Here is a 57,064-nt window from a genome sequence, read left to right on the forward strand (position 1 = left end):
CACGTGGGACAAGGGGCAGCACGGAAGGACATGCCAGCACAGCCCTTGCTCCACGTTTTTGCTCCTCTCCTGCCCAGGGAGAGCCAGGCAGAGGGATGCCACCAATCTGGGCTGAGCCTGCCCCCCCCTCCCCCCAGCCCCTTACTGCCACTGGGTGACAGTGGGGACCTGCTCCCTGCACTGGGGAGACCTCGCACTGTTCTGGCCTTCCCCGACACAGCAGGGATGGGATGGAGGATGTGACCCAGAAATGTGGCTCCAAACCTGCCACGGGAGATGTTCCTGGTTTGCTCACAGGGGCAGCAGGGCAGATCCAACCCTGGGGTGGCTGGGGTGTCCCCAAAACCTCATCCCCACCCACCAGCCAAGTTCCAGCAGCAGGCGAAGCAGCTCCTGAGGGGAGTGGGTCCCTGCCACCCCACAGCCGTTCCCCACCCTGTGATCAACCCGCATGCCAGATGAATCAGATTGAGTTTTTTGGGGGGGAAAGAGCCAAAAAAAGGGAAAGCAGCCAGAGATCCTGGTGTGGCAGGAGCCTCCTGCCTTGCAGACCCCTGCTCCCTGCTTGTTATTTTGCATCACTGTATAAAAGCACCTCCTGGGGCAAGTTTCTGCTCCCTGTGGTGGGGGTTACAGATTTTCTCTGCATCCACACAGGAATTTTTCCATTGTCCCAGCACAGTCCTCATACGAGGTGCCAGCCAGGGGTTTGTCAATTTGCTGAAAGAAACGGATTGGTGGGAGAACAGGGGCTTCTCCAGAGCTGCCAGAACTTCCTTGCGCAGGATTGTCTCTTTGCAGGAACGGGCTGTTTGGTGCGCAGGGCAATACCCGTCCTGGTTCCACCCCACACGGCTCCCGCCATGCTCCACAGCCTCCCTGGGAGACCTCCCCAGCCCCACTGCAGCCTCCTACTCACCCCCAGCCCTGCCATGGCCATGGGTGCTCTGTGACACCCCAAAACCCCATCCACATCCAGTGATGGCCCAGCTGCTGCATCCCTTGCTGCCCAGCCCCAACCCACCGGGTATCAGCCAGCCCAGGGGGGGATGCTCCAGGTCCCCAAGAGTGCTCCCAACTCCCCACCCCAGGTGGTCCCAGCTCCCCAGAGTGCTCCAGCACCCCAGGGGGATGCTCTGTCCCATCAGGGGAATGCTCCAGCTCCCCAGGGGTGCTCCCAGCCCCCCCAGGACTCGGCCCCTGGCCCTGGGTGCGTGGTCCCACATGTGCAGTCCAGGCGTCGTCGCCGCAGGGCTGTGGCAGCCCGTGGGCCTCCCTTCACCGTCCCAGCCTCCAGGCATCGCTCAGGCATAGGATGACAAAGGGAAGCTCACAGGGGGCAGGGGGCCGCGGCCCCACACTCCTCCAGCCGAGCACTCCTGCAGACGGAGGAGAGAAGTAAGCCAGGAGGGGAGGGAAGGGGGCAGGAGCCTGGGGGGGCTGGGGGATCCCCAGCCTGCGCTGCAACTGTAGGAGGTGAAAACCAGCCCATGGATCTCCCCAGCGTGACCCACCAGCCCTGGCGCTGCTTGTTCCCAACTTGGGGATGCGGTGGGCGTGCAGGGTGGGAGCAGGGCCATGCGCCCAGGCAGTGCTGGCGTGTGCAGGTGGGTGTGGATGAACGTGTGGGTTTGCCTGTGCAAACCCAAGGGGGTGAAGAGCGCAGCACCGAAAGGGCAGCACAGGGGTACACAAGCAGGGTCGCACATACACGTGTGTGCACACATGCCTGTACCAGGGTATGCACGCGTGCATGCACAACTGTGTGTGTGCGTGTGTGTGGCCGTGAATGCATGCACAAGCCTATGCAGGTGTGCGTGTGCGCAGGTCACCATGTGCTCAGGTGTCAGTGTACAAATGTGAATACCTGTGTGCATGTCTGCAGGCACATGCATCTGTGTGCGCACACGTGTGTCTGCACATACATGTGTGTGGCTGTCTGCACGCGTACGCGCGTGGTGCACAGCTGGGTGGGTCCAGCCCATGGTTGCCCACCCGCAAAGGCCAGGCTCAGGTACCCTTCCCAGGACTTAACCTTGCCCAGGGGGACCTTGGGGACCACTGGGCACCCGCCACCCCCCAGCCAGCAGCGCAGGGTGGTGGGTGCCCCCCACGCTCCCTCCTCCCTGGGATGTGATGCCACACTCGATGCCTCTCACCAAGGAAGCACTGGCCAGTGTCTGGGTGCAGCTGCAGGCACGCTGGGATGCTCGCAGCCCCTGTGCTGCTCAAGGAGCATGGACAGACGGGCTCTGCTCCCCCAGACCCGCTGCCATCCCTGCCCCCAGCTGTCCCCCACCAGCCCCAGGTCGCTGCCTCACTCACCTGGCAGGGCAGAGCCAAGGGCTGCTGCCAGTGCATCCTCTCCTCTTCTTGTCCTTTCCTGTCCCCTTCCCTCCATCTTAGCCAGCGCTGTGCAGAGCCCCTCACCCTGCCATCCCTCCTCCAGCGCCCTCCCCTCTCCCCAGCCCGACCACAGATGGGATCCTTCCCCTCTGCCCTTTTATACCATCTTTGCTCATATGACAAGCACGTGAAAAACCAGAGCAAAGCTTGGAAAAAAGCTCCTTAAGACGCTTTAATTCAGTTTCCTGGATCCCATGACTGAGCTCGGCCTCTGAACAGGGTCTCATGACCGTGGGACGCAGGCCCCGGCCATCAAAAGCCTCATTTATGCCCCAAAAGAGACTTAAACCCCTCCTGGCGCGTCACCCAGTGAGCCCGACGTCCCCCATGCCCGACCTCGGCCACAGCCCCATCTGCACCGGTGTGGTACCTCTGCCGAGGGCTCATGACAGCAGGAATCCCCCCTGTGGGACCCCTGGGACATCCCACACTTTTTCCCCTCTCACAGCCATTGCACGCGGGCACACGTGGGCACACACCGAAGCCCCCAGCCCAGCCACGTGCCTGCGACTGCAGCGACAGCAGCAGGAGCTGCCTGTGCTCCCGCTCTTCTGGCTGGGGACTTCAAAAGGACCTGGGGGGACGCCAGCACTGTCCCCTCTGCTGCGGCTGCTGGAGGGACTCTGGGACACTGCCTTTGCCATGCTGAGACCGAGGTTTTGGCAGAGCCCCCCTCCAGGCACCAAGCGCCATCCAGGTCTGGCCCCCACTCAGCCCCCTTCCCGCCCTGTCCCTTCCTGGCACTCCCAGCCGTGCCACCAGCAGTGGGGACAGAAGTACCATCCCAGTGGTTTGCAGCCAGTCTGGCCCCACTGGTGGGGGATGCTGCGCGCAGGACCCCCGGGGCAGGTCTGGCTCATGCCTTCTGGGGACCCTGCAGCTCACGTATGGATTAGTGCTTCTCCCTCCCTCCTCGCTCCAGCTGCCGGTGCCCAGGTGAGGATGGAGCCTCAGTTCTCCCTGGCCAGGAGCAGGGAAGGATCCAGACCTAAAAAGCCCGGATCCCTAACAACGACGGATCACAGCCGTGCATCATGGAGGCAGCAGCCAGCAATGGTCGGCTCACCGGGATCCAATACATGCAAACTGCATCTAAATTTTGAATATCAGGCTGAGATTTTCTATCTTTTTGCCTTTTTTTTTTTTCCCCCCCTATAAACTGAGACATGATAAATACAAACTCAAGCCACCACGACATCGCCCTGAACCCAAGCACAAGCTCTGAGACGTCCTGCCGGCAGTGCAGAGCTGCTCTAAAGCATCCGCAGCTCGACAGGAAACAGGCAGCAGTAAGAGGATAAAAATACCCTCGGTGCAAACAAAACATCTCTATGTCGGGATTAGGACACCGTGGGCTGCTCCAGCTCCACTAATCGGGGCCGGGGCCGGAGGGGAACTGGGCTGGGTGACCCTGGTGGCTTTGGCTTCCAGCACACGTGTGAGCTGAAAGCTCTAAAATCACCCCGTGCCGGGGATGGGAGGGGAGCACGGGGGGATGCTCAGGGAGCAGCCAGACATCCCAGCTCCTGGACCCTGAACCCCCTCTGCAAAAACCCCAGCACCCAAATCCGCTTCTGGCTTCTGCAGAGCCCCAGTGCCGAGGGTCCCCCCTCCTCACCGCAGCACCCTGCCTCGGTCCTGGGGGGAAGGTGAGGGGTGTGGGGAGCTGGGGGTCCCATGCCCCCCCGGCCCCGTGGCTGCCACCCACAAACAATAGGTGCATTTGAGCGCTCCGTGTGTCAAATGCAAGGCCCCACCACAGGCCCCTGAGCCCCCCACCCCCACGAGCCGCCTAAGGAGATTATCGCTCCTCACATGAGCCTGTGGGCCCCACGGGGGAGGAGGGGACACGGGGCGACAGGGACAGGGAGGGGGGAACCGGTTTCCTGAGAGCCCCACGAGGGTCCCTGTGGGCACGGGAAGGGACAGAGGGATGCTCTACTCTTTGGCAAAGGCAAGGGATGCAGGAAAACACACGGACACTCTGAACAGCTCTTTCGGGGTGATTTCGGAGCAGCCATCAACCCCCAAAAGCACAAAGCCGAGCGCCCTGCCGCTCTGTGGGGCAAACACCCTGTCTGCTGGCAGAGGCCAAGGCGGGATGCCCCCGTGCCTGCCTCTGTGGCCAGCACACACCAGGAATCACAGAGTCCCCTGGGAGCCCGGGGCACAGCTGGGCACAGAGTAGGTCAAAACAAAGCTGTGCTCACCCCAGGGTCACCCTGCCTGCTCAGGACCATGCTGTGTGCCTCGCCATGCTGGCCCTGGCACACCGGCAGACCATGGGGATGTCCCCCTTCCCCTCCCTGCAGCACACCCGAGGCCCCACGCTCCTGCTCCTAGGAGGCTGAGACCTCCTAGGTCCTCCACCTCCCATGGGAACCCCTAATGAAACAGGGCAGGGGCTGGCGGGGGAACAGGCTCCCGTTGTCCCCACAGCCCGATTCGAAGAAGCAGACCTTTGCAGCCCAATCCCAGGAGCCCAAGGGCTCCTTCCCCATCTGCTGGCACCCTGGGGCTGCCCAGTCCCCAGAGGAGGGTGACAAGCGTCAGGGATCTGGCCAAGTGCAATTCAGCAGAGACATCGGCCAGCAGGGAAAGCCAAGGGGCTGGAGCCACATGGGCTGGGGCTGGTCCCCCCAGCAGGGTGATGGAAAGGCAGCCCCAGGTGTACCCAGGGAAAGGGTGCACACGGGTAAAACGTTAAACCTCTGCTCTTTATTTGGTGCCTGGTTTCCTTGCCCCGTTTCCCCGAGCGCACTGCCTGCGAGTGAGATGGAGAAGGTTTTCTAGGGATGACCTGAACGCGGGGAGCGCTCTGAGAAGGCAGAGCAGGGGGCACCTCCTCCATGTATCCCCAAACTCCCCTTGGGACACAGACACTAGGCACCCCACCGCCACCAGCGCTGATCCCGGGAAAGCGCCATTGAGAGCAGGAACTGCCACCTCCTCCGTCCCGCCCCGCAGCAATGGCGGGGAGGGGGCTGGGCCCCCAGCCCCTCTCCAACTCGCCTTATTGCTATAGTCAGAGCAGCAGAGCGGCCAGGAGGAATTCAGGAGTTCGCTGGTTTAGGAGGGGGGATGAGGACACATCCGAAGCCAAGGGTACACCATCAGGTGGGTGGGCTCTCATCTTTCTGAGGAAGGGGGAAGGAGCTGCCGTCTCTTGCCAGCCCGGCCGGTGGTGCCAGCAGCGCCGGGGCTGACACCGGGAGGGAGGAGAGTTGTGCTTGCGTCCAAGAGGAAAATGCACCATCTGCTCCAGGGCATCCTGCCCTCTCCCGAGCCCGGAGCTGAGGTTGTACAAACTCATTGCACCTCCAGCAGCAGGGATTGGGGAGGGACACTGGGAAGAGAACTGGAGAAACAGGCAGAAACCCCCTGCCCGTCCCCCTGCCCTGCTAGTTACGTTGGCTGGGCAGCTCCTGGGAGATGAATTTTCGAAGGCGCTCGAGGTACTGGCTGTAGAGTTCAATGTCATTGTGCCCAGCCCCGTCCACCCACAGCGGCTCCACAGCCTTGGGGCAGCGTTCAAAGAGCGCCAGGCCATGGGAGAAGTCGATGACTTCATCCTCCGTGCCGTGGATGATGAGGACAGGAGAGGTGATTTTGGAGATCTTCTCGATGCTGCAAAGAAAGTGGGTGAAGAAGAGATGAGAGGCGGGGTAAGTACAGGGATCATGGCACTCCCTCCTGCCCCCCAAAACTTATTCCCTCGGGGAGAGGGACCAGGAAATGCTCTTTGATCACAGCAGAGCATGGGGACATGGAGCTTCTGCCAAGGATGACCTCCAGGACAAGGTCTTCCCTGACATGACAGACAAGGACCAGACACAACAGCCCCATGGGACCCAGGCAGGGCTGACAGTAACCGCTGCAGGACAGCGTGGACGCAGGCCCTCCCCGCTCAGGATCAGCCATGCCAGGCTTTGAGGAGTGGAAGCACGGCTGTTCTCAGCCCGGCCCCGGAGGCCACGGGGACGTAGAGCGTGGGCTGGTGGCTCCCCGCCACGGCTTCTGGCTCGGGGACCGTCTCTCGGGCCCTGCTGGCCCGGCTACGAGGAAAAGGCAAAGCAGGAACTCATCCCACCTCAGTGCTGCTTTTCCATGCCACTGCCTCTGCCGTCTGCAGAGGGGGGGAAAAAAGGCCAAGAAATTACTCCTGGGGTGGAGAAGGGTCCCAGGGGCACCTGGGATCACCCTTGTGATACACTACAAGGGGCCAGTGGCACAGCCCCAGAGCTGGCAGGCAAAGACACTGGACAGGATGGCCAGGAGGTGATGCCACCAGGGGACTTGGGGTGCACACACCATCAGGAGAAGGCACGGTGACCCCAGTGAGAGTTACAGCCCCCCAAGATGGGGTGAAATGCAAGGCAAGAGGATGCCGATGGGCACGTTTAAGCCCATCATTGGAAAGAGACCCAGTTTTCACCACAACCCCTCTTCATGGCCAGGGCTGGTGTCCAGGACAGAGCTGGTCTGGGCACTGACCCTCCAGAGCTGACCCTGTCCCTTCTCCTCGGGCCACTCACTTGGGGAAGGCATCGAACCAGTAGGTCTTCTTGGTCTCAGGGAAGGCGACTCTCATGCCAGAGGTGAGCGGGGAGTGGAGCACGATGGCAGCACACTCGTAGCGGGAGGCCAGATCAACTGTGGGCACTGTGCCGATGCTCTGTCCATATAAAATAATGTTCTCCGGGCTGATCCCATATCTGGAAGAGGGCAGGTCAGGTCAGCACCCAAGCACCAGAGTCACAGTGCCAGGAGATACAGCCCAGGGGATCACCCTGCTCTGGCCACAGCACCCTGCAAGGCTTGCTGGGGCCAGGGGGAACAGGGCTCTGTCCCCCCTGCCTTTCCCTCACAGCTGGGCCCAAAGCAGCTGCCCTGCACCCCCGGCAGGACCAGGGAGCAGCCGGGGCTGAGCTGCCAGAGGAGCTGTGGGGGGTGTCAGGGCTCACCCTCGGCAGGAGCAGGGTTCCAGGCAGGCTCGCAGCCGCACAAGGCAGCCCCCAAGTTCCTGGGTCACGCTGCGAGCCTGGCCACAGGGCAGGGGAGGCAGAGCCCATCATGGGGCTGCACCTTGAACCTGGCTGGGGAACCAGGGCTGAGCACAGCCTGGGGAGAGCCTGGGAACGGCAAGATGGGGAGCACAGCTTGTGCCAGCACCTCCAAGCAAGGTCATACCCCTGCAGCATCCCAGCCCCTCCAGGTCCCCCAGCCTGCTCCCCTGCAGCTGCTTTCCAGCCACCCCTTGCCATTATGAGTGGCCCGGGTTCCCTCTCTGGGAGATTTCCTGTTTTCCAGACTGCTGGACCACAGGGTTTTCCTGGCGGCAGCATGGACATCCTCCCTTCCCCCTGCCAGGCACCCAGCTCACCGCGTCCGCAGCGCCTGCCACGCAGCATCGATGTCGGAGTAGAGGTTCCTCTCGGAGGGCTTGCCCGTGCTCACGCCGTAGCCTGAGTAGTCATAGGAGAAGATGTTGCAGTTGATGCGGGTGCCCAGCCCGATATAGAAGCTGCTCATCTGCCCCAGGTCCACGGCGTTGCCATGTGAGAAGAGCACCGTGTATCTGCAGCACCGAGGAGAGACAGGCACAGCAGGTTAATCGTGGATTCTGCGGTGCTGCTGCACTGCCCAGCCCCACCAACAGCTCAGGGATGGATGTGCCTGGGCAGCACCAGCCGGGACATCAGCTTGGGAGGCCAAAACCCAAACCCCAGGACATGAAGGGCCAACGCTCCTCTGGCCATCAAGGAGGGTCCTCGCAACGCCCCCAATCCGATCCTGGAGATACCCAGACACACTCCTTGCCACCCAGGGCCAGGGGCTTGCTCCCAGCAGAAACAGGCAGCCCAAAGGCAGGATGATTCTGTTCAAGTTTCTGAGTCTATTTTTGGTAAAAAGCTCAGGATTTGGGGCCGTTTGCCCAATGGGGATTTCAAGTAAGAGTTCTGACAGCAGATTTTTTTCTCTCCTGAGTCTGGCAAGACACCAGGCACTGGGAGAGAAGTGAATTGTGGGAGTGACAAGGCACAAGAAATTTCCACCATAAGGGGAAAAACAATGTTAATCATAAAAATTAACACTAATAGCAGATTGATGGAAGCTTGGCTCTCTTCTGCTGGAGGGAGGGAGCAGGACCCACTCCATGTTGAGCCCTCACAGTTGGTCCGAGAGAGGTCTGCGGCCAGGTTGAGCCTCTGTGTCCCAGCCTGGACACCGCAGGAAGGGAGGGGGTGGCAGGATGGGCTGGGGGTGGGGAAGACAGACAACAAGCGAGACCTGATGCCCCAGGGGGTTTGGCCAGATTCCCCCCAGCCTGGAGCTGTCCCTCCAGCCCTGCAGCCTGTGCTTAAACAGCCGCTCCTGCAGGCTGGCTGGGAGCGGGGCCAGCACCGAGCATCGCTGCAGCATGGCGCAGGCAGGTGGATGTGCAGGCAGAGCAATCCTGCCACTGCTCTCCTCTCTCTGGGAACCCATGCAGGGACAGCAGACATCCCCATGGGCAGCCTGCAGAGCCCTCTAACATCTCTCCATCCCCTGCAAGAGCCACCCTCCTCACCCCCAGCCCACTCAGTGGCTTCAGAGCCCTTGGTGAGCTGGGGGCTGCTCCAGGCTGCACTCCCCTGTGCAGGGGTCTCTGCGGATGCCGTTCCTTGGAAGGCGCATTGCTCCCAGGTGGATACCAGTGGGGGAGCTGGTCAGCTGGGGTGGTGCAGGCTTTGCGACCTGGCCTCCCTCTGCACCTGAGCCCCCAAGCTGTGCCACCGGCTCGGGGAGCAGCTCCCAAGCCCCCTCCCGTCCCCTAGTGCTTGGTCACCAGCAGCCGGGAGGTGGTCTCCACCTCACACCCCAGGCTGCCCCTCTCCAGCTTCCCAGTTTTCAGACCCACGGGAGTGACCAGCAGCAGGTTGTGCCTAAACACCTCCTGGCTTTCACTCCTATCGCCCTTCCCCTTGAGGAATCAAACATGCTCGTGAATGAGACTAAAAATGCAGCCCCAGTTGCCCGCAGGGGTCTCCTGGCTGGCACAGGCTCTTGCCCATCCACATGGTCGCTGCAGGGCTGGGGATGGAGGCTGGGGTGCAGACCCCTCTGGTGCTCACCAAGAGCTCACTGCACAGCTGGAGCATGTTGTATCACTGGCGTGTCATCAGGAGGGATCTGCGGGACTGCCTAAGGAATCCCTACATCCCTGTAGCCTCCGGCTTTGCCTCCACTCCCTGCTTAATCCCATTCCCGGCTGCAGCCACAAGCCAGACTGGTCCCAGGAGCTGAGCTCACCCGCCCCGCAGGATGCCTCTAAACCCCCATGGCAGGGCCGGCTCCTTCAGCGAGGCGCCAGGTCGGGCTGGGTCGAGGAGGTGGTGCTCAGCTGAAGGAGAGAAGCGGGCAGGATGGCACGCTGCCTCACCAGCGCCTCACCAGCCTGGTACCAAGCGGCTGGGGTCAAACAGCCAGGCTGGTACATCCAGGGGCAACTCACCTGGCACCTGGCACGCAGCGGACGTACATGCAGCCAACGCGGTTCCCCCGACTGCTTTTGGTGACGAACACCTCAATGTTGTCCAGCTCCCGCTGGGAGTACTGGAAATCCGCCCGGTCCTTCAAGTGCAGCTTCCACCGCCCCGCAGCGCCGCCTCGCAGGGAGCCCGTGCTGGTGCTGCCCACAGGCTCTGGCTCGGGGACCACGGCATAGGTGGGCTCTGGGGGCAAGAAGGCCAGTTTGGCAGCGATGCGGCTGGGGCAGGGGGGACAGCAGAAGAGGCAGCAGAGTTGGCTGATCGACAGCCCGTTCATGACGGCAGCGAGGCAAAAGGCAGCCGCGTCTGGAGCGAGGGAGGATCCAAATCGGACAGAGGCCGGGAACGACGACAGCCTGGAGAGGCCCCGTCCTCAGCTGGCCCTCGGCACAGCTGCCGCCAGCAGCCCACTGTGGGCCGGGGTGCTGGTCGGGGCTGGGGTGGCCGCCATCCGTCCGTCTGCGGGCAGCAGCGGTGGCCTGTGGGCAGGACACGCAGCAGTGAGGGCTCTGCGCTGGGCACCCCCCAGGCACGCGTGACCCACAGCCGGGGACAAACACGCACCTCCCCAGCACACCCATGCGCTGGCGAGCACAGGCACCGCACCGCCTCTAGCCGAGGGGCGCACCGTCCCATCCCTCCCCTCCCCCAGCCCCCACACTCACACTGAACCCACGCAGCCCCCCAAAACCAAGCCTCCTTCAACACTTCCCAGCCCCCGCACCAGGCCCACGCTGAGGAGGCGAGGATGTTGGGCGCAGGATGATCGCACACATACACACGCTCCACAACAGCCGCGTGGTCGGTGGGACGAAGGATACAGCCCCCCCTGGACCCCCCAACCGCCGGCACAGGCCCAGCCACACTGGCGTGCAGCAGGAGCGCTGAGCTCCCAAAGAAAAAGGGGAGGGGGAAGAAAGGGGAGAGGAGAGGGGAAAAAAAAAAAAAAAGCAACTATTTTCTGCAAGTTTGGGCACAGGCTCGCACTGAGGAATGTCAAACCAGCCCACACCCCGAGGAATTTGCTCCATCTGCTTCCGAAGGGCTGGGAAAGGGGAGGAAAGGGTGGAGGGGGGCTGCCCGCCCAGCGGGAGGAGAAGGCAGGCAGCACCAAAATATGCCAAAATATTCAGAGAGAAGGGATGCCCCGTACCGCGGCCCCGCTGCAGGCCCTGTGCTGGGGGGGCCAGGGCTGGGCTGGGGTCCCCCTCCTGCCGGTGACCACAGTGGTGCTGGGGCCGGCACACAGCAGCCCCGTGTCCCCCCAGTTTGGTGGAAGTGGACGGGGTGTCCGGCGGCCGCACACCTGCACGGGCACGTCCCGGCGTGGGTCCACGCAGGCAGAGCAGGCAGCCGCTGGCAGCGCAGGCGCCGTGGGTCACACTCATGCCGTGTGTCACGCTTGTGCCGGGCCAAACCCCAGCACCCGTGGGGCTGGCACCCCCGTGGGCAGGTACCCCTGGGGGGCTGGCACCCCCGTGGGTCTGGCATCCCTGAGGGCAGGTTACCCCAGTGGGCAGGTACCCCTGTGGGGCTGGCACCCCTGGGGGCAGGTTACCCCCCATGGGCAGGTACCCCTGTGGGACTTGGCACCCTGTGGGCACATAACCCTGGGGGGCTGGCACCCCTGTGGGCACGTTACCCCCATGGGCAGGTACCCCTGGGGGGCTGGCACCCCCATGGGGCAGGCACCCCTGCCCTCGCCCCACAGCCAGCATGAGGGACCAGATCCAGACCCCCAAGCTAACCCCCCGCATGGCGTGGGGCTGGCTCCATGCTACACACACCCCGCTGAGCCCCCCCCCCGCCAACAATCACTCCATGGCCACAGCAGGAGGATCCACACTGCACCCACCCACTCACTTGACCTGAGCAGGCCACCCAACACGCTGACCCACACGGGATTCCCCCCCCCCCAGTGACTGGTGGGTGCCCCCCACCCCACCAGTGACCAGTGTGGGCCTCTCCTCTCCACTGACAGGCATGGGAACCCCCCACCCCACACACAGTGACTGGCGTGGGCCTCCCACCCCCCACTGGCTGGGGAGAGGGGGGTCCCACACACACTGACCTGTGTGGGCCCCCCCTACTGAGTGAGTGCCCCCCCCCCAAACACACACACTGACCCATATGTGCCTCCCCCCACCACCTTCCAGGCACAGGACCCCCCACCCCACACACACCAACTGGCATGGGTGTCCCCCACCATGGGCTGCTGTGGGAGGCCCCCCTAAATTGACCTGTGTACCCCCCCTCCACTGACTGCTGTGGGACCCCCACCACTTACCAGTGGAGATCCCCGCCCCTGCTGACCAGCGTGGGCCTCCCACCCCACTGCCAGGCATGGGATCCCCCACCCCACACTTGCTGTCCCCCCCCCCCCAGACTGCTGCAGGCCTCCTACACACCAGTGGTAACTGGTGTGGGACCCTCCTCAAACACATGCTGCCTCGTGGGACCACCATGCCCCTCCATTGACCGGTTTGCCCCCCCTCCTCAAACACTGCCCTGCGTGGGCCCCCCCCCCGACTGCTGTGGCCTCCCCCCTCACTGCCCCGTGTGGGACCCTCCCTCAAACCCACACGCCGCCGGGTGGGACCACCGCGGGCCACCCCCCGGACTGGTTTTCCCTCCCCACACACACACACAAACACTGACCTGCGTGCCCCCCCCCACCGCTGTAGGCCTCCCCACACCCCCCACCGCCCTGTGTGGGCCCCACTCCCTCCACCGACCCATACGCCCCCACTCCCCACACACGCTGACCCCCGCGGGCCCCCCCCCGACAGCTGTGGGTCCCCAAACACAGACCCTGAGCGGCGTGGGGCCCCACCGTCCACCGCGGGGCCCGACAACCCACCGCCCCCAGCACACGCTCATGCCCCCCGCGTCCCCAGAGCCCGGCCGAGGCAGGGCCGTGCCCACCCCCCCCCGTACCTGGGCATGCTCCGGCCCGGGCCCCCCCGCGCTCGGGGCTGCCGAAGGGACGGGCGGCCGCTGCGGTCCTCCGAGGCGGGGGCGGCGCTGCACAGCGGCCCGCCTGGCCCCGCCCGCTCCCGCCCGGAAGTGACGCCATCTCCCCGCCCCCGTTGCCAGGGGAACGGCGCGGCCTTGCCCGGGGCTGCCCGCCCCTGGTGGCCGCCGGCGCCAAGGCGGGGGTAGGTGGGCGAACCCACGCACGGAGCCCCACACACGTCCCCCTCCCAACGCCCCCCGGGCTGGATAGGGGGAGCAGGGGGGCGGCTCGGGCCCGCGCCGGAGCTGGGGTCCCACCTGGGTCCCAGGCGCCAGCCCAAACCCCCTTTCCTTCCCCTCCCCGGGTCACAGGCCGCTCCAGGCCCCACTCCAGCCCTGCACACGCCGGTAGGGAAAGCAGCTCCCCCGCCACGGCCCCCTAGGGCTAAGGGAGAGTTTGGTCCTCTAAGGGGACAGGGGACAGCCTGTGCACCAGGGTGGTGGGGACAGAACCTGGGAGTCTGGGTGCCAGCACCGGGGGACTCCAACCCCCACCAGCACCAGGCAAGGTTATTTATTATCCATGGGGAAACTGAGGCACGGAGCCCCACAGCCACCCAGGAGTGCCCCGAGCTGAGCTTTTGCCGGCGTGCAACACATCCAGGCCCATAACAAACCATCCACAGCATCCAAGCAAACTAGACTGTATTAATATTTACACTTAGGAAGAGGAAGGAAATAAAGAGGAAAAGGTAGGTGGTGGAGAAGCAGGTGGCTGCCCTTTAGCCGCGTGGGCTTTCCCGTTGCATCCATGGAAGCTGCTTCCCGTCCCCAGGGGCTCGCGACCTTCATGTGAACGCCAGGCAAAAGGGGGGGGGGTTGCAGTTTCTCCCGGCTTCCTCCCAGGGAGCGATGGCTCATTCTCAGCAAAAACCTCGACGGTGAAACAGCCTCGCCACGCAGCGCCGCGCTCCCAGCCCGGGCGTATCCTAGCACTAAAACGTGCTGCCACTCGCGTGCTCCAGACGTGACACCAATATGCCCCAGAAGCAAAAACCTGAGGAAAAGGCTGGCAAGAGCCAGCTTCGCCTCCGCTCCACGCCAGCAGGGGATTTGCATTGGTTTTGGAGGTCTGAATCTTCCCAGTAACGCCGTATGATGGCAAGTGCCGCAGGGCACACACCACTTTGGCTGAAATCAGATGGGAAAAAGGAAACCTTTGGAATGACCCCACTGCAATCACTGTGGCAGAACTGCCACAAGCAGGGGAGGGAACTGGCCCTTGGAAGGAGCTGCCGTGATTTCCCCAGGCTGCCGGTTCAGCCCCTGCAGCTCCGCTCTCTTGTACGAGCCACCACTGAGGGAAACACTTCCAAAGCATGGGACGGCCAGAAGTGGGCCAGAGGCTGTTGCTTTTCCCCTGGGACTCATTGGGGTTTCTCTGCTTGTGAGACTGCGAGCCCTGCGGCCACAGCCCCGCTCCTGGTGTTTCCAGGGAGGAAAGCCCCTCCAGGGCAGTCACAGACCCTGTGTGGTGCAAGTGGCCTTCGGTACCCCTCAGGAGCTGCCGCCTGCCTTGCGCTGTGTGCTCAAGCTCCAAGTTTTCCTTTCCAACAGCCCCAGAGCCCTCCACATGTCTTTCCTGGAGTGCTATCAAGCCTGGCATTTGGCTTTCCCCCCACCCCAGAGCCTTCCAGATGCCTTTTGGGGTGCTCGAGTCCTCTGAGCATGTTCACTGCACCCCAAAGCTCTCCATTTCCTTTCCCTTGCACCCTGGAGCCTTCCCCGAGTCTTCCAGCACCAAGAACTCTTCATAAGTCTCAGCAGACCCAGAGCTCTCCAAGTCTTTTCCCGGCTCCCCAGGGTTCTCCATGGGCTTCTCTGAAAGCCCCCACCTCGTGCTTCTGGGCACCCCGGGTCCCTCCTCTTGACATTTCACATGCCCTGCAGCCCTCCGTGTGCCTTTCCCCAGATCCCTCTGTCTGGCTTTTGGAGCATCTCCTGGGGATCTGGCCCTACCTCTCATCCCACAAGGACAAGCAGTGAGGTGGGACAGCCAGGCATTTGGGTGGGCTTCCCAAGCCAACATGCTCACAGGGGAGAAAGGCTTTCACTGAACACCAGCACGGCCCACAGGGGAGGAAGGGTCCCCGCCATCCGCCTGCATGCAGGGACAGGAAAGGAAGTGGCGGTTGGGCGGTTTGAACTGTGTGCACAACCCTGATGAGAAAGAACTGTGTAAGGCAGAAGGCAGGGAGCAGAGGGGAGAGGAGAGGCGCAGGCACTGCTGTGTTGCAACAAACCTCGCTTGGGAAGCAGCCAGCGGTTATTCAGGGCACGTTGAAGCACGGGAGGCTGGTGCAAGGGTGTCCCGCAGCCCAGCCACAGCCCTGGACTCAGAGTGAGCAGGCTGTCTCACTCCCTGCCTGCGGCAAGAGGCATGAAGCAGCGAGCAGTACTTTCCTAAAGGTCTTGATCTGCGGCTGGAGTGTGTCTATGTTGCTTCAAGCCACAAAATAACTTTACTGTGCCAGTACTCTGCTGCTTAACCACCTCAGTGCTTCAACAACAGTGTCTGAAAGGAAGGGGAAGGGTATTTGGGGTGTTAAAACTAAAGAAACACCTCTCAAGGAGCAGAAGGCAGCCTTGCTGCCAGGATTCCCCAGCTCCCTGGGTTATATCCGCCACAAAGAGATGGTGGGGCAGAGGGAACAAAGTCCAGTGGCTGCTTGTGGGGTCCAGCTGTGAGTCCCGTGTGTTCACAGGACTCAGCTACTGGCTGAAGGGAAAGGCTGCCCAGCAGAGCCCCGCTGCCGCACAAACTGCCCCAGCAGAAAACAAGTCCGAAGGTTTTAGCACTGGAGCTGCGGGGCAGGATGGTCCCTTTTTCTTTGGGAAGCTTGGTCAAGGATGGATCAGCTCAGCTGTGGCTGTCAGACAGGAGGAAGGGAAAGAAGGAATGTCAACTGTCTGCCAAAGAGTTGCAAGGAGTCCCCATGTCCAGGTGCTGGTTCATGTGTGCTGCTGGCGTTCCCATCGCACCACCGATGGGGCTGGGAGGAAGAGGAGAAAGGCTGGGAGGAAGGAGAGGAGCATCAGGCCACCTGGCTGCAGTTCGAGCTGCTCAGCCCCCTTCACAACTTCTGGATCTTCTCAGCAATAACGATGGGGTTCTCCTTACGGATCTTCTCAGCGGCTTCTGCCTTGTAGTCGTAGGGGCAGGAATGCATGTCAGAGTACCGGTGAATGGCACAGAACAGGTTCCCACAGCGGCAGTCAAAGCCTGAATGGAGGAAGAGCAGAGAGACAAAGCTGCATTAGTCCCATCCAGCTGGACAGGAAGGCAGCAGGGGCCCTGCTCTTTCCTGCCAGGCCAGGAAACTCCACTAATGCAGAAAGAGGGTCAGACAAGGGAGGGGGGCCACTGTCCCCGACAGGCAAAAGGGACTCTCAGCGTGGCAGAAGATCACGGGTGGCTCTTTGCTTTCCTCTGGCTTAGCAGCTCCCATGAGCGCACGCGTGGTCTGGGCAGCCCCAGCTGTCACAGAGGTGGGAAGCGCTCCCAGAGCAGCTGCTCTCTGTGGTCCCTGGGGACAAGGGACATGCCAGGGACTGCAGAGTGCCAGATTGCTAATCCAGACGAGGCTCCCCAGGCAGCGAGCAGGCTGCCTGAGCTGGAGCTGAGCCCTCCAAGCCAGCCTGGCTCCCCAGGCATTATGCAACAGCACTTGCGGACTGACCATCAATAAGCCGGCAAGTAGCAAAACCTTTACCTCGTTAGGATTACTTTTGAGCTATTTAGGCTTCAAAATTCATAGTTTAGTCACTTCACTCAGAGACAATGCCGTTCAGATGTGCTACTGTTATCACAGCACACTGGGAAACTGAGGCAGGGAGGGGGTTTGCTGCAGGAGAGCAGATCAGCTCCCCATCGCGCTGGCTGTGAATCACACCGTTTCCTTTCACATCTTTCCAACACAGGCTGTGAAGACCACAAACCCATTGCTACGAGGTGCCAGTTTACTCCTATTTGAGAAAACTCATCCTAAATGCCCAGAATTCACAGGAGTTCTCTGCACATTGGTTCCTAAAGGAGAGGAAACTTCTCACTGTTTGAAGCTCTTAGGGAAACACTCATCCAGGAAAACAATCCTCCTTGCAGATCTGAAGGTTGGGCACAGAGGACCCTGCCCGGTTCCAGGCTTATAAACCCGCATGTACTCTAGGACAGCACCCTCAAATCTGCAAGCAAGCTTGGGCTCCACAGTGCCAGGTGCTGGGCAAAGCTCCCAGGCCAGACCCTGCCAAAGCAGCTTACACCACCGAAACCAGAAATGCGTGTGCGGTCCCCCACTGCTGAACGCACCGAGGAGGCTGCAGAGCCGAGTGCTCCACTAAAACAGCATGACCCACATGGCTCTAGAGTTCACTTTTTCCAGGGAAACACTAAATACCAGAGTCAATTTAGGAGAACGATGTTTTTATTAACAAACCGCAGCCAAGGTAATTGCTTCGCTTTCCAGGGGCAGTTTTCCCATTGCTACCAGTCACCTGACACCATCTCAGCACCTCTCTCTTCAGCTTTACAGGCTGAACACTGAAAGCCAGCCTCCTCTCAGGAAGCTAACCGGGGAAGTCAAGGAGCATTAACAAATGGGATGAGTCTTGGAGTGGGATTTTCAGGTCTAACTGGGATTTTGGATCTAACTCCGTTCGTGTCACTATTATGAAAGCTTTACTGCTGACTTGAATAGGAGCAGAAATAGATCCACAGTGAGCGCTGCCTTTGCTTCTACAAGCAGGTTTTACCAAGCAGCAGAAATAACCCAAGAGGCACTGGCTCCATCCAGTTCCGCAATCCTGCATCCAAGGGCTGGCAGGGACCCTGACAGTGAGCGGCAGGTTCCCCGGGCTACTGCCTCAAACAGCACTGTTCGCAGCTCAGAGCTCCGCTCCCACCGCCCCTGCAGCACCACATCTTGGGGATGTAACGTGCTTTATGGAGGGGTACCTCCAGCCACCGACCCACATCAACCCTCTGAACCCAGGAGGTACCATAGCACAAGCAGGTCTGTTCGCAGGGCTACGAAACCAGGCTACTAAGGCCCAAGGCAAGTTCTCCCACAGCCAGGGTCTTACCGGTTAGCCCTATCTTCTTCCGGCAAGTGAAGCAGCGATTCTTCTTCTGTTTCGGTTTTTCTGAAGCCGTCTTATCCTCAGCTGTGGTGTTCTGGGATACTTCAAGCAGGGTACCTGAAACAGAGGCAAGAGGTTTGCTACCCTTCCTGATAAACCAAGCAACACATTTGTTTTATTACAGGAGCTGCTTGAGGCCCTACTGATTCTGGGTCTGTGCCAGACACCTCTGTGTGCATGTTTCCCTGGCCGACATACCCCAAACTGTGAGATCTGCCTTGTTCCACAGAGACATACAGGTCACACAACCTCACATTTTCTCTCTCTTTCAAATTCCTTAAGTCCAAGGCTCAGAAACATCAAGGAGATATTACAGTTTAACCAAGGCATATGTAAGGTAACATGATGCCATTTAGCTCCTGCTGAGAAAAAGTAATACTAAGTAGAATTACCTGGTGCTTGCCATAGGTTAAGCATGTATCTGGATAGTTATTACAGCTCAGCTGATGCAGAGTAACTCAACTGCGGCAGCTGAGCCTAGAGTTAATCTTTGCGGGGAAAAAAAACAGTTAACCCCTTGTAAGTGCTAGTAATTATTTTTGCTGACTCTTACATAAGTGTTCCTCATATGTAGGTCTCAGAATGCTTTACACAGATACTCATCACTGCCTCTAATCTACCAAAAGGAAAACTGAGCTCTGAAAGCCAGATTGTTAAAGGTCACTCATGCTTAGCAGGATTTCCTACAGTACCTAAGCAGGTTAGAGAAGTCAACAGGAGGGAGGAGCACTAACTACTAGCAGATACACACCTGCAGTGCACGCTGCTCTGAAAATCAGGCTAAGGAGATAAACAATCAAGAGGCAGAGCTAGCTTTGTGGATCTGACCCAAAACAACTTTCTAAAAATCACACAATTGGAAGAAAGGGGCAGCCTCTTCCGAGTCTCTCTTTCACCTAACAGTCTCTCATCGTTGTAAATTGTCTCCTGGGCTTGCAGGCAAGGGATTACCAAATCTAAAATGCACCGTCATGTGTGGTGACTACAGCCTGTTTTTTAGCAACCAACAATTCTTGGGGTGGGGGTTAGTTTTCAGTGCAAGCAAACTGTCAGCTAATGGAGGGTGTCTCCAGTGCAGTGTTCCTGGGTTATGGCTCTGCTGCAACCCAACAGCTCACCCTGTAACTCATCAACTGGAGGATGTACCCCACTGGGCAATGAGACCCATGCTCCTCCATCACTTCAGGGTACCCACTTCGTGAACAAAGCAACAGCGCTAACACTCCCCTCTGAGGGGCAGATACACCTCCCATCACACAGGACAACAACAATCGGCCAACAGCTGCCCCTGGGCACCGCCACAAACACGACTCCCCTCTCCCAAGACTATATTGGATCCGTCTCCTTTCCTCCCTTGAGAGATGGCAGGGAACTGTAGCTAACAACAGCTGTGCAGCAGGCTGCGGGACGCTCCGGGCTTTCTGCCATTCACTAGGATAGGCGTCATGGAAGATTATCCTCCTGACAGCAAGTGAGGGCTGGCAGCTACTCAGCCCTCAGCCCACAAAGCAATCACTATTGGCCTGCCCTCAGGCAGAGCATTTCCTCCTCTCCCTGTTTCACTAACAAACAAACGGTTCTCTCCTTAGCTCTCTTGCTTGGTGTACCTTTACTGCTGGGAGGTAACAACTGTCCCCTGCAGTTAGTGGTCAGTATTGAACTTGCTGCTCAAACCGACTTGTGAGATTGGTGTCATTCAGACTTGTGCAAAGGCCAAACCAATCAGTCTACCTGACGAGGAAGATGCTGATGAGGCTTCTTCTGTCTTAATGAACTCTTCTGTCTCACTGCTGTTTTCTTCTCTGGATATGCTCATGGCCGTCATCTGATGGGTCACAGGAGTCTGAGCACTGGGATCATTTGCAACAAACAAACAAATCAGCCATAGAGCAAACATAAGTATTTTCTTTTGCTGAACAGTGATGTGGGGGAGACCTTCATCCCATAAATTTAATTTGATTATACTCAGAGGTAGCTCAGGAATACAGCAGGCCAATTTCCCTCAAGATTTGGGATCAAAGTTCTTCAGAGTCACAAACGAATCTGTGATGACCTCAGTTTCCTTTTCTACCCAGTTATATCTCAAAGCCAAGGCAACAGCCCATCCAAACAAGCCCAGGGACAGGGAAACAGAGTTATAAGTCAGGACTGTAATGCAATGGTAGAGCTCAATGCAGTACTATGCTCCTTCCTATCAAACGCGACTCCGGTCCCTAATCCTTCTGTCGCAGCTTCCAACTGAGTTGAAACCAAACAGTTTGACACAGCTAGTGACAGACAAGGTGCACCGGTTCCAAGAGAACCAGGATGCCACTTATATTACTACAGATTTTACTTTACTACCAACCCTCTGGTACCTGGCTCTATGCATCATAGAGCATCAGGTCTATCATCAGTCATCATCATCAGGGACATCGACTGATTGAGAATCTTCCAAATAAACCAGGGTTACGATGAACAGTGTTTGATCCAGCCCACTTTACATCTCCCCTTAGCCTTACAAAGGATGAGAGCCTACCCCTCATCTCAAAGCGGCTTTTTGGCATGGCTGTAGATCCACCCCCTCCAGACTATGCCCCTACCTGGCTTTTGCATCCTCAGGTGTGGAGTCTCCCTCTGCACGCTGCCCTGCAATTGAATCTGAAGCCATGGGGCTGCTGTTGGGACCACTGGGTGCTAGGAAACAAGATAACAGTCTTGGTAAACTCTTAAAAATATCAGCAAGTTCCTTGAGTGCTTGATGGCCAAAGAGAAAGCAGGATGAGCACTTTCAGCAGGCTCCCTACCAGGAGCCGGGAGAGCGCACCCCTGTTGGGATCACTCCCAGATCCCCTATTCCTATACTCTCCCCTCTGAATTTGTGCATAGGTCTCTGGGGGGATAACACATCAGGGCTGGATAGACTGCATCATGACCCAGCACAACTACTCTTACATTAGATCAGGAATGAGTCCTTGTATCAGGATCATCCATCTGAAATCAGCTGCTCGTCTTCCTGAGAACTGCAGGCCTCATTTATGGAGACGTGTTCAGCTTCTCAGGATCTGCGAGCTCCCTTTTGAGGGATGAGGGTTTATTTGCAGGAGTTAGGTGCTGAATACCTTCCATTATGTGGGTTTTTTTAATATCTGGTAAAATCTGACTTCAGTCACCCACGACACCTCCGTCATTCTTTGATTCCCCTTCTCCTCCTCAGCACTGCAAAGCAAACTCCACATCAGCATAAATATTCTCCTATCAGGATAAATGAAAGTACTGCAGTTACCCATAAACCTTGACTCAACATTACTTTGCAACTTCTCCAAGGTCCAAGAACGAGATCCTCATCTGCTGAAAGGAACTGGCTTCAACAGAAACATGTTGGGTTTAAGTCCGCTGAGGATCTAAGTCAGGGTCTTTAGAAAACCCCTTTGTGAGGAAGAGCTCTATTCCCAATATATATTTTGGGGGCGTCATTCAAGGAAAGCCATTCTTCCATTCAGGAACAAAACTGCAGAAGATCACTAGAAGGTGTTTCTCACCGATATTGCAAAGTCGGTACATGGGGCATCTGCACAAACTCTCAGCAAAAGAAAATCCTGCTAATGATGGAAAGAGCATCCTTTCCGTGCACCAAGCTGCCTCGCAGCTCAGTGATATGTCAGCTATGTTTAGCTGCAAGAAATAAACATTTTATGTCATTGGTTTTGATTGTCAATGCTGTTTAGATAAGGAACTTATACAAACTCAAAAGGCCAAATTCTTCCCAGCTAAAATTTGATTTCAGGGATCTGTTGTGGTTCCCAGCAGCCAGCACACAGCTCAGGGAGCAGGTAATAGCTAAAAATCTGGGCCATTGCTAGCGCCAGTGAAGTTTTACAGTTTACCAGAAGGTGCTGACTGGGATGTGGCTTCACAAACAGCTGGGACTGGGAAGAAAACAACTGAATCCCTTACAGGCAACAGAAGTGCTCAAAGGCTCAAGTCTTTGATTTAGAGCCTTGGCTCTACACGAAAAGGAAGAGACGAGTTTTCTGGGAGGGAGTATGTCTGCTGGCAGCCAGTGCCAGTACCAGTACCATGCTCCATCCCAGCTGCTTAACACAGTTTGCATCCAGACACCCATTTAAGACACGTTTCTCAGACAAAAATCCTCTACCTGGGGGGCTTATCCGGTCACTGCTCTGCTGTCTCTGTAGAAACTCCTTATAGCAAACGGAGCACATCCCGTTGGTCCGGGGGCTGCCATAAAACCCACAGCCTGTGGTACACAACAGAGGCACCTGGGTTTGGTTTGTCTCCTGAGCCATCCTCTCTCCTCCAAGGCGACAAGCTACGAACAGGAATAAAAATGAGACAGCTGTTAGGGCTGGAGCACTCGTTCATTGTGCACTGCAGCTGATCAGGAAGGAGCCCAAAGGATCCCGAGAGAGTCCAGTTCCTGCACGTGCAAAACAATGCAATCCAAGTCCCTTCAGCACAGGATAGCCAGGGCTCGTAAGTGGCTACAGGATCCAGGGCCTGGGGCCTGGAGCCATCCGGAGCTCAGCTACCCACAGCCAGTCTGAAAAGCCAACAGGAACCAGCTCCTGGTACTCCCTCCTCATACCACGAGGCTCCCTGAACTCCCGGGAAAGACAAGCACACAAGGCCTGAACATCCACTCTCCCATGGTAACAAGAAGTGCCATTGTAGCGGGACTAATGACTGCTGCAAACACTGAAACAAAGAATGCCACTCAAATGGCCAGCAAGTTAACATTTTGCACTTAATGGCATTTGTTTTCATTTCAAGCCTCTTTTAGTTTCTTAGTTCTCAGGAAGCTGATGCAAGCAATGCAAAAAGAATGCATTGCCTCTTGGTTTTGACATACTCATGTATTTCCCGACATATGCTGGCAGATAAGGGGAACATTAGCACTGTTAGGCTAGAAATAAGGTTTCTTTCCAGCAGTAAGATGTGATTCTAGAACACCTTCCCGGGGGGAAACAGCAGACATAGTGAAACCCACTTTTAAAATTAATCTTAATAATTTCTCTTTGGACCACACGCAGTTACCTCCAAACCCAGGAACTGTCCCCTTCCAGCCACGCACGGTTCAGCATTTACACGGCCAAACTGCACCGCACTCCTTCAAATGAGAACCATAAGCAATCCCAGCAACAACAGACACCCGTTCAGACATGTGCAAACAATGTGGCTGCCACCAGTCCAGCTTGGACAGAAGACAAGGGGAGAGGGCATCTGTGGGACCATGGCAGGTCCAGGTGGCTCCAGCTTGGGTGCAAAGACGTGGTGTTGCTGCTGGGAGTCCCCAGCACCCATCCATCCCCTTTGTGGGGTGCACAAAGCACCCACCACTTCACAGCTAACTGCCACTTCTTCCACTCTCCTACAAAACTTGCTCCACCAAGGAACTAAACCAATAGGAACATGAAATAATTACCCTCCTAGGGGCACTCCTACGGGATGGAAGTAGATCAGCTCTGGTTTATTCCTCCTTGTCCTCAACCAGGTGACAGGAGGTTCCGCTCTGCACTCGTGGCTCCCCTGGCAGAGCTCAGGCCAGTGCTCCCAGCACCAGGGCAGGCGTTTGTTTGTCCGAGCACCAGGGCAGGTGTGCGTCCCAGCACCAGGGCAGGCGTTCGTTCTTCACAGCACCCGGGCAGCCGTCCGTCCCTGCCCAAACTGGCCTCTCCGTCCCCGCCGCCCCGAGCGTGCCTGGCAGGCGGGATCCCGGCCGAGGCCACCGGCCTGCCGCACACCAAGTGTTCAGCAGTTCCTTCGGACGTTGGGTGTCCCTGGAGAGAGAAGGCGACGGCCGCTGCGACTTCGGGCGAGTTCTGCCCTCCCCGAGGGTTCGGCCCCCGCCGGCTGAGCGCACGGCCTGGCCGCAGAACCCGCTGAAATGAACGGCGGGGGCCCCGCACCGCTCCCCCCGCAGCCCTGCCCCTGCCCCCCGAGCCGGGCAACCCACTCACGCCCACGCCGCCATCCCCCGGCCGAGCCGCCCGGCCTTGCCCCGGGGGGCACATCTCCCCGTGCACACCTCCCCCCCCAGCCCCGCTCACAGCGTGGCCGGGCCCCGCGCCCCGCTCCCCGCCCGCCGTGGAAATCGAGGCCGAGGCTTTGCGGCCTGCGCGGCGGCGGGCAGGGCCGGGCCGGGCCGGGCCGGGCCGCGCCGCTGGGCCGCGCCGGGCCCCACTCACCGGCGGCGGAGGCGGGCAGCCGCCGGGCCGGGCCGGCCGCCGGGAGGCTCAGGCGGGCGGCGGGCAGGGCGGGCTGCCGGGAAACATGGCGGGCGCTGCCGGCGGGACCGCGGCCCCCGAGCGCCCTCCCCCGGGGAGGGCCCGGCCCGGGCGGGACGGGGCCGCCACTGCAGCGGGGGCCGGGGGGGCGGCAGCGGGCCGGGGGGCGCGGGCCCGGATGGAGGAGGTGGGGTACCTGTGTGCTCGGCTGGAGGGGCTCGGGTATAGTGTGCCCGGATATAGGAGCCGGGGTACCTGTGTGCCCGGCTATAGGGGCCGGGGTCCCGGTGTGCCCGGCTATAGGGGCTGGGTTATAGTGTGCCCGGATATAGGGGCTGGGGTGCCTGTGTGCCTGGCTATAGGGGCCGGGGTCCCGGTGTGCCCAGCTATAGGGGTTGGGTTATAGTGTGCCCGGCTATAGCAGCTGGGGTACCTGTGTGCCCGGCTATAGGGGCTGGATTATAGTGTGCCTGGCTATAGGGGCCGGGGTCCCGGTGTGCCCAGCTATAGGGGTTGGGTTATAGTGTGCCCGGCTATAGCAGCTGGGGTACCTGTGTGCCCGGCTATAGGGGCTGGATTATAGTGTGCCTGGCTATAGGGGCCGGGGTCCCGGTGTGCCCAGCTATAGGGGCCAGGGTACCGGTGTGCCCGGCTATAGGGGCCGGGGTACCGGTGTGCCCGGCTATAGGGACTGGGGTACCTGTGTGCCCGGCTATAGGGGCTGGATTATAGTGTGCCCGGCTATAGGGGCCGAGGTCCCTGTGTGCCCGGCTATAGGGGCCAGGGTACCGATGTGCCCAGCTATAGGGGCCGGGGTACCGGTGTGCCCGGCTATAGGGGCTGGGTTATAGTGTGCCCGGCTATAGGGGCCGGGGTACCTGTGTGCCTGGCTATAGGGGCTGGGTTATAGTGTGCCTCGCTATAGGTGCCGTGGTACCTGTGTGCCTGGCTATAGGGGCCGGGGTACTGGTGTGGCCGGATATAGGGGCTGGGCTGTGGCGTGCATGGCTATAGGGGCTGGTGTATAGTGTGCCCAGCTATAGGGGCTGGGGTATAGCTGTGCCCCAGCTATAGGGGAGGGGGCTGTGAACCCTCAGCTATAGAGGCTGGGGTATAGCTGTACCTGGCTATAGGGGCTGGGTTATAGTGTGCCCGGCTATAGGGGCTGGGGTATAGCTGTGCCAAATCTATAGGGGAAAGATCTGTGAACCCTCAGCTATAGTGGCTGGGGTATAGCTGTGCCCTGGCTATAGGGGAGGGAGCGTGAACCCTCAGCTACAGGCACTGGGGTATAGGTGTGCCTCTGCTAGAGGGGCTGGGCTATAGCTGTGTCCCTGCTATTGGGGAGGGGGCTGTGACCCCCCTGTGGGCATAGGGGCTGGGGTATAGCTGTACCCCGGCTAGCTGAAGGGGCTGGGACCCCCCTGTGGGTATAAGGGGTGGGACACAGCCAGACTCCACTACAGAGGGGAGGATCCACTGTAGGGCCTGGGATACAGTCAGACCCAGGCTATAGGAAGCGGGAGTGACCCCCCTATTCCCCAAGCTATAGAGGCTGGGACACATATTCCTTGACTATAAGGAGGGAGCCAGGACCTTCCTCCCCAGCTATAGGGGCTGAGACATCGGCTGGACCCCAGCTATAGGGCAGAGCACTGGGGATGTCCCCATCTATAGCCACTGTGGGAGAAGCGGGGGCAACACTTCTCCCCCACCCAAACTATAGGGGCCAGGAGGCAGCTGGCTCTACCCCAGCTATAGGAGAGGGGCTGGGAATACCCCCCACCCCCAGCTCTCAGGGCTGGGGCCTTACCTCATGAATAGGTGAGCTGGCAGCTGGGGGTGCCCCTCGTGTATTTCTGCAGTATGGAATTCATCGATGTGAGCACATACTCACCCTCTGCCTCACCCCAGGCAGCTTCCCTGCAGCCCCAAGACCCACGGGCATCACTGCTGACCCCACAGGGATGGGGCACTGCTGCCATCCCACATGGAAAAGGAGGGTGGGATGCTCTGAGTCTCCAGCTAGAAGGGATTCCCGGCTACAAACTGTTCTTGCTGCTCTTCCCTAAGCCCTGGGTGATATTTGTTGGTTTTTTTTTATCAGAGCTTTGGTTGGTGACCCAGCTTGTCATGGGGCTGATTCGCCTCCAAGCCCCCGTGCCCGGGGTCCTGGCCTTCCCACTGCTCCCGCAAACCGTGCTTGTTGGGTGCCCGGGATCGCTGCAGGAGATGGTGCCTGTTGCCCAGCTGTGCTGGGGCTTGGGGAAAAAACCCTGAGAAGCCACCACCAAGCTCTGCTCGGGTGTTTCCCACTGTCTTGCTGGCTGTGGGGGCTACGAAAAACTTTGTGCATTGGCCCAGATCCCCGGGCAGGGGCTTCTGCTTGCCTTTGGTTTGTGGCCAACGTGCAGCCAGGGCTCTGCTCTCAGAGGGCCCTGGGGGCCAGTTCTGGCCGTGCAAAAGGAGCTTTTGGTGCAGTTTATTTGCACTGGCTGGTGTGGGAAATGAACTCAGCTGAGTGGCTGGGTGGGTGGCCCCTGAGCATCCCTGGCTCCTGAGCATCCTCAACCCCCCGAGCATCCCCAGCCCCTGAGCATCCCCAGCCCCACGAGCATCCCTGGGTCCTGAGCATCCCCAGCCTCTGAGCATCCCCGGCCCCCCGAGCACCCCCCGCCCCCCGAGCATCCCCGGCCCCTGAGCACCCCCGGCCGCCGAGCATCCCGGCCCCCCCGAGCACCCCCAGCCCCCCGAGCCCCCCAGGCCCCGGCAGCCGCACGGTTGCCGTGGGCCAGCAGCGGTGAGAACCACACGCCCCGGGCCCTGGCCACGGCCGCTTGGCCACCAGGTGGCACCAGGGTCCCGCGGAAAGGTGGCACCGCACCCAGGGAGAGGTGGCACCCACGCACCCTTCACCCTCCCGGGCACTCCCCGCCCACCGCCAGCCCTGCTAGAGGGGGTCCCTCTCTGGCACTGGAGCCCCACCTGGCTAGCGATGGTCCCTCGGGTAATGCCAGCCAGGGGCTCTGAAGCCACCAGCACCAGCCCGGCGTGCCCCTGGCCCCCGGGGGAGGGGGTCTCCATGCACCCTCCAGCGCTGCCATCCTGCTCCCCAGGTCCTTTGGCTTTACAGAGCTCGGGGGGGGTGAGGGGGTGGCTTTTCAGGGGGCAGAGCCCCCCGCAGACCCCTCTGGGCAGGTGAAGCACAGGGATGCTCTGCCAGGGAGGCTGCAAGGAGACCAGGAGCTGCCTGACTTCAGGCTCTGACATCCCACCTGCGAACGGCGTGGTGGGGCAGGAGTGGGGGACAGGGTGCTGGGAGACAGGGGCATGGGGCAGGGGGCGCAGCATGGGGAGCAGGGCAGGCTGGGCAGCAGGGCTATTAATACCCATTTTCCTGGGATGCTCTGGCACAATTTTCAGAGCCAAAGCCGGAGGGAGCTCCTGGCTGAGGCAGCCTGCGTTTGTCCCTTCCTTGCTCCACTCTCCCCTTGTCCCCAGAGCCACTGTGGTCACCCACCGCTGTCACTCCACGCAGCTAGAGCATCGTCTCCATCTGACCTTGAGCTGTGGCAGCAGAGAGAGCAGCTGCCTCCACCTCTGCCCGCTGCCTGGCTGCAGCGGCCCTCTCCTGAGCATCTTCTCTGCCTGTGTTATCTAATGGCCATGGCAGAGCATTTAAATGTCACCCCACTAAAGGCAGCGAGGCCTCCGGGGTGGGGAGGGCTGGGTGAGGCAGGATGGGAGAAACAGGAGCAAAAAACCATATCGATTTCTAGCCAATTATTACTGTTATCAAAGCAGTGCAATTAAAGGATGAGGACACATTTCCAATACTCTGCCTGCCCCTCCGAGGCGAGACACTGGTTCATCAGCTTGGTTGAACACACACATCTGCATGCACGCAGGTACTTAACATCTGCACACGCGTGCCTGTGTACGCCCGTAGCACATGCGTGTGCATGCAAACACACACGCGCAGCCGCACAAACGTCCTCGGCTCAGCAGCATCTGCTTGAGCTTGTTTTCCCCGCAGAGTTAATCTCCCCAGCCTGCTTCACTGCCCCGTTTCTCTGTGCAGCCAAGATGTGCCTCCATCTGGCTCTCACTGAGCCCAGCGAAGGTGGAGGGCTCTGGGGACGCTGGCAAAGCACTGCCCAGGGCTCTCGCCCGAAGAGAAGCTGAAGACGAGGGAACTTGGCCTGTTTCTCATCCTCATGGTCCTCTGTAAAATGTTTTCTCTCCTCACTGCCCCAACACGCAGGGGCTGGCTCCAACCCCACCACACCCCAGGGCTCTCCCAAGCTGCCAGCTGGATGCTTGCCCTACGGGTACTTGGTTTCTTATGCTCTTGCAAGCTCTGAATTACACCATTTACACCCCATCACTGGCGGGCACTGTTTGGGAGCATCAAAGATGCCAGCACAGACCAGACCCCCAGCTCAAAACATGTGCCATGGCCCTGTGGGGTGACGTGGATTATTCATGGCAATACCTGCAGCGTGGGCCTGGAGATGTGGCCAGAGCTTTGCTTGTGGTTTCCAGCATCAGGAGGATCAGACGCCTCCATTCCCAGAGACAAACGCAAAGCCAGGATGGATCCCTGGTTGAGCGAGACCCCAAACTGGCCCCCTCCCAGCCCAGCAGCCCTGTCCCTGGAGGCTGCCTGCCCACTGTCCAGCAGTGTTCCCCAGGAGATGCTCCCAGAGCCATGGGGCAGGGAGGTGAGTGGCTGGGCTCCGGTCATATCCCCTGGGATGGAGATCCAACAGAAAACCACAGAGGCAGACAATGGCAGGACCCCTGTGTTCCTTATCCAGCCCGCCGTCCTCCCGTGGCTCAGGAGCCCCGGGCTGGCTCTCACCGCTGAGCATCGCCCCTTCCCTAGGGAAGCAGCGGGACCGGAGCCCCGACAACCTGCCTGGCTGCCGGCCATTGCCACCTCCCTCTCCCCCAGTCCCCGACCCCTGCTTGGGTCCAATCCTGCACAGGTAACACATTAACCTAGTGCTGCGCCAGCCCCTGGCCACAGCGCCCTGCACTCCCTGCCTACATGACACACATCTGGGGAAGAAGAAAGGTGTGTGTGTGTGTGTGTGTAAATATAAAATCCTTTTAATAGGCTCAGTGTGTTAGAAACCCCCTTGCAATTACCACCTTCTCCTTGTCCGGCACACACAAAGGACTCTCAGGGGTGCTGGGCATGTTCCTGACAAACCCAACACGGCTGCGGGAGCCGGGAGGAAAGAACGGATGCGGGAGCCCTTTCAGACGCTGCTATTTGGTTGCAAACTGCTTAATTTCGTGAACAAAATGATATTTTTGTTGTTGTTGTTTTGATGGAAGGACAGCACTTTTTTGGCATGGTACAATCCCAGGGCTATTCATCCGTCGCCACAGCAACGAGCTCCATCAATGGCCATCCGAGATTGCAGATGATTAGAGACAACATGTAAAAGGTGGAAGACGCTGGGCACCTCGCAAACCTCATCTTCCCAAATGACTTGAATTATCCTCATTATTTCTCCCCGGCCAATTCACTCCCTGGTCTGCGGGAGACATCGCTGTTATATAAACATGGGAAGAGCCAAGTTATGAGAGTGGGTGGAGGAGAAGGGAATGGTCCCTTTTGTTGGGGACTGACCTGGAAAGCTCATGAGATGGAGGATGAAACTCTCTGAGATGCTCAGGGAGTTGCAAATGCCTTCCTGCGCCTGGGGTGGGCATCACTCGGGGCTGCGGAGGAGGGAGACCACCCCAGGATGGAGCGTGGCTGAGCTTTGGGGTGGGGTGGCCACCACCTCTGCTCATCCCCAGTCCTGCAGGACCTTGCACCCTCCTGTGGCTCTGCCTTGAGCTGTGTCACTTCGTCCCAGTGACACGGTGGGGACCTTTGAGTCTGTCCCTTTGAGTCTGTCACTCTCGAAGCACTTCAGGGATACAGCCCATCACCACTACCTGGTTTGGGGGTAAACCAGAGGGAAACGGGTCACTGGAGCCTGGTGAAGGTGTGACATGTCCCAGCAGAGGGGCTACCCATGGTAACAGTGTCTGTGGGGCTGCGCTGAAGCACGGCAGCTGTGAAACTTTAATGCCCACCTGCAATATTCATGGTGCTTTCGACAGCAAGGCAGGAATCACACCAAACAGCCTGAATATTTCATGGGTGGCTCCGTGCCGGGGTTTTGGGGAGGGTCTCCTCCACTGCTGCCACATCTCCACCCTGCCATGAAGTCTGAGCTGTCCAGTGTGGAAAAAAGGTGATGACACCCTGATTTGCAGCCAGAGTCCCACAAAAATGATCTGGGGGGTTTCAGCCCCTGCCTGGGGTGGGAGGAGTGGACATGTCCTTCTGGATCTCCCTGCTCCTGGGGGGAATGGGAGACCCTGGGTGCAGGGCAGGGGGTCCCTGCGTGACCTCCCAAACTGCCTTCAGTGGGTGACCCTCATCCCAGGTCCCAAAGCACTGTGTGGGTAACCTGGTGTGCCCCCCCCCCCCCCCCCCCCCCAGCCCTGGACTGGGCTATCCTGGGTTCACTATGAGGGACTGGGACAGCAGTCGTCCCCAGTCCTCTCCTCCTTGGCCATTGCAGGACCATCCCCCACGCTGGAAGCCCCTCTCCCAGGGACACATGGTGGCATGGGAGGTGAGAGCCACTGGAGTGGCTGGGACCCACATCAGCTCTCCTTTGGTGCGTCCCTGCCTTGTTTCTGTGCCTCAGTTTCCCCGCTATACCCTGGGGATGAGCCATCCCTCCAGGCATTTTGTAGGGAGTCATGGCCATCGTCCATGGCCATGGGCAAGAGAATGGGATACGGGTGGGATCCTGACCTCCATCAAGGGACAGACCCCAGCCCCAAGTACGCTGACAGGAGGGCAGAGGCAGGATGAGGCTGAGCATGGATGCTGCCCTGGGGTTCAGCACCACAGGGGCCAGCACCAGGCAGGATCAGCTTTGTCTCCCCTCTCTGGAAGGATGCTGGGGCCTGTCCCTGGAGCAGGGGACCAAGGACCACTGTCACCTTCTCTGAATGGTGCCAGGGGATCAGGGACACGAGGGGCAGCTCTGCCCTGGCATGGGAAGGTGGGTGCCCTTGGGGCAGGGGGTGGTCCTGGAGAACGGACCCCGCACTGTGTTTTGACTCCACACTTCCCTGCTGCCGGAGCCAGCTGCCACCCAAGAGCTGCTGCTACTCTCCCCCCACCACAGTGTCACATTGGATGTGAGATGCTGACACCTCCGAGCTGGGACATTTGTGCCCTTGGGGGGCCATGTGCTGGCTCCTGGTTGGGGCTCATCCCCCTGCCATCGGTCCCCACTGTGTCCCAGGTCCCCGTGCCTGGGGAGCACCCTCCAGCTGGGGTGCTTACCCTGACCCCCTGCCCACCCCCGGCTCCTTGGGCTCCTTGGGGTCCCATCTGCTTCCCCAGCAGCCCCCATGCCCGGTGGGGAGTATGACCAAAATCAAGGGAGGCCCTTTGCTGGGAGCCACGGCTAAAGTGGAGCTGATAATTAACAGCGGGAGAGGAGATCAATAGGGGAAGCGGCTGGCACTGCAGCTGGGGCCAGGGACAGCCAGGCTGGGGCCCCTTCTGCTGCTGGGGGGCCTGTGGGGCTCCACTCTGGCACCCTCCAGCGCTGCGGTGCTGGGTCTCTGCTCTCATGACACATCCTCAGAGGAGAAGGGTGGGAGATGCACATGCAAGAACTTAGCCAGGTCCCACAGGGAGCCCATCACCCGGCTGTGGGTGATGACGGGGGGGGGAACCCCCCTACCCCACAGACCCCAGGCCATGCGGGTGATGGAGACAGAGCCAATGGTCCAGGTCAGGGAGCTCCAGGGTGGGAGAAGGAGTTAATTCCAACACTGAAAAGCTCTTTGCTGGCATCTCCCCTCTAATGGAAGAGTCATGTCGGATTAGCGGGCGGCCCGTTCGAGGCGCTGAGCGAGCGCCCTGCCTGCCGGCGCCCGGCCCTGGGGAAAGCCGGGGAAGCCATGCGGAATGGCAGATCTGGGCCACTGTGCCAGCGCCGGCGGGGGACACGCCGTGGCAGGGACCGCGGCCAAGGACGGGCACGAGGAGTCTGCTGCAGCAAGCTTTCACGCGAGTTTTTGTTCCCATTGTGGTGCCTTGACATCCAGCTGTGATGCACTCACAGTGCCCAGGGATGCTTTTCCTCTATTCCCAACCAGCCCAGACAAAATGGGGTTTGGAAGCAAGGACACCCCAAACCCTGGCAGCACAGCAGCTCCAGCAAGCAGCAGGGTGTTCGCAGCTGCCCTCCCGTGCGTCCGCCACTGCAATCCAATAGCTGAGGGCGAGTGATGCCCGGGCGGTGGAAAAGTGGGTCAGGCACATTGGACACCATGTGCTTCTCCTCCCCTTTCACACTCCTTATCGCAGTCCTGATGGTAAATAAACCAGTCCATCTCCTCAGCAACCCAGCTGGCTGCTGGGCCGTGCTGGGAGCGGAGTCCAAGGTGAGCCATGGTGCTGGTGATGGGAGCCAGCCCGGCCAGCCGGGACCCAAAGGATGAGCAATAACCCCCAGTCCATTGGCACGGCACGGCATGGCATGGGGAACGGGGTCTGCCCGGCAGCCAGGAAGCCCCATCCCGGGAACCAGTGTGGTGGGTGTGTTGGGAAAGGTGGGGAAAATCCATTCCTTGGTGTGATGCTGCCTCTGCAAAGTGCACTGAGTTCCTTGAAGCTGCTCGCTGGTTCTGACAGCCTGAGATGGGAAAACTCTGGGAAATGGGAATATTTGCCACCAAAAAGCACAGTGAGGTGTTCAGGGCACTTTTAGGTTAAGCATGTCCGTGAGACGGGCTCCCTCATGTTCCCAGCAGCAGGAGCAATGACAGAAAGCATCAGAGCATCCCTGACCCACTGACCCACAAAAAAGAGGCATCCCACAGGGGCTGCACCCTGTATCATCCGCCCGAGCATCCCCCTCCGCAGGTAACCCCAGCGGCTCCCCTTGGGCACGGCTGGGCCACCGTGACTCCCCCTCCAGCTGCTTAAATCAAGCAGAGCCCTTTGTTTTCTGCTTTCATATTATTTAATTCTCTTCTCCTCACTTGCACTGCAGGGGCAGCAGCTAAGCCCGGGGCTTTGCTAAGCCGGAATCGTATTAAAAGAACAGAGAGGAAGAGAGTTTCTGGTGCTAAGCTGCTTGCGGTAACAGAGATGGATTTAAGGAAACTGCTCCCATAGCGATATTATTGCCCCAAAGCACCCAGCCTGGGGGAAGGCAGACCGGGATGTGGGGAAAGGGATGGTCCCTGTTGGGATACACCAGCACTGGCACCGCAGGGCTGGGGGGGGGGGGGGGTTGCCTGAGGCCACCCGGTGAAGCCCCCTGGGGTGCAGCCAGACTGGGACCCACAGCTGGGTCTGGGAGCGGCCCGTTTGGTGCTGGGCAGGCAGCGGTGGGTGGCTCACCTGGGCTTTGGCTGTATTAAAAGCTAAGTCCTCCGGCATGGCTTTTTCCAGAGCAGCAGCCAAAAAGGTGCTTACAGGGCTGAGGCAGGAGCCTGCCAAGCCTTAATTAGAGACGCTCAGCGGTGCAGCGTGCTAATACGCAACCTTTCGCCTCTGGAGGCCAGGATTTAAACCGCAGAGAAATCATCTCAGGGACGTGGGTGCTGAGGTTGTGTTTGTTTGGGTGAGTGGGGAAAAACCTCCCTTCCCTACACAAACCGTGGCAGACCTGGAGCTGCCAAGACCCCCTGACCTGTTGGTTGGTGCTTGGCATCCCCAAAACGGCTCCCTGGTGGGATGCAGGATGACCTGAGTCTGGGCAGAGGGAGGAGCCGGAGCAGATCCCTGGGTGCTTTCTTCTCCCCTGCTCTTTTACTCGCCCTCTCTCCGCATTAACATGTTAACTTTGGCCAAGAGCTTTTCCCACTGACCTACTGATCTTTCCTATTTCGGTCCCTGGAATTAAGGGATTGCTGGGATTAACTTGCGCTAAAGCCTCCAGATCGGCTCTGGAGCGGGACGCCCAGGTACGGGCACAGCGGGCAGCTGGGGGCACCAGCCGGCAGCAGGAGGAAGCCAAGCGGTGGCCGGTGCCCTGAGTGCGGGTGGGTGGGTGCAGCACCCCATGCTCGAGTGCCTTGGGTGCTCTTGGCTCCTGCGTCTCCTCTCCCTGGGGTTTTGGACCCGCCGCGATCAGGGCTGAGCACCCACCCAAGCAATGGGGCAGGTGGGGATGCCCAGAAGCCCCCCAGGGATGGAATAGTGCTTTGAGGACCACACTGCACCCATCCTGCCCAACAGCAGGGATGCCATTGAGGGTCTGGAGCCAGCCGGGGCGGTGCGAGGCTGCAAACGTGGCTGCGGCAGCTCCAAACCCCTTCCCAGGGAAGCAGCTGGTTCCCGTGGCAGAGCCAGGACAAGACCCTTGGCCAGCACCATTCTCCTGCCCCAAGCCCCAGCCCTGTGGTCCCACTGCCATCCCCAGGTGAGCCCCAGTGGGGGGATGCTCCGCACCTGTGTGGCTGCTCTGCTCCCGGCTCAGAAATAATCCTCAGATACCCCCTTTTCACCCTAGTTTGGAAACTTCCCCCAAAGGTGGGCTGCTTTTCTGCCTGGAGAGACACCCCCAGGGAGCCCCCATCCCACATCCCTGCCCCAGCCCTGGGAACCGTGTCCCTCCTGTGTGCCCCCATCTGCCTCGGGTCCCCCCTTGCTTGCCGGCGGGCACGGGAGAGGCAGCATCGCATGAAATTCGGCAGTTTTGAGGCTGGGAAGTTAAAAAAGATGGAGGTGAAGCGCCGGGGGGGGGGGGGGGGGGGGAAGGGGGGGGGGGCGGGCAGGAGCAACCCGGCTTTGAAGGTGCCTGGAGATTAACTCAAGGCCACGGTGGAGGCTCGGAGACTTTTACAGCAAAACCTCATTAAGGCGAGAGGGGGGGAGGCACAGAGAGCAGGGAAATCTTCTAAGCAGGAGGAAAAACGTTTGATTCAGCAGAAACAAGTGGGAAAAAAGCCCCCTCACGTCCCCCCACACTGCTTTTATCTGTCTCGGGGGGACTGGGGCGGAATATGAAATCTGCCCCTTTCCTCTTTCCTGTTTATCTCCTAATTATTACGCTGGAGATTCGGCAGCACCATGCAGCGCCCGGGCCAGTGCCAAGTGGAGGCTCTGCTGCCCCAGCCGGGGCAAGTGCTGGGGGGAGCTGCCCAGGGAGCCCTTCTGTACCCCCCTGCCTCTGGGCTGAACCCCCCGGGGCAGCAGAGAGGGAGGGGGTGGCACGGATGGGCCAGGACCCTCCTTCAGGCACCATTATTTGGCCATCATTTGTGCAACGAGGTGCACCAGGGCTCTGCAGCCCGGCCGTGGGAGACGCCGCCTTTGCCCCCTCGGCAGGACCCTGGAGCCTGGTGGGGCAAGCGGGGTGCTGGGCTCAGCAGAGGCTGGGATGGCCAGGGCAGGGGCCATGCCCCCCCATAGCGAACCCCCCAGGCAGATGCTGCAGCATCCTGCACGCCTGGTGCCTCGGCCCACTGACCTACTTTGAGCATCGCTTTGCCACGGGCGCGTGGGGATGGGGACAGGGATGGGGACAAGGATGGGGACAGGGATGGGGATGGGAAGGGGAATGCCATGCTCCAGCCAAGTGGTGATGCGATGCACCATCCCACCCCAGGGGCACCAACAGCCCCTGCCCGGGGCACAGCAAGGTCCATCCCAGCTGTGCCCTGTCCCCCCCGCAGCCCCTAACAAAGGCTCAGCAGCCACTAATTGCTTGGGGCCCCTCGGGGTGCAGGGTGAGACCAAATGCCCCTTCTCTGGCCCACTGGCAGCTCTGCTGGCCACGGCTCCAATTAGCCTCATTATCCTGCATCGCCACTGATTAAGGGCCAGGTAATTGCTGCAGCACTGGATGTCCCTTATAGCCGCGCGGCAGCAGCTATTGCATAAGTGCCGGGAGGGCATTACGTGAGCGGGTCAGGCCAGCCCAGGGGCTCCAGTTACACCTGCCTGTGCTGCCCCCCAGCCCCCACGCAGCCCCCAGCCCTGGGTGGGGACAGGGACAGCCTTGCATGGGCTGCGGGATGCACAGGCACGCTCCGCTGCTGCCTCACTTTCCCCTTTCTCCATGCTCTGCTTTGCACCCACCACCAACGCTGGTGTGCCTAAGCGACACCCACCCCATGCCACGGCCCCACGCCGCGGCTGTGCCAGCCTTTGCATAACGAGCGCCGTGGGGCAGTGACTCACGCTGCTTCGGCAGGGCCACGTGCCCAGCGCCATGCCAGAGCCAGACGGCTGCTGGGGGCCGGCGTGGGCAGCGCAGCCATGTCTCGCCCCCATGGTCCGAGGGCACTGGCACAGTCTGGCGCAGCCGGGGGGACCCTTGTCCTGCGCCGCTAAAGCGCTTTGGCAGAGGGGTTGGGAGGAAGGGTGACCGCGATGCCACGGAGAGGACAAGGCAGTGGGCTTTGTCCCTGAGCAGGGGGCTCTCTGTGGTGTCACCCCCACAGCCGGGGGCCATGTTAAGGCTGGGGGCTGCAAGCACTGCGGCTCCCCTGCAGCCACCCTGCTGCCACCCTCAGCCTGGCACTGGGGCACAGGACCCCTGCCCAGCCCTGGGGCACACCCCCACGCCGGCACCTGAGGACAAGGTTGGGGGGCACTAACGCTGCAGCCCCCATCAGCGGGTTCACCCCATGACCCGCTCCCTGCTGGCAGGTCAGCGTTCCCGACGGGAAACTGAGTCACGGTGAGGCGAAACGACCGGGCAGTGCCCACGGTGGGGAGCCCGTGGCAGAGCCACCGAAAGAGCTGGCTGGCCCAGCCGGCTGTGCCGGGGCTTGGTGAACACGGGGCAGCCCAGCACCCCCAACGGGGGGGCTCGGTGGGCACCGAGGCTGGGTGAAAAGCTGTGGGTACAGGACGGGATAACGTTGGCTGGGCAGGCGGAGAGGTTCCCCTCCAGCTGGGTGGGGTGCAAGCTAGAGCAAACAGTGATTAAGGTGCAGTGGCGTCATCCCAAATTCCTGCTCGCCTCCAGGCCAGCCAGGGGCTGGTGGGGCCAATGCTGCAGCGGAGCCGTGCTGGTGGTTGTTTGACATGGCCATGGTCTGGCAGCGCCCCAGTGTCTGTCCTGGCCCCAACCACAAAGAGTCAGTGGTGAGGCTGGGCCAGGGAGGAGGGGAAGGAGAAGGGCTGGATGGTGGCGGGGTGGCAGAGTTTTTGCTTCTTATCCATTCCTTGTGACCGTCTCCTGCCCACGCCACCGGTGCCTAGGTCTGCTGGTGCTACCTGTGACGGGCTGGATCCAGCCCCGCTGGACGCGTCCTCTGGCATCACCCAGGCGAGTGCAGCTCCCTGGCACTGAGCCCGGGTCTGGGAGCACCCAGGCACCTGACGGCAGCTCTGGCCCCTCCAACCCTGCTGCACCCCCATCGCTGGGACCAGCACCGGTCGATGCCAGGGCCAGTGCCTCTGCACCGGCCGGCTGCAAGCAGAGCGGCACTGGGCTCCACACCACAGCACCTGCAGCAGGAGACAGTTTTAGGGGAAATTTAGTGACCTGCAGTGCTGCTGCATCCAAAACAGCCCTGGGCAAGGGGAGGGGAGGCCCTCCTTGCTCAGGAGCAAATGTTACTCCAGGGGCTCAACTGTCACCACCAGCAAACTGGCTCCACCTCGTTTCTGTCTTTGCTGGGACCAGGATTCTGGTTTAAACCTGGCCAAGTCCACAGGGTAAGGCCCTGGCCAAGATAAAAAGGGGTCCTGCTCTGGTGTAACCTCTCCACCTCCACCCTTATGGCCCCAAAACCACGGGGCCAAGTCCCAGACAGACCTGCAGCACCCGGCACCCGCTGGGCTAATGCCGGCTGGCGTTGGAGGCTGGGCGCCGGGCACGAAGGGTTAAGGAGAGGGTACGGGAGTGGGTGCGTGGGTCCAGCATTGCTCACGACAGGCGTGGTGCCGTTTATGTAACCTCATACTTTTGGGTTGCGCCGGGGCACGCGGGGAGTATTTTTGCTCTCGCGCTGGTGCCATTTGGCCACGACTGTCCCAACAGCAGCAACCAGGGCCATGCAGGGCGAAGAGGCGACTGCCTTTTGGGAGGGGCGAGTTCGCCAGGGCCGGACCTGCGTGCCCCGAAGAGTCACCACATTGCTCCCGGTCTCAGTTTCCCCATCTGTGAAATGGGGCTAATGAGGCTGACCTCCTTTGGGCAGTGTCGGTGACCTCCAGTGATGGGCACAGAGGCTGTGCCCAGCCGGAGCCAGGCGGGATGTGTGCTGGGGTGGGATTTCAGGGGCTGTCCAGGGCTGCATTTACAGAAGCCCTGCTGGAAGCGGGGCCTGTGAAGACCAAATCGAGATGTCACCCTGCGTCCCGTCTGCGTGCCCATCCATGCGGAGCGCAGCGGGGAGGAGGAAGGAAAGCCGGGAGGAAGGAGCGAATCCAACCAGAGAGAGCAGCGAAGCTGTTCACAATCCCCATCAGCAAAATCATGTCAGACAGCAGCACTGGAGCGCAGCAGGCAGCGCGGCCCCCTCAGCCCCCCGCACCCCCTCCACTCCCCAGTGTCCCCCTCCCTGGCTGTGGCTGCTCCCATGCCAGAGCGGAGCAAGAAGGTAACTCAGCACACGGGTGGGAGCACACAAAGTGCCACTGCGGCTCAGCCCTGCCACCACCACCCGCTTGCACCGGTGCGGGGGGACAGTTCCAGGAGCAGGGGTGGGCAGAGCCCATCTACCACCTGCCCCGCAGTGCCCCTGCACCCCTGGCTCAGCCCTGGGCTTTGGGGTGGATGTGGATTGAAATTGTCCTCTTCAGCCATGCTTCAATGCTTTAATTTAAGGGTCTGGGGGCTGTGGTGCCCCCGGCAAAGCCCAGCTGCAAGGGCAGGGGGGAGTCTGGGGAGGAGGCAGCGATGCCGTGTGTGTGACGATGGTGGTGGCTGCATCTGTGCCCGTAGTGGATGTCACCTCCATGCCCACTGGTGATGCCCATGCCATGCCTGTGGCCATGCCCGCTGCCTTGCTTGTGCCCACAGCAGGTGCCACATCCATGCCTGTGGTAGATGGCATGTCCGTGCCCACGGTGGATGCCCTCTTGCACACACCAGGTCTCCAGGCCACTGCCACCACCCCCAGGACATATGGGCACCCCTGGGCGCTGCTGAGCACCAGCCACATCCCTTGCACCCCGAGCCCTGTCCTAGCCACACCATGGCCCAGCCGCCTCCACCCCTGTGCTGTGGCACCCTGGGGATCCTGGTGACCTGGTGCAAGAGTCACACCACAAACCCCAGCCGTGGGGCTCTGCACCGCGCTGACACCTCTGGCACAGCACCACGGGGCCTCATTGCGTGGCCCAGAGCCGTGATTTCATTGCCTCTATTATGGCAGCACGTTGGAGCGCCCCGTTATCCAGGACAGGACCCCCAAAAACCTGCAGCGTGAAGGATGGGGTGGGAATGGCTCGCTGCCCCCCAGGCTTCCCACTGCCTCTGCTGTGCCCCTCCCGAGCCGTGGGTCCCCTGCCCGGGGCATCCCCTCGGACCCAACACCTGCACCCCGGCATGGGGACACGGTGGGGGTCCCCGAGCTTCCCACATCCCCCCGAGCGCCGGGGGGCTGCACCTTCTCCAGGCCGCCCCCCCGTCCTGTCCTGCCCGGGGGTCGGGGGGGTCCCTGTGCCAAGCGGGGCGGCCGGGGGGGGCGGCGAAGCAAAGCGGCGCAGTGATTCAGCGGGACACGCAGCCGGCCCCGTGCCTGGGCGAGCCGGGACAGGCCGGGCACCGGCAGGGCCCTCCCATGGGCGGGGGGTGCAGCGCCGAGCCCCCCCTGCCCGGGCCGCCTGCCCCCCGCCCCGGGCGTCGGGCACCCAGGGGGGCGCCGGGCAGCCCGTGTCCAGCACCGGGCACCGGCGCGGCGAGGATGGAGGAGGAGGAGGAGGAGGAGGAGGAAGGGCAGGAGGTGGGGCTGGAAGTGAAACCGATTTGGGGGGGCGGGGCAGGCTCGTCATGTGAACGGCCGCATGCTCGGGCAGAAGTGGGTCAGCGGCGCCGCGGAGGGGCAGGTGCCAGAGCCGCCCGGTGCCGCCCGGTGCCTCCCGGTGCCGCCGCTCCCCGCCCCGCCGCGCTCCGCCGCAGGGACCCCCGCGCCGCCCCATGCGCCCCCCGGCGCGCTCCTGACCGCCGCCGGCCACCATGCGAGGTGAGTGCGGGGGGCGCGGGGGGCCCGCCCGGCTGCGGGGGGCGGTGGCAAAAGTTGTCCCCGGTGAGGGACACGGGGGGGGACCCGACAGCAGCCCCGGCGGGGACACGGAGGGGGGACTCGACATCAGCCCCGGCGGGGACACGGTGGGGGGGACCCGACATCAGCCCCGGCGGGGACGCGGAGGGGGGACCCGACAGCAGCCCCGGCGGGGACGCGGGGGGGGACCCGACAGCAGCCCCGGCGGGGACACGGCGGGGGGACCCGGCATCAGCCCCGGCGGCGTCGCGGGGGGGGACCCGGCATCAGCTCCGGCGGGGACACGGGCGGGGACCCACAGCAGCCCCGACGGGGACGCGGCGGGGACCCGGCATCAGCCCCAGCGGGGACGCGGCGGGGACCCGGCATCAGCCCCGGCGGGGACGCGGGGTGGACCCGGCATCAGCCCCGGCGGGGACACGGGGGTCCCGGCATCAGCTTGCCAGAGAATACGGGGGGGGACCCGCCTCAGCCCTGGTGGGGGACACGGGGGGACCCGCATCAGCCCCACCAGGGACTCGGGGGTCCCACCTCAGCCCCGCTGGGGTCGGTCTGGCTCCTCCAGCTCCCCCCTTCATGAGGAATAAAATTTTTGTTTATTTTGCTTCGCTTTCCGACGCCGGCTTAGACCCGCTCTTAAGCTTTTCGTCGCACTAAACCCCTTAATCTCCTCCTCAATATGTTGCTCCCACCAGGGCTGGATTTATTGTGTTTCTTTCCCCCTTTCCCCCTCCTCGTGGCTCCGGGGCCACTTGGCCCAGGCCGGGGGGCAGGAGGGGGGCTGCTGGGGGGGACAGATGAGGGACCAGCCGCAGTTTGGGGTGCCCCTCACCCAGGGAAGGGAGTGAGTCGCACCAGCACCTGCCTGGTTTTACCCGTTGATAAAAAAGGTGATTCCTACTTTTCACCCCTCTGCTTTGCAAAGCAGGTGGCAGGGAGGAGGAGGATGATGATGGAGGGAGGAGGGCTCCGGCGGGACAAGCCACCTGGCCTGGTGATGGTGACGCAGCGGTGGCCGGACCCAGCTCCCCCCTCCCCCCCTCCCCGTGCCTGTTCCCAACGGAGCTGCTGGGAGCGTGGCTGGGACCTTACACCCTGGGGTGGGATTTTTATCCCCCGTTAAAGTGTTTTTCTGTCGTCGCCTGCCATGCCCGAGCCTTTCACCCCTCTTGTGCCCCTCCTTAGGTGTGTTCTGGGGTGCATGTGTTCAGGTGGGGGATTGGGGGCACATATTGAGGTGCGTTTTGGGGTGTTTGGACCAGGATGGACATCTTTTCGCTCCTCAAATCGGTTTTCCTCCCTCCCCGGCGCAGCCCTGGGTGCTGCGGCTCTGCCTCCCGCTGCACTCTTGTGTAATGGTGGGGCTGGGGCCAGGCGAGGATAAGCTGAGCCCCCCACATCCCCTTCCCACCCCGTGGCATCCCGGGATTTCACCTTTATTAGTACGGAGGGAAGCATTAACGCATGCCTAATTAATAACACTGCCTGCCTTTTACGTAGCACCTGCACAGCCAGCACCAGGCTTAATTAGCAGCTGGGTAAACTTTTCCTTTTTTAAAATTTTCTTTTCCTTTTCCCCCACCAATTACTGTGCGTTGGCCCTAATTAATGGCCAAACCCCTCTGATATCACATCGTTTTCCCCTGTCAAGTGTTTTTCCTGCGGTCCTGCCCGCCGCAGGGTCCCCATCTCTCGCCGAAGCCTCGGTGCCGCATGGTTATGCCAAATTGATCCAATCTCTCTTTTCTTCCCCGAAACCGCCACCGCTCTGCCCTGTTCCCGGGGGGCCACGGCAGCTCCTTGCTCCTGTCCTTGCTGCGCCGCGGCTGCGCCAGGGCCGGGCAAGAGGCTTTGCCTTGTATAATCCTATAGGGTTTCCAGCCCTCCTGCTCACTTGTTTTGCAAGCGGCGTGGCGTGGAGCGTGCGGTGGCTCGGCAGCCTTTCCGACTTGTCCTAGTGACCTAGATCTGTCATTGGAAAAATCAGAGAGGGTGGAGGAGGAGCTTCCCTGTCCGTTTAGGCAGCGTGGTGCACATGCTTGGCGCAGGCGAGGATGGCCAGCACCCATGGGCCCTCCGGCACCATGGCTCTGGCCATCCCGGGTACCATGGGATGGGGATGGCCATGCCCTTCGCCTCCCGAAAATAAGGTTGGAGGAGAAAGGTGGCCACCGGCAGCGTGGGGTCCTGAGGGATCCAGCTGGGATTTGGGATCCTCCACTCCAATAACCCCGGCAGTGGCAGCACCTGGAGGAGGAAGGTGCGGTGATAGGGGATGTTGGTCCCTGACCCCACAGCTGGGCCGTGCTGGCAGCATCCCCAACCCGTCCTGCTGTCCCTCCTCCCCGTCACATTTAACTTTGAACTAGGCACTGGCTAAATCACACCTGGTTTTGTGGCGAGTGGTGCCTTTATTTAGCCCCATGGAGATAATTCCCCCCCCCCCCCCCGATTTAGCCACAGAGCTGGAGGGGTTCTTCTGCCGCTGCCTGGACTCTCCTTACCCCGGGTCGGCAGCAGGGCCCCCTCCCCACCACCCCACCTTTGCCACCCTCCTGTGCCAGCCAAAGTGTGGGACGTGCTGGCGGGGCCGGCCGGGAGGCGGGATGCGCAGTGTGGGAGCTGGTGAAACGCAGCAGCCAGGGCAGGAGTAGGGTGGTCCCAGGGGGACCCTCACTGCCTGCTTGCCTCTGCTGGTGGGTGAACTGTTTGCTGCCGTCTCCAAGCTGGGAACACACCGCAGCATGGGACAGGGGGAAAATGGCACTTTGCTGGGGATCTGCAAAGCCACCGGCTGCGTGGCCACGAGCGAAGGTGGCTGGAGGTGGCCCTGGGGCAGGGGGAAAGCAGCCGAGTCCTCTTCTGGCCCCAAATTTCCAGGAAATCTCTGCTAATCAATTAAGAAACTGGTTCCCACCTCCAGCATCAGGGCCAGAGTTGTGTAATTTAAATTTTCCATATTGCCTGCGTGGCCCCGGTGCCCCTGAAGCCCAGAGCCTGTGCTTCGAGCATCACGCCCAGGCTGTGCCTGCTGCAGAGCGCCCTGGCCCCGGCCCCTCCGGGGTTCCCCATGGGGTGCACGGATCAGGGTGTGATTTGCCAGCAGCAACAGCTGAAATGCCAGGATACTGGGGGACCCCAGGGTGCTGCAGTGCAGGAGCCTGTTTGAAAATAGAAAAGGGTGATAATTGCCTTTATTTGATTATTTATTCCTCCTTCACGACCTTCCCAAAATGCAGTGACGGGAGTTGCTCTGGGGAAGCGCAGTGGTCCCCCAGAGGTGGGTGCAGCTGGGAGCAGTGGCTGGAGGTTGCTGCAGGGGGTGAGGGAGCAGAGCTGGGTTTTGGGGCAGGGGTGGGCAGGTGGGGTATCCCCGTGGGTCTCTGCATGTCCCTGTGCAGCTGGGACCCTTCCTCCTCCCCCTGTTGTGGGTGAGCTGGGAGGATGCTGAGCTGGAGGGGAGGGGATGGTGGTGGCTGAGCATCCGAGCATCCCAGTGCCCTGGCTGGAGCTGGGGAGGTGAGGGGGGGCTGCGGGGCTGCTGCTAATTACCGGAGGTGCCCACCCTGTGGCATCGATCGCGGCAGCAGGATGGGGCACGGACCTACTTTCCCAGCAGGTTTGCTGGGTAATGAACCAGGGCACTGGGGACCCCCCGGCCGTGGCTCTCGCCTGGGCAGCTGAGGGGGTATTTGGGGCAGGGATGGCCACAGGGGCATAGAGCCACCTCTGAAGCCCCTAGAGCTGGGCTGCTTGCCCCTACCCCACCCCCCAGCAAGGGCCACTTGGGTCCCAGGGGTGGGTTTGCTCCTGTGGCCTTATGTAGCCCCCGCAGGGGAGCAAGTGGCCATATCCTGACCCCAGCCCCGTGGGTTGAAGGGTGTGCAGGCTCACCCCAGGAGTTTTGGGGTGATTTCCCCCCTCCAGCAGTGAGATTATATGGCCGAGGGGTGGGATGGGGGGGAAGAGGATGAGGATGGGGCCACCTGTGGCCATGGCCTCACAGGTGGAGGGTCCAGACCCCTGTGGCTGGATCCTGCAGCCCCTGCCTTGTTTTGGGGTGCAAAAGAGATGCCCACCCTCAGGGTGGAGGTGATGGAGAAGAGGGTGTGCAGGCACGGGAGGAAGGCTGAGTCTTGCTCCGGGGAGGGTGGCTCTGGCTCTGCCCAAACCACCAGAACCACCTGCCCAGTTCGGGGAAGCTGTGCTGTGCTGGGGGGGACGCACATGGCGGGTCCAAGGGGGCGACAGGGGACCTGGGGACCGTGCAGTGGTGGACCCATGTCCCCCACGGAGAGCTGCAGCTTGGGGCAGCAAATGGGCATCCCCAGCTTGATGTATCCCCCCAAAATGCCCCAAAAGCCCCATCCCCAGTGGTGGGGGGCTGGGGGGCAGCCCTGTCTCCATCCCGGTGCGTCTGTGGCCGTGGGAAGGGTTAACGGCCGTGGTGTTACACAAGCTCGTGGGACCACGGGCAGAAAGTGTGTCAGTGGGACAGGATGGCTCCAGCCACGGGCCAGGGCTGATGGCCGATGGCCACCACCACGGCCGAGCCCCACGGCCACCCGGTGCCACAGTGCCACTTACATAAAGGCTGGCCGGTGGCAGCGGGCTGGGAGTTGGGCAAGAAAGTGTTTGCAGTGGGAGGAGAGCAAATACCACGGCTGGGACATTTTAATTGCTGGCTGGAGATGATTAATTTTTTTAACTCCCCCCCCCCCCTTTTTTTTTCCCTGCTCCCTATTTTAGCCCAGCCAGCCCCAGGGAGAAGTTTTGTTGCCTGCAGCCCCCCGGGCAGGGGGTAGGGGTTTGCCTCCCCCTAAGTGACCCCCCATTTTACACAGCATGGCTGATGCTCACTGAGTTGTGGTGGGAGGAGGAAGAGCCCAGCGGTGGGGAAACTGAGGCACAGCAGTGGGGGTCGTACCCAGGATGTGGGGTCTGCTGTGAAGTTCCATGGTGAGATCTGGAGGATGTGGGGTGCCACTGTGGCCACCCCACTAGCACCCACGTCCCTCCCTGTCCTGCTGGTTTTGCCCCAGGGGGATGTCCGGGGGTCCAGGGGGGAGGATGTGGCTGTGGCACAAGGGAACGCCGAGGGAGCTGGCGCGGTGATTCAGCCGGGGCTTACAAACAGAGCGGCAATTAAACACTGTTCTGGGCTCTAATTGCCACCGCTCCGGCGTTATGGACGTATCCCCACGTCAGTTATTTGGGGCGAACGTCTTACGAGCGGGTCAGGTGCTGGCAGCGGGCATGGCTGTGTAATTAACAGGTTGCTAATTAGAGCCCCAAGAGGCTGCGGGTACATGGCAAGCGGTTGGAGCTTCTCTGCAGCATCCAGGGGTGATGCTGGCTCCGGAGCAGCCAGGACAGCATCGTCCCATGTACCCTTAGCCCTGGCCACACTGGCTGGGGGAGGGGGCTGTCAGGGGGCTCCCCTCCACCTGGGGGTGCACGGGCAGGATTTGGCCGCCAGCACCCCACAAAGCCACCACCATCATTGGGAGCCGGTGGGTGGCTTTTGGGGCCCTGTGGGGTGAGCAGAGTGGGTGCCAGGGGTGCAAGGGCCGTGCTCAGCCCGTCTGTTTTGCCAGGCACGCGGTGCCGGTAATTGCGGGGGGCCGGGAGTATCGGCCGCGGGCGTGAGGGTGCGGTGCGCCAGCGATGGGTGCATCACCCCAGCGCGCCCGGCGGCTGCAATTACGTTGCATAACGAACCGACGCGGTTTCCTGCCGGGGGTGGCACCACCTCCCTGTGCCCCCCACAGTGCCATCACCTGCATCCCACCCCTGCGCTCCTCCCTGGACGATGGGGACAGGGTGTTGGGGTGGGAGCGGGGGGGTGTCCCCGTGGTTTGCAGGTTGCACCTTCTCCGGCAGCGCTGGCAAAGGTGGCAGCGAGAGCCGGGGTATTGCAGGGTGGCTCTGTCTGGTGAGATGGCGTGGGGGGCACGTTGCCCTGCCAGTGCCTCCATCCCCCCATCCCCCTGCCAAAGGGCTGACCCCGGGGCTGCGATGCCATTGCCACTGGGGAGGGGGCTGGGACTGGCATGGCTGCGAGGGTGCCCTGCCTGCTCTCTGCCCACCCCAGGGGGGTCAGCTCTGCTGCCCCAGGCCCAAAATTACAGCGGAGGGAGGGGCAGGGGTGGGATGTGCCCCCCTTGGGTTGTGGGGGGACGCAATACACAGCCCTGGGAGAAGCCTGGCTTGGCAGCCCCGGGAAGGGGGGGTGAACCCCAAAATCACCTGGGGTGTTTGGGGCAGGAGCTGAACGGTGAGTCAGCGGCTGGAGGAGGGAGTCACCCCTCTGCCTCGGGAGGGTCCTTCCCCCTCATGGCTGGGAGCAAATCTGCCCCGAGGGGACAAACCGGTGGCAGCTCTGGGGGACTGGGGGCATCCCTGGGGGACCGATGGCATCCCTCAGGGACTGACAGCTTTGGGGGGACCGGGGGCATCCCTGGGGGACTGACAGCTTGGGGGGGACCGGGGACATCCCTGGGGGACCAATGGCATCCCTCAGGGACTGACAGCTTTGGGGGGACCAGGGGCATCCCTCAGGGACTGACAGCTTTGTGGGGACTGGGGGCATCCCTGGGGGACCGATGGCATCCCTCAGGGACTGACAGCTTTGGGGGGACTGGTGGCATCTCTGGGGGACTGACAGCTTTGGGGGGACCGGTGGCATCCCTGGGGGACTGACAGCCCCAAGGTACACCAATGGCATCCCTGGGGGACTGACAGCTTTGGGGGGACCAATGGCATCCCTGGGGGACTGACAGCTTTTGGGGGGACCAGTGCCATCTCTGGGGGACCGATGGCAGCCCTTGGGGGAGAGCATCCCAGGGGGGACTGATGGCAGCCCTGGGGAAACAATGGCATCCTGAGGGACTGACAGCCTTAGGGACACCGGTGGCAACCCTGGGGGACTGACAGCCCCAGGGGACACCGATGGCAGACCTGCTGCCTGGTGAGGCTCGCACTGACCCCGTCCAGCCTCCCCCCAAGCAGGAGGGACCCCAGGGCAGCACTGGGTGCCAGGGTGCAGTCAGTGCTGGCCGAGCACTGGGGCTCTCACCCACAAACGTGGCCCCTGCCAGCAGCAACCCACAAAACATGTCCCTCGACCAGAACTGGTCACTCCCAGGGGAGAAGAGAAGCAGAAGGGAATTACCCGAGCCGGGGATTTGCACAGGCCCAGGAGATTTGAAATAACCATAATCTGGCTGTGGGGGTTATTTTGGCACGGTGGCGGCTGCCCAGCACCCTTGAGAGCGATGCCAGGCTGAGCCCGGCCAGGGGCGTGGGGGCTGGAGCGGGGATTAGAGGGTGCAGAGATGCAGGGAGGCACGTACAAGTCCCGGGGGTGCCCTGCATCCCCCCCCCCCGGTGCGCATGGGGCGGGCAGAGCCAGCCCAGCTGGAAAATGAGGAGGACGAAGCCTATTAGCAGCTCAGTGCCAGCGAAGCAGAAGCAGGGAGGGAAGCGGATTTGTGGGGGGAAGGGGGCCAGGACCTTGAGCTGGTGATGGCTATATCGGTCCTGGGTTTCAAAGGAGCTGCCGGGGGGGTGTTGGGGGGCCCCTGGACCCTCTGCTTGGGCCAGAGGAGAGCATCTGTGGCTGCGGGGATGGGATAGTCCGTGTGCCAGGGATGCCCCTGTCCTGGGTGTCCCCCCAGCATGCACACACCAGCTGAAAAATAAGGACAATGGTTCCAAAGCGGGGTCCGGGGCGGGCTGGTGCACAGCCATGCTGTGTTGTTGTAGCTCAAAGGGCTTCTCTACCCAGATCTTGCTGCTGGAGAGGATGGGGGAGTGGGTGGGGGTACCCTGTGTCCTGTGTGGGCCTTTTTGGGGGCTTCTCGGAGGTGCAAGCGTCCTTCAGGGGTCTGTGGGAAGGGCTGAGCTGCCGGTGCATCCAGCTCTCGTGCCTCAGTTTCCCCAGCTGCCGAGCAGGGCTGTGGCTGTCGCAGGGGGAGAGCCATCTCCCTCTTTCAGTTCAGTGGCCACCGTCATCACCGCTCTGGTTTTCCCCCTTTTCCCCCTCTGCCGCAGCCCAAATTGAAGTGATCCCTTGCAAGATCTGCGGAGACAAATCCTCAGGGATCCACTACGGCGTTATCACCTGCGAAGGCTGCAAGGTGAGCCCAGGGACACGCAGAGATGGGTGCTGGCGGGTGGGTGGGTGCCCGCGGGGGCTAGCATCCCACCGAGCAGTTTCCCAACACCACCTTATCCCGCGCAGGGCTTTTTCCGGAGGAGCCAGCAGAACAACGCCAGCTACTCCTGCTCCCGGCAGAGGAACTGCCTGATCGACCGCACCAACCGCAACCGCTGCCAGCACTGCCGCCTGCAGAAATGCCTGGCACTGGGCATGTCCCGCGATGGTGAGTCATGCCCGGGATCCCCAGGGGCCCGATCCCCAGGGGCCCGGCCGCTCCTCCTTGGAGCATCAGGCTCAAAGCTGCTCCCCCCGTAGGGCCAGTCCAGTGAAAGGATTTTGGGAAGCAAGAAATGCTTTTATGTTTTCCGTGGGAAAATTTAAGTCGATTCTGTTCCCTTCAACCCAGGGCTGGGGCAGGGGGTGTATCTGACAGGGTGCTCGTAGCCCCCAAACTGCACGCACCCCCAGAAGCCAGGACCCTTCCCAGGGCAGGTGGGTGGTCGCAGCTTCTGCTCTGTGGGGGTGAAGCTGCCCTGACATGGCCGCCCTCTCCTCCCCGGGCAGCGGTGAAGTTCGGCCGCATGTCGAAGAAGCAGCGGGACAGCCTCTACGCCGAGGTGCAGAAGCACCAGCAGAGCCAGGAGCAGAGCGGTGGCCCCAAGGATGAGCCTGAGCCCCTGAGCCGCGTCTACACCACCAGCGTCAGCAGCGGGCTCTCGGACCTGGATGACATCTCCACTCTGTCAGACGGGCTCCTCTTCGACTTCCCCCTCACCCCTGATGGCAGCAGCACCTACTACAACCTTGACCTGCTCGCCTCGGCGCAGCCGTCGCCCGACCAGTCCAGCCTGGATGTGGCCGACGCCACGCTCATCAAGCAGGAGTCCATCTACGAGCTGATGCTGGAGCCAGCCCTGTTCGCGCATGGCACGCTGGAGGGCGGACAGCTGGCTGCCGACATCTCCATCCTTGAGATAGGTGAGCACTGGCGCGGTCCCAGCGCGATGCTGGGCACACACTGGGTGCGCAGCCCCGCGGGTGGTGCTCAGTGCAGCCCCAGGTGCCTTGCAGGATGCATCCAGCCCTGGGTGCTCGTGCCGTGCTGGCACCGTGCTTGCAGCGAGGTGCCAGCCCAGCCTCGGCTCCCGGAGCAGCCCCAAGCCCACCCCCTCCTCTGATGGAGCTCAGCACACCTGAGGTCACGCACAGCATCCCTCCCTCTGCCACGGGGATAGCCCCCGGCGCCCCATCTGTCCTCATACCCCCCAACAATGCACATGAGACCCTCTGGCCCTCCAGCCCCAGCAGCCCCTAGGACACCCAGGAGAGGATGGCACTGGGTGTGGGGCCAGTGGGGTCCTTAGGGCTCACCGCCTGCTGCCCTTGCCTTGCAGACCGGGTGGCCCAGAACGTGGTGAAGTCGCACCTGGAGACGTGCCAGTACACGACAGAGGAGCTCAAGCGCCTGGCATGGAGCCTCTACTCCCCCGAGGAGGTCCGCGCCTTGCAGAGCAAGGTGAGTGCCACTGCTACGGCCCCCCCGGCCCTCTGCCACAGCCAGAGCTGCGGCAGCCCTTGGCAAGAGCTGCTGCTGTCCCCTGCTGCTGCACCGAGGCAGGGATGAAGGCAAGGATGAGGAGGGTCTTTCAGAGCTTTGGGAGCTGCAAAAGCTCCTAAAAGCTTTTTTGGGGTAGGGGCTTGCAGTAGCAGGTCACATCCTGGGTGTCCCAGTGCCACCCCCCCTGTGGATGGCATGGCCCTGTGTCCTTTCCCTGCCCCGTGCAATGGGGCGGGGGGGATGGTGGGGCCAGGGTGGTGGTGCAGTGGGGTGGGGGGGACAGTGGTTTCAGGGTGATGGTGCAATGGGGCGGGGGGGATGGTGGGGCCAGGGTGACAGCCCTAAGGACGTCCCTGCTGTGCCGGCAGAGCTGCGAGGCCATGTGGCAGCAGTGCTCGCTGCAGATCTCCAACGCCATCCAGTACGTGGTGGAGTTCGCCAAGCGCATCGACGGCTTCATGGAGCTCTGCCAGAATGACCAAATCATCCTCCTGAAAGCCGGTAAGAGCGGGGGGGCCCCACCATCCCCCTCGCACCCCTGCCATCCCCCGCGGGTCCCCAACACCTCCCCCAGCAGCAGCTGTGGTGCCAAAGTCATATCCCATCTTTTCTCTTGGCTAATGCTTTCCTTTTGGGATCGCCCCTCCCTTGCCGCCCCGGTTGTCCCCAGGCTCAGCTTCGGTGCTTGGGGAGGGGGCACTGGGCTGGAGGGACTTGGAGGTCACGTTCAAGGGTGATGGTAGAGAGAGGGACATGGGCAGTGGCCGCCCCAGGCAGAGGCTTTTCTCCATGGTCACCCTCAACCAAATGTCACCCAGAAACCAGGATGGGAATGAGCACGGTGGGTTTTCCCCTGGGATGCCAACCTGAAGGGGAGTGGGGAGGGAGAAAAGGATTGGCCTCTTCTCCCAGCGAGAGACTGGGAAAAGCAGGGCGGCAGCAGCAGCACCCATGTCCCCCACTCATCCGTCTGCCCGAGCCGGCAATGCCGTGCCCAGGTGAGGGGGCCGAATATGCAAAAGCCCTAAAATGCCAAAAATGGTGGAAAAGCCTCCCAGTTTCTAAACTTCCAGGGCTGGGGAGCTGCGAGCCTCGCCCAGCTCAAGGGACATGTGCCAGTGTCCCGGAGGGTGCTGTACCCTGAAGCCAGAGCTGGCCATGCCTGACACGCTGGAGTTTAACTCATTCTTTCATTTTTTCCTTCCATTTTCTTTGCATTTATTTTGTTGTCACCCTTTCCTCTCTCGCTGCTCCATGACCTCCATCGATCTCTGTGAATGACTGGATGATATTTCCCTTTGGTGAAATATTGCGGTCACCATTGGAAATCTAAAAAAAAAACCCCACAAACCAAACCCCAAACCAAAAACCCCAAACTGGATTTCTTGGAATAACCATTCTGCTCTTGGGAATGAATAATCCGGACTTCAAACTTGCATTGTGGGCTTTCCTCTTGTTTACGTTTGGCCCTGGGCTGATGGACCCCCCCTGCCCTGCCCTGCCCTGCCCTGCCCTCGTCTGCGCTCTCTCTGCCTACATCAGGTTGCCTCGAGGTGCTTCTGATCCGCATGATCCGCGCGTTCAACCCCTTGAACAACACTGTCCTCTTCGAGGGGAAGTTCGGCAGCGTGCAGGTGTTCAAGTCGCTGGGTAAGCTCGGGGCGCTCCTCTCCTTTCAACGCCGGGACAGGGCTGGGGTTTGCAGCCAGGTGACACACAGCATCCCTGTGCCTGGGCTAAATCCCTGGGGGACAGGAGGGGGTGAGACCCCACATGGCATTTGCTCCCGCTCCCATTGGGTTGATGTGCGCTGCAGCTGGGACCCGCTTTGTGCCGCAGACCAGAGCCCAGCGATGCCAGGCATCCTCTGCTGGGGACCCCCCCGTCACCCATTTAATCTCCAAAAGCTTTCTGAGCCCTGGGTGCCTGGGGTCAGCGGGTGGGTGGGGGTGTGGGGGTGCCACCGGGCAGCACGGAGCTGTGACATCCCGCCCCTTCCCTGCTGTCCCCATCAGGCTGCGATGACCTCATCGGCGCTGTCTTCGAGCTGGGGAGGACGCTGTGCCGCCTGCAGCTGTCAGACGAGGAGCTCGCCCTCTTCACTGCCGCCGTCCTGCTCTCCCCGGGTATGGGGGGGCTTTGGGGGGAACACTGCAGCTGGGGTGGGATGGCGGGATGTCTCATGCTGAAGCTGGGCAGAGCTAACCTGTAAATCTCAGCACTGCTTCCTTGGTGGATGATTTAAGTCATTCCTGGGAAAAGAGGTTGGGGGGAAAAAATGCATCTAAAAATGCACAAAGTGCATGTGCCAAAGAGGAGGAGCGACGTCACCCACAGCGGGGTGGGGGGGAGGCAGAGGGGGGCCACCTGGCCATGCCACCATCCCCAAAACATCCCAGAGAGCAGGAAGGATTGAAAGAGCGAGAGGCCACTGCAGCATGCGGGTGGGAGACCCCTCGGTGGCACTGACCCGGCCATCTCCTGTAGATCGCCCGTGGCTGACTGAGTCCAAGAAGGTGCAGAAGCTCCAGGACAAGATCTACGTGGCCCTGCAGCACGAGATCCAGAAGAAACACTCCACCGAGGACAAGCTCTCGAAGGTAGCGGTGCTGCATGTGTGCAGTGTGCGCAGCCCAGTCGGGCACGGCACGTGTGCCATGGGATGGCGGAGCCGGTGGCTGCGGCGGTGCCGCAGCTCGTCAGCCACACACGGGCGGTTTTTGTGGGGGTGAATCCTGGGACCTGTGGAAGGAGGAGGGGAATTTCTCTTTCCAAGGGTCGTGCATCTCCGTTGTGGTGCAGGTGGAGGCAGCCATGCCGTAGGCAGCCCTGTGCTGCTGAGCCTGGCAGTGCGTTGGGCAGTGTGTTTTTGGGGCAAAAGGAGCTGTTTTAGGAATGCTTTGGGCAGGACAGACCTGGGACGGGGTGAGGGGGGCACCAAGGGGCTCCTCAAGCCCTCCCAGGTTCTGGTTGTCCTGTGGAAAGACGTGGGTTTGGAGGCCAAGCCATGTTGCTGCCAGGCTGCCCAAAGGTGGGGGGTGTCCCCTGGTGCTCCTGGCACTGGGCAGAGCCAGCAGTCCCCAAACCCACCTGTTTGTCACCAGGGGACGGGGAACAGCAGCGTGCGGGATGCTCTCCCAAGAAGCCAGTGGTCACCAGCTCCTTCTTTCCCTGCAGATGGTTTCCAAACTGCCCTTGATGAAGACCATTTGCAACCTACACCTGGATAAGCTGGAATTTTTCCGTCTCCTGCACCCGGAGACTGCCATGAACTTCCCACCCCTCTATAAGGAGGTCTTCAACTCAGAGCTTCAGTACAGCGACCCACGGGAGAGCTAAGGCTGGGAGCTGCTGGCCCCCTTTGAGTTCCCCAAAATTTGGAGACGAACTAAACTTCAGAGGTTTGGGGCTGTTTATTTAAATCAAATAATCAAACTCAAGAGAACCCGAGGGGGCTGGGGTATCTGCCTGGCCCCGTGTCCTCGCTGTGGATTGCAATAGCTCTTGAATGTAAAGCACCTTGAAGGAAAAAGCAAACGGACTTTGCCATACCAGTGAAATGAATGTGAAATCTCTGCTCGGGAGAGGAGATGCTCCTGGCAGTGGTAAGGGACCGACTCCTCCCCACAGTTCACGGATCCAGGGGAGCACACGCCACGCACACACTGCCGCGCTCGCAGCATGGCCCTTCCCGCTGTCCTGGCTGCACTCTCCATCTCTGATTTTTTTTTAAAATAATTATTATTTTTATTTTATTTTTTTTTACCCAAACACAAGGCATAGGATAAAGAAGGGGCAATGCAGACTTGGCTGGATAGGGGTGAGCCAGGCCAGTGGCAGCAGCTTTGGGCTCCCAGCTGGAGCTGAGGAGAGGGCAAAGGCAGAGCCTTTGCTTTATTCCTTCTCCCATGGGTGCAGCGAGCACACAGGGCATGGGGTGACTTCGGGAGCTTGGCTGAGAAAGACCCGGCTGTGGCCAGGGCAGGATTTGGCCCAGGATTTTCCCATGGAGGAGGCTGGTTCGAGGGAAAGGATGCCTGACATGGCGGGGGAAAAGCTTTGCAGGGTCTCCATGCCCTCCACCGCAGCATTTTCCCAAATGCCTGGCCAACTCCCTGTCCAGCTGGCTGACTGCTCGGCTTTTCAGAGCCGATGTGGCACGTCTGCCCGCCTCGTGCCACCTTTCACGAATCCCGAGCACTTTTTGAAGAGGGGCTTTGCCCTTGCGACTGTGGCCAAATCCTGGCTCCTGGCAGCTTTGCCCCAGAGGCAGCCGCAGGCATTGGTACGGGCACCAGGGTTCGGTGCCTGTCGCCGCACGTTGTCGCAGGCAGCGGCTCTTTGGGTGCTGGCTGTTGCATGTAATTTTCTTATTGAGACTTAAAACTGTGCCGTGGCTCAGCATCCAGAGGAGATTTTGTGGCCTTTCCTCCACCCAGCCCACAGCCAGTCCCACTGCCAGGTCCCCCTTCCCGCGGCAGGACCACTGAAGTGCACACCGCGGCTGCTGTTACAGGTTCAGCTGGACCCTGGCTCTTCCCCCCAAGGAGCTCTTCGGAACTGTTGTTTTGGGTTTTTTTCTCTATTTAGCAGGACCTGGGATTTTCTTAGGGGGAGAAGCTGCCCGTTGGGTTCAAGGGGAAGTGAAAGGTCCTTATTCCTTTCCCAGGGCATCGCGGTGTGATTGGGACCTGCTGTTCTGATCTTAGGAGACTCAAAGGGTGAAGAAGGGATGGATTTGTGGAGTGATGCTGCGATAGCCTGCAGCTGGCGGGGCTGTTTGGGGCACTCTATGGCCAGGCTTTGCAGATGTTTTTTCCGTCCCTATCCATGCTCCTCCTGCAGCAACTGCCAAAAGCTACAAGGGAAAAACCTGCTCCGAGGCAGCCCCAATTCTGCTGACAAAGGGCTAAAATCCCAAGCCCCTTCCTGCTTTGTGTTGGTTTCTTTGGGGTCCAACCCCTTTCTCTAGCAGCTTGGACCATCTCCAAGCATGAGCCGAAGACTTTCAGTCCCATAATTGCACCCCTTAAATTAAACAAGCAGCTTTCTTAGCAATGGTAGGGGATATTCATGCTTTCAGTTAAAGACCGCCTAGGGAAGAACATGGACCAACCTTGACGAGGGGAGACTCACCAGGAAGCTGATGGGATTTCTGCAGAGAAAAATTTGGGACCGTGCTATTCCCTGGCAGCCACCGTCCGTCGCGTACAGCCATGAGCTTTCTGGTTTTGCTAACAGCCATCTGAACTGCTTCTTGGAGCATATTGGAGTTCGCCAGCCTTGTTTCTCTCCCCGATGGCATTAGAGCCCAGGTCTCTGGTGAAGGCTGCTGACCCTCCAGCAGCCTCGTGCGATGTCGAGTGCCAATGCATCGTTCTGCAGTGCGGCGTTCACCAGGGTGGGGATGTGCCGTGCTTGTTTCCTGCCCTCTCGGATCCTAAAGCTTTGACAGAAGTGAGAAGTCAGTACTGCCTTTTTCATCTAGAGGGTTGTGCCTTTTTTTTTTTTTTTTTTGAAGCATCATTTCCAACAGCACCCTTCGCTTCCTGGCTCCTCCCTGCAGGGAAAAGCACTCAAGAAAATGAATGTGCTTTGCGGAGGCGGCTCTCACCCTCCGTTTCTGCAGGACAGCAGCACTCCCTTTCTCAGAGGAAACAGCTGCGGGTGTTTTGAAATGTTTGGGGGGGGGGGAGAAAAAAGCACACACCCTTATTTACATCCTCAGTATTCGTCAGCCAACGTGCACCAATGGTCAACGTCACTGTTTTCATTTCATCCGGCAAAGAAACCAAGAAAGCACCTTAAATCGGGAAAAGACTGAGCCCTTGCCACCGGTTGCATTTTTCTGGCTTACAGCACAGCATCCATCTCATGGAAGAGAGTTTGGATTCTGAGCAATAAAAGCCCCTGTGGGAATCTAGGGAAGACTGGAAGTATTAAACACGTGTAACTCAACCTGCCAAACTGCGGGAACCTGCACTTTTTAAAGTTCTCCTTAAAGGAACCGACTTGTCGATTAAATGATTTCTTGCCTGGGACGGGCGGTGTGCATCAAAAGGGATGGCAAGGGCACGCCGAACCCCCAGTGGCACTGCTGCTGGCCCCAGCCTGTGCTTTTGGCTTGCCCGAACGTGTGGGGCTGTGGTGGCTATGCCAAGGTCCCTCACACTCCCTCTGTGCCACCAAGAGCAGCAGCTCTGCAGAGCCAGGCATTCAGCTCGTAGGGAAAGGGCAAATGAAAAAGCCCAGGTAGAAATGCCTGAAAAAGGGAGATTTCCCCTCTCCCCTGCGCCAGAGCTGCATGGGGCCAGCGGAGATGACGCGCGGGAACCCCGAGCCCCCCGACTTGCTTTGATGCTCGGTTCTCAGCATCTCGGAGACATTGCCATGCCACTGGCCGTGAGATGTTTTGCCACTTTATTTTCAAACAGACCTCGGCAGCGGTTCCCTTGAGCGGGGCAACCTCAGTCACGAGGGATTGCTCTTTTCCATATGAAGATTCATTTTGTGTATGTTTGTTTGCTCTGGCAGTTTAGCTGAGTGTGCATTTCCACCTCCAGAACCCTCACACTGTGTATAAAAATGGATAAAATATATATAATATATATTCTTGTGAATGTTGGTGCAAAAGAGAAAAAATATATAAAGTTTCAGTCGGTTTTATGTTATTTTTTATCTATATGAATGAAAGGAAGAAATGGAAAACATTTTTTTTCCATTTACCACCCTCCACACACACCTACCTGTAGATACCAACAGGTTTTATGGAAATGTTTTACTTTTTAGA

The 57,064-nt window shown here is 60.6% G+C and overlaps 3 protein-coding genes across 5 annotated transcripts; 1 reads left to right on the forward strand and 2 right to left on the reverse strand.

Moving 5' to 3' along the window:
• Positions 1 to 5,102: 5,102 nt before the first annotated feature.
• Positions 5,103 to 12,989, reverse strand: ABHD17A (abhydrolase domain containing 17A, depalmitoylase). Its single transcript, XM_037384564.1, has 5 exons — positions 12,876 to 12,989; positions 9,902 to 10,417; positions 7,790 to 7,984; positions 6,942 to 7,121; positions 5,103 to 6,033 (listed from the first exon to the last, which is right to left on the reverse strand). The coding sequence occupies exons 2-5, from the start codon at positions 10,213 to 10,215 to the stop codon at positions 5,808 to 5,810; spliced, it is 915 nt and encodes a 304-aa protein (XP_037240461.1). The 5' UTR covers positions 10,216 to 10,417; positions 12,876 to 12,989; the 3' UTR covers positions 5,103 to 5,807.
• A 2,397-nt stretch (positions 12,990 to 15,386) lies between these two features.
• Positions 15,387 to 24,341, reverse strand: LOC119146628 (AN1-type zinc finger protein 5-like). Of its 2 annotated transcripts, XM_037384600.1 has the most exons (7): positions 24,278 to 24,341; positions 23,515 to 23,869; positions 22,228 to 22,401; positions 20,672 to 20,765; positions 19,821 to 19,939; positions 18,033 to 18,146; positions 15,387 to 16,176 (listed from the first exon to the last, which is right to left on the reverse strand). In XM_037384600.1, exons 3-7 carry the CDS (start codon positions 22,376 to 22,378, stop codon positions 16,028 to 16,030), a joined length of 627 nt encoding a protein of 208 aa, XP_037240497.1. In that variant the 5' UTR covers positions 22,379 to 22,401; positions 23,515 to 23,869; positions 24,278 to 24,341; the 3' UTR covers positions 15,387 to 16,027. The 2 variants fall into 2 exon arrangements, with proteins under 2 accessions (XP_037240497.1, XP_037240498.1); XM_037384601.1 differs by lacking the exons at positions 23,515 to 23,869; positions 24,278 to 24,341 and adding an exon at positions 21,611 to 21,743 and having other exon boundaries at positions 22,228 to 22,337.
• Positions 24,342 to 40,337: 15,996 nt separating this feature from the next.
• Positions 40,338 to 55,962, forward strand: LOC119146568 (nuclear receptor ROR-beta-like). 2 transcript variants are annotated; one of them, XM_037384472.1, is made up of 10 exons: positions 40,338 to 40,513; positions 48,608 to 48,693; positions 48,798 to 48,939; positions 49,281 to 49,694; positions 50,111 to 50,232; positions 50,643 to 50,775; positions 51,817 to 51,924; positions 52,290 to 52,400; positions 52,762 to 52,874; positions 53,452 to 55,962. In XM_037384472.1, the coding sequence occupies exons 1-10, from the start codon at positions 40,507 to 40,509 to the stop codon at positions 53,611 to 53,613; spliced, it is 1,398 nt and encodes a 465-aa protein (XP_037240369.1). In that variant the 5' UTR covers positions 40,338 to 40,506; the 3' UTR covers positions 53,614 to 55,962. The 2 variants fall into 2 exon arrangements, with proteins under 2 accessions (XP_037240369.1, XP_037240367.1); XM_037384470.1 differs by lacking the exon at positions 40,338 to 40,513 and having other exon boundaries at positions 48,135 to 48,693.
• The last annotated feature ends 1,102 nt before the right edge of the window (positions 55,963 to 57,064 follow it).

Source organism: Falco rusticolus, chromosome 4 (genome assembly GCF_015220075.1).
Source record: "Falco rusticolus isolate bFalRus1 chromosome 4, bFalRus1.pri, whole genome shotgun sequence".
Classification (NCBI taxonomy): domain Eukaryota; kingdom Metazoa; phylum Chordata; class Aves; order Falconiformes; family Falconidae; genus Falco; species Falco rusticolus.

Excerpts from the sequence above, each read along its gene's own strand:
- LOC119146628 (XM_037384600.1), bottom strand. The coding sequence starts at position 22,378 with ATGGCTCAGGAGACAAACCAAACCCAGGTGCCTCTGTTGTGTACCACA. Across the intron at positions 20,766-22,227 it reads TGACCGGATAAGCCCCCCAG|CACCCAGTGGTCCCAACAGC; the intron begins GTAGAGGATTTT and ends CTTGTTTCCTAG. Across the intron at positions 19,940-20,671 it reads CCTGAGGATGCAAAAGCCAG|TGCTCAGACTCCTGTGACCC; the intron begins GTAGGGGCATAG and ends AAATGATCCCAG.
- ABHD17A (XM_037384564.1), bottom strand. The coding sequence starts at position 10,215 with ATGAACGGGCTGTCGATCAGCCAACTCTGCTGCCTCTTCTGCTGTCCC. Across the intron at positions 7,985-9,901 it reads CGCTGCGTGCCAGGTGCCAG|ATACACGGTGCTCTTCTCAC; the intron begins GTGAGTTGCCCC and ends TCGGTGCTGCAG. Across the intron at positions 6,034-6,941 it reads TGGTTCGATGCCTTCCCCAA|CATCGAGAAGATCTCCAAAA; the intron begins GTGAGTGGCCCG and ends CTTTCTTTGCAG.
- LOC119146568 (XM_037384470.1), top strand. The coding sequence starts at position 48,262 with ATGGTTCCAAAGCGGGGTCCGGGGCGGGCTGGTGCACAGCCATGCTGT. Across the intron at positions 49,695-50,110 it reads CATCTCCATCCTTGAGATAG|ACCGGGTGGCCCAGAACGTG; the intron begins GTGAGCACTGGC and ends CTTGCCTTGCAG. Across the intron at positions 52,401-52,761 it reads CGCCGTCCTGCTCTCCCCGG|ATCGCCCGTGGCTGACTGAG; the intron begins GTATGGGGGGGC and ends CATCTCCTGTAG.